We start from the raw sequence: 72,089 nt of genomic DNA on the forward strand, positions 1-72,089 counted from the left end.
GATAGATTAGAAGATGAAATTCTAGATAAAATAATGTACGATTTTGATAATTTAGAGTTAGAAGCATTGCAAGACAAGTATCCAGAACCTAAATACAAACTTATAGAAAGTATTTACTTAGGGCAAGGAAATAATGATGATATTAAGAAAAATATTCTAAGTGTAGGATTTAAATATTTCTATACAGCATTAGAGTTAAACACAGTAAAAGAAAAGTTAAATGTGATAGAGCATAGAGAAAGGAAAACACCTGAAGGATTAGACTCTCAGTCAATCGACCAAGAAATGAGTGATCAAAGAAAGACTAACACCTCAGGTAGTAATACCCTAAGTGATGACTATACTATTGGACAAAGATTAAACCCCTCACGTGAAACTTATGTCGAAAATAGAAATATACCAGATATGTACACATTAACACAATATCGTAGACAATATAATAATATACCAGCGCAACAATCAGGAACAATATTAGACATAGCAAGACACAATCCCCAAGATTGGGCAAAAGTAATCAAAAAATTGGGAACAAGATTGTATTCGGCAATCTATTTTGACTAATTTTGACAATAGAACTCAAGCCTTAACCTATTGTGAAACCTTATTAAGAGGAACCATTCATGACTGGTGGCAGGCTTATAAAGTAATTTATCCCAATGATTATGCCCTCTTACGAGATAATTTTACAATTCAAGGCTTTACCAGCCTCATTAAAAATGTATTGATTGGCGAAGATAGATTACTAGATGACACCTTAATAAAACAAAACGAAACTTTACGTAATTTAGAATTGTTACCGATTTGTGATTTTAGATACATAAAAAAACTACACCAATAAGTTTTTTAAGTATTTTGCAGTCACTGGTAAAACCGGTGATAAAACATTACTCGATAGATATCTTCAGAAGTTATCTGGAAGCGTAGGAACTAAAATATGGGAAAAATGGTTAGAAAATCCTAGACGCGATACGCTAACCATAGGAGATAGAATTAATCACGTGTATAACATGTTAAAAGTAGAATGTAGATAACGTAAAGAATCCAAATAAATCAAAAAACAATTTTATTATACGTATAGACAAATAGATTTTCCACCCCAGTATGGTTGTATGCCTAAGAAAAATTATAATTATAAGTGTAATAAAACCAAAAGATATAATCTACACAAAAGTAAAACCTACGAGAACTATCGTAATAAAAAACCTTATGTCCAAACTAACCCGAGGCAATTCAGAAAGCGGCCTTGGTATAAAAAGTAAAAAATAAATGAAGATAAAAAGGACAACAAAGATAAGGATGATAAGGTAAACACTTTACCCACAAAAGAAAGACACTGCAAATGTTTTATTTGTGGAGATCCATGACACATTAGACCAAATTGCCCTCATCGATACAAACAAAATCCTATCAAAAGGATACAAGAAAAGATTAACATACTTGAAGATATTGAAGAACAGATAGAGGAATTATATGAACTAAAAAGTATTTATGACTCTAACGATGATAATGAAAGTATATATAGTATCGAGAGCTTAGATAGCAACTTTGATGATGATGAAGACTTTGAATAAGGGCTTCATTCAATAGAAGATGTCGTTCACACTATAAGTAATCCATTATGTCAGTATAGCTTAGTTAGTTTTTAATTTTCTTCTTATAATTGTAAACAGTGCAATATATCTATTAAAAAAGGTCATTACTATGAAAACCATTGTAAAACTTTATTATGACATAATTGCTATACAAAATATGAAGGTCAGTAAGAGAATATTTTAGTCGAATATATAAATTCAATATATAAACCATCTAGTCTAATTCAATTCCCAGTAACATTAGAATTTAGAGAAAAATTAATTCAAACCTTAGTTATGCTTGATACTGGAGCATCTAAAAGTATAATTCAAAAACATTTAGTACCAGACGAAGCCTTAATAAAGTTAAACTATAATGTTAACATAAGCCAGTACAATAATGAAAAACTTCCAATAACCCATTGTATTCAAAACATTCCTATACTAATTAATAATGAAAAATTTGTTTTACCCCAGACTTATGTAGTTAATAATATTCCTAACACCTATGATTTTATCTTAGGATTAAATTTTATAAATTTACTCACCGGAGGATTTATGTATTCCCCGACAGGTTTACAGTTTTTTAAGAAAGGAACATTTATTCCATCTAGAGATCATTATATTCCTCAAAAAGAAAAAGGAGCCATTACATATGTTAATACTTTACCTATGACAGAAGAAACTACGAAAAATTTATTTGATGTATCCGAATTTTTAGAAGACGTTTTCGAAGCCTTAATGTTTCTTAGTCATCTAGATGAACCAAAGATTTTCCTTATTAATAAAGCTGTATTAGAAAACCCCAAACTAAACATTGATAATCTTATAAGACTAGCTGAAACTACAGAAATTCTATGCGAAGATCCTCAGAAACACTGGTATAAAAATAAAATTGAAGCAAAATTAAATATAATAAATCATTTTATAACTATAAAGACACAAGATAATCCTCATACTCTAAATGATTAAGAAGAATTCCAAAAACAAATTAAAGAACTGCTATTACTAAAAGTAATAAGAAAAAGTAATAGTAGACATACGAGTCCAACTTTTATGGTTCGAAATAATGCCGAAATAAAAAGAGGAAAGGCTCGTATGGTTATAAATTATAAAAGATTAAATGATAATACTTATGATGATAGTTATAAAATCCCTAATAAAGATGTTTTAATAAATAGAATCCAAAATAGTAAATGGTTATCTAAATTTGACTATAAATCAGGATTTTGGCAAATTCGAATGGCTGATGAATCCATTGAATGGACAATGTTCACAGTCCTGAAGGACATTATGAGCGGTTTGTTATGCCTTTTGGACTAAAAAATGCGCCACTAGAATTTCAGCGCAAAATGGATATTATATTTAATAAACACTCAAAATTCTATTGCGTTTACATCGACGATATCTTAGTCTTCAGTCAAACTAAAGAAGAGTATAGAAAACATCTTGAACTTATATTCGACGAGTTTATAACACAAGGACTCATTATAAGTAGTAAAAAGATGATATAAGAAAAATAAGATATTGAGTTTCTAGGTTTATACATAAAGGATGGAAAAGTAGAATTACAATCTCATATTTTCAAAAAGATTTTAGACTTTCCTAATAAACTAGAGGAAACCAAATTGTTACAATCATTTTTAGGATTATTAAACTATGGTCACAATTTTATTCCAAAATTAGGACATTTAGTAGGACCTTTATATTCAAAATTAGGAAAACATAGTCAAAAATATTTCAATACCCAAGACATAGAGTTAGTTAAGAAAATTAAATCCTTAGTCTCTCAATTAGAACCTTTGCAATTTCCCCTTGAAAATAGTTATAAAATAATTCAAACAGATGCATTAGCTCAGGGATGGGCAGGTTTACTTCTTTAAAGACCTACAAAAGAATCTTCTCGAGATGAAGAACAAATTTGCTGCCATACCAATGGAACTTTTAATAAAGCACAATCTATTTTACCCTCAACAGATCTAGAAATTTTAGGATTGACTAACTCTATAAAAAAATTTCAGATATTTCTTGATAAAGAATTTCTTATAAGAACAGATTGTGATAACATAGTTAAATTTGCAAACAAAGCAAAACAACAACGGATGTCTGCAAAACGATGGATTTCCTTTATTGATTGTATTACTGGAAGAGGTTTTAAACCCATATTTGAACGTGTTAAAGGAAAAGACAATTATTTAGCAGATATTTTATCCCGTTTACTAATTGAATGTTAAATTTTACAGGAATGGAAATTAAGAGCAACAATAGCTATAGCCTTATACCAGGCACTTCTAATCCTCTTTTGATTATCCAAAACCCAGCTCAATAGTTCCGCGCTAGACATAATTTTTTCCCTGACCAAAAACTTATTTTAGATAATATTTCATTTTCTAGAAACAACCCTGATAGAACCCTCGTCAGAAATCTAAACACGTTAAGTGAATATTTCGTATCATCTAATAAAGCGTATCAGAATTTACAGTAAGAACATGAGACGCTTATATCTCATTATAAAAAGTTAAATTTAGCCTATCAAAAAAGGATAGCAAATCCCACAGAGCTAACTATTTCTGAGAAACAAACTGATGAAGATGAAAATCTTCAGAAGGTTCAATTTTTGCAGGTACAAATCAAGTATGCCAAGTTATTACTCATGTTTTCTCCTACATACAGAGAAATCCTGCGACGACAAGTTGAGCTTTTTCCAGAAGACATCAAAGAATTTATCCTTGAAGAAATTAAGTCAGATGGGCTCAAGGAATGGGTTGATATTCAAAATTACCTCAGAAACAACAGTCCACCCAAAGGAACCCGTTATAACTATACTTTCATACGATTAATACAAACAGGCACTGACATACCAAGAGCCATTATCTTGTTAGATGTAGACCTTATTTTCTTTATTCCTTTTGAAATAACTAGAAAAACCATTTTCTCTACTAAAACAATCATTTGTTATTTAAGCAAGCTGTTAGAATTAGGAATGATCTACAGTGTCACTATACCCAAGGATACGCCCTTAGAATATCTAAATTCTTTATGTAATTTTCCTAACCGTTTAAACCAAGTCATTGCCTTCGAACAAAAACTAACCCAAAATTTCATGCCAGAAAGTCCACTTCTCCTTCAAATCCACAGTACTCCCCCATAATGGGTAAAAGATGGAGCTATAATTTTGGGACAGCATCGAATTTACATGCATTCTGATCCTACTGAAGTCAAAATTCTTACCCAACATGTTGATTTTGTAAATAACTTTCATAATGAGATAGAACCAGCTACCTTTAACCATTTGGTGTAGTATAAAGCCTATCGACAAATTAACCCAAGCTACAATCCTGGTTTCAGACTCTATGATCATAATATCAACATGGAGATTTTTGTTAAAGCAAGAATTCCTCATATCATTAAGTTCCCTCCAGAGATTGAGATATCCCAGAAGTTGAAGAAATAATAAATGAAGAAAAGATATTGTTAGAACAGTTTGATCTTGCCTACAAAAATGAAGAAACCAGCTCACCAGACAGTATTGATGAATACTTGGCCCGCAGGCATGCAAGAACAAGAGCTGACAGTCCAACAGATAGCACTACCGACAGGAATTTGTCCAATATGCAAGAATTCTAGTGAAAAGGCAAATTTTCCACAGTATACAGGAAAAAGTAGCTTCAGCATTCAAGAAAAGTAGATTCAATAGTGTACAGTTAAAAATAGATCCACCGAAAGCAGATTCTCAACAACAAAAGTAGATATAATTCTCCAGAAGAAGACATCAACAGTTCAGCAATAATTCATGTTATCTTATCCCTAAAGCATCTTGAATCTCAACCATCCATGTAGCATCTTCAAGCTCAACCGCCGATTCATCCCTCTCTTCTGCTATAAAAAGAAGCCTCTCTGCTCAAGTAAAGATCATCGAGTTTTAGAGCAATCAAGTCTAGAATCGTCAAGCTTTTCTGCAGTTTCCAGTGTGTTTCTTTTGTGACTTCTTTCAGTTTCCTTTATTTCCGAGTGTTCTTTCTGTAAAATATTGTGTCAGCAAGTATCCATATACAAACAGTGTGTATCTCTGTATATATTTCTTATGAAATAAATCATCCAGTTTGCTTTCACTCCAAGAATTTTCTTATCCCTATTTAGTATTTTAAGTACTTTCGGGCAAAAGACTTCTGTCTACAAAAGATCAAATATATAGATTTTATTTAGCCAGACAGTGTAGATCCTAGAATTTTCTTGAATCCAACCAGTACAAGCAGCCTTAGTTTTAAATTAACAATTTCTTCTGTAAGTTGACTCGAACTGCTGGCTTGTTGGCCCGTTCTTTGCCGGTGTTCAGGCGTTTCTACAGGGCGTTATCAGAGTGTTATCAGGTTCGGTAGTCATTTCTGTGATTTAATTGTTATTTTATTTCTATGTTATCTTGCTTACTTCTATCCGGTTAGATCCAACTCAATTTTGGTATCAGAGCCTATACTATTTCGTTAAATTTAATTTATATATAAGATCTTTTGTCAAAAGAAGTCTATAAGTCCATATTAATCCATCTTAATTAAAAAGTAACAAAAAATAGTTTGTTAAAAATATTAAATAGTTGTTCAAGGATCTTTCTGTATACTTATTTAAAGCTTTTATGATATAATAACATATTTTGTTGGGTCAAAGTATCAATATAAACTGTTGTGTGGTCTAAAGTAGAAAATAGTCCATTTTAGAGAAATATTTGAATAGTCTTTTCATTTGTAAGAAAAAAGTTGTGTGGTCCCCTCATTTTCTTGATAAATTGAGGATTTGACTTCTTCTCATGGTAGTATGTGGGCCTTAAGCCCATGTATTAGTAAAAATCCCTAATAAAAAAAAAAAATGTCATTTAATATAAGGCACTGAAGATGTCAATAACCAGTCTTCAGATTGAGTCTTTCTAGCAGGCTTATGTGAAAATCCAATGGCATCATTTTTCTGGTGGATTGGACTTCATTTGGTTAGTCCCAAAAAGTCAGAATCAGTATTCTTTGATTGAACTCGAAACAAAAGACACTAAATCGCTTATAAATATAAAAGGGTAGGACAGTAATTTGATTATTATCCTTTCTTTTCTTTTATTTCCTCTATCTTATCCAAACAAGAATAATTATCATTTCATTTCATTTCTTTTCTCCCCTATCTATCCAAACATGAATAGAAATTATTAATATTATTTTTTTTTTTTTTTTCTCTCCTAATTCATACTATCATTTCTTTTCTTTTCTCTCATATGCATCCAAACGCACCCTAAGAGAAATTAGTGTGTCAATATTAGCCAAGTGAGATAATGTACACATTTGTTAACAAAGATGATGTGGACTATATTACCACGTGACATCCCTTGCAGTTTTGGTATTCTGACATATCTCTTACAGTTTTGAGAAGTGGTTTTAAGAAGTTACGGTGGTTTTATAACCACCATTCTGGTTAAGGAGAAAAAAAGATATGCTTGATGGAAGTAGAACACTTCCGGATTTATTCTTACGTTTTCCTTAAAGAGGTCCCACACTTCATAAGTGGAAGTGTTGTCTCAATCTAGTACACGCATAAGGACTTACATAGGCGTGAACGTTTTGAGATTTTCTGAATTGGTTTTGCAAAATTGATTTCATGAGTTATCTCCGGATAGATAGAGCATATTTTCTTCTTGGGGATTTCAAGCATCACTTGTCAAATTTAAGATGATTAGTTGGAAAATTGCCCTCCCCATTTTAATGCAACCAATTTTCGTATGAACAAACTAGTCGTGATCTATCCAATAGTTACATCACAGAAGACTGGCCGGGTTGGAGTCGAATGAATTAAGGTATGTATGTCAAAATCTCGAGTCTCATTTCATTTCTTGTCTCCCATTACATGCATGCATGTTGGAGATCGATTGACCCTAAGGTATATATATATATATATATATATATATATATATATATATGTTAAAATTAGGGAGTTATATTGGCACTCTAACAATGTACTTTACGCTCGACTCCTTTTTTCTTGTAAAATAAAATTACTAAGAAGTCTCTATATTACGTATTCCATTTTTTAATGGCGTGATTGCCCTTTGGTTTTGATCAATTTTCCTTCTCTTTACAGTGTTCAACGCCGCAGATTTTTCACGACCAGAGGACTAATACTACTATAGTGACATGAACATAAAAAATTATCTGAATTAACAAACTTTCCCATTCAAGAAATATAACAGCAAACGATGCCTTTGATGGCCATTGGGAGGCCAAAATTCAAACTCCTGGGAGAGAAACTCTAAAAAAACAATAGACCAGTATATTCTTGTGTGCTCTCCCTCAATGAACAGTTGAAGCAACATCTTTATTTGAAGATGCCAAAGCTAGCATATAGGAAGAGCAACCTTGTCTTCTAAAAGTTTCGACTTTTTTCATTATGCTAGTGAAATTCACCTTCCCTCTACATCCAATTCATACACATATATGGATACGTGTATATACATATGTATTCTATTTGATACTCTGGATTCAAATTGGTATATCAGTTCTTGCATTTGGGTGAAAATAAATCAATCTGTCAAAACTTTAAAATATTGCAGGACCTTTACCTGAGGTTGAGGGCCTTGGAAGCCTCGGAGGAACTGGAAGAAGTACTGCATACGATCGGAGAAAATCAAATCTTTAGTAATGAAGAATTCCATGGAGGCTGATTTGCTTTCCCTTCTTGTTCTACAAATTGTCTGCAGTACCATGTTTTTCTTTAATGCATAAGAGAAGACGTGTATCAGAAGAGCCATTTATACATAATTTTCAAAGGAAATGCCAATAAAGAATATATATATATATATATTTTATTTCCAACAAGACTGCCACTATTTCTCAAGACAGTAACATGTAACATCAATATATCCAGTGACTATTCTATGCTATTCTATCACCTAAACTACCAATAACTTAACTTTCAACAAAAAAAAAATTACAGACCAATAACTTGATGGGTGTTTTCCAACCAATCCTCAAATTAAGCCTATTCAAGCGTCAGCTATCTATAAAAATACAATATGTTACAAGAATCTCCTGCCATAATCCAGCATTAAGCGTCGTTAGCTTATGAATCTTGAGATCCACATGACACAGAGATGACGGATTATTTGCTGTCATTGTGTTCCAGTTTCCTGCCAACAAGGGCATGCCTCCAAACTCATCTAGAGCTGCAGGCAGCTAAGGGCCCGGTCTGGAAGAGCATGAAAATGGGCTTCTTGAACACTATTTTATACACATCCTTGATCACTCATCGCCTGAGCAATAGTCAGAAAAGCAGAGATCATTGCTCCATGTACCAAAACCCTGCCAAAGGAAAGAAGAAGAGGGAAAAAGAAAATTAAAAAGAAGAAGAAAGATTAGAGCAATAGGGATAATATGGAATTCAGATGCAAATTTAATGTCAATTTCTACAGCTTTTTACAACATGATAATATTAGATATTTAAAGCTACTTGTCTAAATGCTCACTAATTCGAAACCCTGGTTTATGTGCATGCATTGTCCACAAAAATAAATAAATAAAATTATAAAATGGTTGGTTAAAATAAGAAAACTGTTACCAAAGGATGTGTAGCCTAGTGGTATCTCATCTACCTCCCAAAGTGGATGGTGAGGGTTCAAGTCAAATGGGTGTAAGTTTCTTGCCAATGAAAAAATAATAATAAGAAAACTGTTCTCCGAAAGAAAAACTATGCATTCATATACCTAAAATTAGAATGTTAAGATGGATGATAGGTGTGACCAGAAAGATAGAATTAATAATCATGTGAGAGGGAAAGTAGAAGTGACACCTGTTACTGATAAAGTAGACTTAGGTGGTATTGCAATATACAACAGAGACCTATGGAGTAGATTTATTTGCATAGAAAGTTAGAGATGAGGACAACCAAAAGTCACCGCATGGGATGAAGTACTTAGAAATAATATTAAAACATAAAATATAGGGAGACAACTTGTAATAGAAAAGAATGCAGAAAGACGTTCCAGTTTGGATTTATGCTAGGAACATCTACAATAGAGGCTGTTACTTGATATGACACTTAATTGGTAAAATTGAGAAACTTAAAAGAAAGATTTAGACATGATTTTCATAAACTAAGAAAATGAATACAAATGATAGCCAAGAGATACTTTGGTGGGCTTTACAAAGTAAAGACGTTTTACCAAAAATATCTAGGATATGCATAAAGATATAATCACCAGAGTTTGAGTGTATGGAGTAGAGGGATAAGAGTTCATATCATATGAGAAGAAACTAATGATTGTTTAATAAAGGAGTATTACGCCAACATTCTGTACTACGCCCCCAAATCTGTTCGTAATCATTCTATATAGAATAACGAAAGATATAAGAAGAGATATTTCATGGTGCGCGTAATTTGCTGGTGACATAATTCAATAGACAATTCTAGGAAAACCCATGAAAACTTGGATAAATGAGTTAGGAGTCAAAATGTTAATTTTTTTTTATAGAAGTGGAATGTTAATTCAATAAAATACAAAGACTGATGACATAATAATAGCATTTCAAGTTTCGATATCTATAAAAGGCAAGAAGATATAAGACGATATAACAAGAAGGATTAAAACAGGTAGTGTCATGCCCCAAATCCCAAAGGTCCGGTTAATGAGAAAAGGAAAAGAAAAAAGAAGCGAATCCGAATCCGGAACCGAACACCTCCATGCGGAAGCAACCTCACACCGTCAACCCCTTAGGGTTAACTAGAACCCAAGCCTCACTATGGGTGATGAACACCAACATCCCTTCATTCTATATCCATTAAAACATTTTTGATGAAATAAAAGGAGGTTGAAAATAATTTTACATTGATCCATTGCACATTTAAAAGGAATAGAGGAAAAGAAAGGGAGAGAAAAAGAACTTGATCCTCAATGATTCTAAATGGGCCTTTTAGAGGAAAAGAAAGGGAGAGCTTGATCCTCAATGAATCTAAAATGGCCCCCATTTAGAATCATTTACGTCATGAAATCATTTTTAAAAAAATAAATAAACATCAACAATTGAAAGAAAATAAAATGATAACAAACACAGTTTTTTCATAGAAGCAATTTCCTAAATTTTCATGGGAAGTATATAATAAGGGAGGGAAGTAAAGGAATACAGTTCTCGTTTCCAAACACTCCCTTAAATATCCTCATTCATGCCCCAAAACGACCAATTAAAGTCCACAAGGCAGCCCCCAAACAGCCCTGAGATAGTTTTTAAAACAGCCCAAAAATAGCCCCCCTTACACTCTCCTTTAAATAGATCCCAAACAGTACCTTAAGCGCCCCCATTCATGCTAAAAATAATCAGATTAAAGCCCATTAGGAACTGTCCAAACAGCCCCTTAAACTTCCCACACAAAGCCTTATATATATATATATAAAGTAAAATAAAAATAAAATTTCATCTGGTCGACAAAACCCCTAATATGGGCGACAAATCAGTGGATGGTCTCTGTTTATTACTTCAGCACCTGGGCAACAACATGGAGGACTTGGTCGCCAATACTAGCTTGGGAAAAGGCGATTCGGGCGACCAAACAGCCCCATGTGGGCGACAAAAACGCAGTGGGTTCATCTTCAAATGACCAAACTGATGCATGGGCGACAATACATATATATAGGGTCAGCAATGTGGGCTCATATGGGCAACAATCCAGTACTGGTGACTTCTTTGGACACAATTTCCATCCTAACTAATAAAGTGGCTTGCATGGAACAAATCAGCATGGACTTGAAAAAAAAAGGATATAGACTAAACTTCGATAACCATGGGTATGACAATTATAATGATCATAGTCCATATAATGGCCTGCTGCCTCTCAGGCTTCTTAGGGGCTGATTTTTCTTGGAAGACGGTTTGGCGCTCAAAGGCTCCCCTCAAGGTGGCTTTTTTCGTTTGGACTGCAATCTGGGGCAAGATTCTGACTGTGGATAACCTCCCAATAAGAAGACAGGTAACGGTCAATTGGTGTTGCATGTGCAAGAGGGACGGAGAGTCAGTGGATCATCTGCTTTTGCATTGCCCTGTGGCTCACGACTGTTGGAGTCTGATTTTTGGTCTGTTTGGTATGCAATGGGTCATGACCCGGTCTTCCAGAGGTCTGATTGACTCTTGGAGAGGGTGTGGTGTGGGTTCTCACGCTCATCACCTTTGGAGGGCGGCCCCCCCTTTGCGTTTGGTGGTGCATTTGGAAGGAACGAAATAGTAGATTCTTTGATGGGGAGGAATCTCCCATAGGACTGTTAAAATACCACATTATGAGTCGTCTTTTCTATTGGGGGATGGGGATATATTGTACATCTATAGAGGAGATTGATGATGTAAAGGCTAATAGGGAAAGAGGACTATTTGTTAGGGTTATGGCTGAGATAGAAGTGCATCGGGATTTTCCAGAAATGGTGACTACTTGGATACAAGGTTCTGAATGCACGGTTAGGATGGAATATGAGTGGAAGCCTCAAATTTGCACTGTTTGTAAGAGGATTGATCATTTAGAGAAAAATTGTCCCAAGGCAGTTCCATAACAAAATTCGAAACAGAAGGCTACTGAACAATGGGTGGTGAAATTGAAGGGGAAGCTTGTTACTTTGGATGAATCCTCTGTGGAGACAATCCCAGCTATTCAGGCGTCTGCAGGACCTTCCACCAAGGCAATGCCTCAGGCTGGAGTTCCTGATGGTGTGCCTCACAGTCCTAATAATGCTATTGAATGTGAAAATGTATCTTCAGATGGCTTTATCTCTCAAAATCATTCCAAAAGTAAATCCAAGAATGAGGGTAAAGGCCTTGCAATTCAACCTGAGGTAGTCTCTCCAAATGCTTTTGCAGTACTCGATGAAATGCCTGAGAGAGCTGATTTGAAGCAAGTAGGAGAGGATAATCTATCAGAATCTATACTTGAAGCTGAGGGTGAAGATCAGCCTATAGCAGCTTTGGGAGGAAAGAAGAAGGGTAGGAAGAAGAACAATAATAGGGGTAAAACTGGTATTGTTCCACCACCTCCTCCCCCTAATTTATGATCGGATCCTGGAATATGAGGAGCCTAAATAGGCCCAAAATGCAGGAGGAGGTGGCTTTCTGGATCAAATCATTTAAACTCTCCTTGGCGTGCTTGGTGGAGACTAGAGTTCTTTCTTGAAACTATCACAGAATTTCTTCCCTTATTAATAAGCAATGGAATTGGGAGGCAAACTACAATTCAAGTAAAAATGGGAGAATTTGGGAGGCAAACTACAATCATTTAATCCATCCATATTTCAGGTGTCTGTTGTCTCTGGCATTGTCCCAAGTAATGCTACCAAGAGTTACAGTCCTTAAGTCAGGTGATGTTTTCTTTAGGTCAGCAGTTTATGCAGCCAATACTCCTAGAGAAAGAAAATTTCTATGGCAGCAGCTACTTGATCATTCTTATATCATTGAAGGGCCAAGGCTAGCTGTTGGTGACTGGAAACTTACTAGATCGCATGGAGATAAAATGGGAGGTAAGCCTGTTCCACATGCGATCCTAAATGAGTTTAATGACATTCTCTCTGATTGTAACCTGATGGAGCTTTCTATTGTTAATCGTGTATGGACTTGGAATAACAATCAGTTTTCTCAGAGAAGAATATGCGTCTCACTTGACAGAGGTTTTGTGAACTCTGATTGGGCTAGACTTGACAGAGCTTTTGTGAACTCTGATTGGTTTGCAGCTTTTCCTAATTCCAAATTACTTCTTTCTGCTTCTTCCATTTCTAATCATTATGGTCTTTTTGTATCGTCTTCAGTGGACTGCTCTGATGGCCCTATTCTGGGCATGGGATTTTTGGGCAGTCAGAAAGGGATGGGACGGCCAGGAAGGTCGATGTCTATTGTATTGATAGGAACTGCTTAGGGGATGATGGGTTCTGTTCTGAGTTTTCTTCTTCTATGGGATGGTATGGGTAGGCTGTCCGAGCCTCGGTTGTGCAGGGATGAAGGAATCGGGTTATGTAGACCCAAAGGTGACATAATACTGAGACCACAGACGGATTCTTTGTCTGAAAAGATGACAATCTGTGTTGGAAGGATTTTCGTATTACCCTCAGCAACAAGTCAGCTGCTCTGCTGGTTCAAGAACTGAAAAAACACAGGTTTGTGCCTGATGCTGTGCTTAATAATGCTCCGGTTTGATGGAAGGGAAGGTGGGGTGGACAGTGTTGTTGACTGGCTGTCTTGTGTTGATGAGGGGAGGGTGGTGTAGGGGATGTGACGAGGGATGAGCAGGGTGGGTCTCTTGATATGATTCAGTGGGCGGAGGAAGGTCACCAAGGAGTGGGTCAAGGAGAATATCGGTGTCACTAGCAAATTGTTGGGTGTCTCCTTTATGCGACGGTAGAGAGGAGATAATAAAGAAATCTAGAACGGGGGTAGAAGGAAGAAGAATCCCCCTCCTTGGAAAGGGGAGAGGTGAGAAATCTTATTTCGTATGTGAACCATGAAGGGGAGAGGGAAAGGGTAGTGTTGTTTTGGTGGGGGGGATTATCTTGAAATGTCCGTGGACTCAATGACCCGGACAAGAGGAATCAATAACCCGGACAAGAGGAAGGTGGTGAAGTTGGCAGTGAGAAAATGGAAATGAAGATTGTTCCGATGACAGATAGGGTGGTTAGGAGCCTTTGAGGCAGTAGGTTTGTTGAGTGGGAGGCGCTGGACACTTTAGGGTCTTCTAGAGGCGTTCTTGTCATGTGGGACATGTAGGATAGGAGATGGATGGCAAGGGTGGACGAATGGAGAGGGAGATTCTCTTTATCATGTGCTTTTGTGATGCAGGAGGATGGTTTTAAATGGACCTTTTCCGGTGTTTATGGGCAGGTGGATGATTGTGAGAGGCTTGTGCTGTGGGAGGAGCTCAGTTTGGTGAAGGGGATGTGGGTGGGGATTTCAATGTGGTTAGGTTCCCATTAGAGATATCTACAGGTGGTAGATGGACTTTGGCTATGATGCAGTTTTCAAAGTTCATGGACATCATCTTATTAACCTACCATTGGAGGGCACTGCTTTTATTTGGTCCAGAGGAATTCGCCCACTCTTTCCCGCCTGGATAGATTCTTGATTTATAAGGAGTGGGAGGAGAAGTTTTCAGATGTTGTTCAGGCTGCTTTGGCTAGGGTGGCTTCTGATCACATTCCGTTGGTTTTGGATTGTGGAGGATTGAGATCTCAGTGTACTCCTTTCAGATTTGAGAATATGTGGCTTAGAGCAGATGATTTTCAGGGCAAGGTGCGGCCTTGGTGGGAGGAGGCCATGGTGGTGAGCACTCCGAGTTTTATTTTGGCTGGAAAGCTTCGGCTCCTGAAGAACGAGCTTAAAAGATGGAACAAGGAGGTTTTCGGGAATTTGGAGTAGAGGAAGAATAGGGTCATAGTTGTTAAAGGTTCAAGGCGCACTGAGGCGCAAAGGTGCCTTGGAGCCTGAGGCGCAAGGCGCAAGGCGAGGCGCGCGCCCGACTGAAGCAATGCGCAAGTTGAGAAAAAAAAATAAAAAATAACATCCAATAAAGATGCAAAATCATGTAAACCAAATACATAAGTTTAATAATCAACATGCTAACATAAAGATGCAAAAGCAAACTAAACCAAATATTGGCGTTCAATAGTCAACATAGTAACATAGTAATTACTAACATAAAGATGCAAAAATCAACTAATTAAATAAAAAGTAAAACAAACATAGAAATGTTCACTTCATCAGTTCATCCTAACTCCTAAGAAGACCACCAAAGGATCTAAATATCATCGGATCATCCTCATCATCAATAAACATAGCACCATCTTGATCATCACTTAAAAAGTGCAACAGGCATTTTCACAGCAAAGAAAAAAGAAAAAAAAAAAAGGCATTCACAGGCCACAGTCCAAAGGAAACAATAGCAGGCATGCATTTTCATAGCTAAAATAGCAACATTAGGAAACAATAACAGGCGTTACAGGCATGCATTTTCATAGCTAAAAAGCCTAAAATAACAGCATTTCACAGGCCACACTCCAGACGAAAAACTAACAGGCATGTTGATAATTGATAGCTAAAATAAATAAATAATTAAAAAAGAGAAAAGCAAGAGCAGAAGGAAAAAAGAAAAACAAAGAAGAAGAAAGGAACAAAAAAAAACAGAGAAGAAAGAAGGGGGGAAAAAAACAGAGAAGAAAGAAGGGGAAAAAAAAAAAAAAACAGAGAAGAAAGACAAAATAAAAAAAAATAGAAAAGAAGAAGAAGAAGACGCTGGTTGCCAGAGAAGAAGACAGACAGAGAGAAAAGCAAGAATAGAAGGGAAAAAAGAAAAACAGAGAAGAAAGAAGGAAAAAAAAAATAGAGAAGAAGAAGAAGAAGGAAAAAAAAAAAAAAGAACAGAGAAGAAGAAGAAGAGAATAAATGGTTACCTGGTTGCCGGAGAGAGAGCTCGTCGGAGAGAGAGCTTGCCGGAGAGTGAGAGAGCTTGACAAAGAGACCCATAGCTCCTAAATATTTCGTACAACAATTGAGCCTAATTTGGGTTCCTTTACTTTTTTATTTGGACTGGTCTTTTAACTTTTTTGGTGGTAGTGGTAGGGACCACCCACCATTTAAAGTTACTTTATCACATCAGAATTTATTATATAAGAAGAAGAATGTGAAGTCTGAAATTCTGAATACAACAAATGTTTAAAAGGCAAAAATTAAAGAAAGAAGACAAAGGCTCACCTCACCATACTCAAGGCGCAGAAGCTGCGCCTTGATGCGCCTGGCGCCCGAGGCGCACGCCTGGTGCGCCTTTAACAACTATGAATAGGGTTCTTGCGGAGATTGATAGATTGGAATGGGTGGGTTGTATTGTCGAGTCCCAGCAAGAGAGCAGCCTGTCAGGCAGAGATTGCTGTTAATAGAGGAGATTTCGTGGCGGCAAAAATCTCGGGCTTTATGGCTCAAAGAGGGTGACCGTAATACAAAATTCTTACATAGACTTGCTAATGTCCATAGGAGGGGAAATCACCCAGGACGGATTCGAGTGGACGGAGCGGTTTCGAGTACGGAGGAGGAGGTGAGCAGGGGGATTGTATCTTTCTACCAGAGGCTCTTCTCGGCTTGATGGTCTCCACTTTGACCCTATTTCAGCAGTGGGTAGGGATGGGTTAGAAAATCCTTTTTCAGAGGAGGGGGTGTTGAAGGCACTGAAGAACTGTAATGCTGACAAAGCTCCAGGTTCGAATGACACAATGAGGTTTTTATTGGAAAGCCCTGGAGAGACATGAGGTGATGGGCACTTTCCATGAGTTTCATTCAAATGGGAGGTTCGAAAAGTCGTTGAATGGATCTTTCATTGCCTCATTCCTAAGAAGGGTGGTGCACCTGATGTTAAGGATTTTAGACCGATAAGTGGAGTGTATTTACAAGCTTATCGCTAAAGTCCTTGCGTTGAGATCGAGGGAGGTCTGGATGGTGTAATTTCTGAGTCTCAAAATGCTTTTTCCATGAGTACCATTTGAATGGGAGGTTCGAAAAGTCGTTGAATGCATCTTTCATTGCCCTCATTCCTAAGAAGGGTGGTGCATCTGACATCAAGGATTTTAGATCGATAAGCGGAGCGTATTTATAAGCTTATCACTAAAGTCCTTGCGTTGAGATTGTGGGTGGTTCAGGATGGAGTATTTATGAGTCTCAAAATGCCTTTATAGGGGCAAACTGATTCTGGATTCCACTCTTATTGCCAGCGAACGTGTGGACCATAGGTTGAGTAATGTTGTTTCGGGAGTTTTGTGCAAGCTCGACATCGAGAAAGCCTATGATCACGTTAGCTGGAATTTCTGGTTGTATTTGTTAGGGAGGATGGGATTTAGAGAGTAATAGAGGAGATGAATCGAGCTTTGCATTTCCTCTGTTAGATTATCTGTGTTGGCGAATGGTTTCCATCCTGTTTTTTTGGCAGTTCTCGAGGTTTGAGGCAAGAGGGTCCCCTTTCTCCTTTTTTGTTTATTATTGTGATGGAGGCCCTTAGTAGGTTGATGATGAGGGCAGTGGATTTGGGGTCCAAACTCAGTTCAGCAAAGAGAGATTTCTCACTTGTTATTCGTGGATGATACTTTGGTTTTCTATGAGGCAGAGGTGTCCCAACTGAGATATTTGAAGTGTGTTCTAGTTTGCTTTCAGGTAGTCTTAGGCTTGAAAGTCAATGTGCGAAAGAGTGTGGTTGTTCCTGTGGGGGAGGTTCAGGAGATGGCTTCTTTTGCTGCGATTCTAGGGTGTAGGACGAGTTTCTTCCCTATTTCTTATTTGGGTTTGCCTTTGGGTGCTTCGTCAAGGAGGGTGGGAAGTTGGGATCAGCGATTTGAGAGAAGATTGGCCGAGTGGAAGAAGCAGTATCTTTCGAAGGGCGGGAAGGCTACTTTGGTGAAGAGTACGTTGTCGAGTCTTCCAATTTATTATCTTTCGCTTTTCCAGATTCCTTCCTCTATTGCTAAAAAACTCGAGTCTTCAATGGTACTTCCTCTGGGGTGGTCGGGGGAAGGAGTTTAAGTGTCATCTTGTCCTGTGGCAACATGTTTGCAGGCCTCTTCAGTTGGGTGGTCTTGGCTTTAGGAGGTTGGTCCCTTTCAACAGGGCGCTCCTTGGTAAGTGGCTGTGGAGAATCGGTAGCGAAATACATCGTTTATGGAGGAGGGTTATTTCATGCTACTTTGGGGAGGAGCGAAGGGGATGGTCCTCTGGGCCGGTCAGATATGCTTTTGGCGTGGGGGTGTGGAAATCCATTCGAAAGGGCTAGGATGAGTTCTCTAAGCACATTAGATTCAGAGTTTGGGAGGGCAGGAACATCCGGTTTTAGGATGATGTTTGGTGCGGTGATTGCCTGTTGTTGTCTTATTCGTTCCCAAGACTTTTCAGGATTGCTGTTGATAGCAGTAGGCTTACTTTGGAGTTTTGGTAGCAGACAGTTATCGTCTTGATAGCGGTAGGCTTTACTTGGGACACGCGATTTCGGCGACCCTTTCAGAATTGGGAGCTGGAACGATGTTTATGGCCTGCTAGACCTTTTGTATAGACAAGAGGTGGATGGTACAAGTTCAGATTCCTTTTGAGGCCCGTTCCTTGTCCCTATGCCTTTCCGGGATTCATGGTTCCAACTTCCCGTGAAAGACGGTTTGGCGCTCGAAGGCTCCTCTCAGGGTGGCCTTTTTTGTTTGGAATTTTGATTTTGAACAATCTGAGAAAGAGAAGACAGATTAACTGGTGTTTTCTGTGCAAAAAATGATGGAGAGTCCGTGAATCACCTTCTTTTGCATTGCCACGAGGCTCATGGAGTCTTATTTTTGGTCTGTCTAGTGTTCATTGGGTTGTGCTTCAGTCTTCCAAGGGATTTGATTGATTACAGTGTGGGGCCCATGCCCGTGATTTTTGGAGGGAGACTCCCCTTTGTGTTTGGTGGTGCATTTGGAAAGAGTGGAATAGAAGATCTTTTGATGGGGAGGAATCCTCCATTTTTCTATTATTAGTTCTCTTTTTAATTGGGTGATGGGGAGAAATTATACATCTTTAGATGAAATTGTGGATTTTTTTGGTTCGTTGGGTCCATAGGACTCTCTTTTTGGCTTTGGCCCTTGTATAGCTCTCGAGATGGATTCCCCTTTTGAACGCTTTCTAATACACTTTTACTTATCAAAAAAAAAATTTCTATAAAATGTGGTGGTATGATGGAAGCGATGTCTGGTATTGTGGCAGAATCTTGGCAAATTACAGTTCAAGGTTCACCTTTTCATCATCTTACAAAGAAATTGAGGCTAGTCATGGAGAATATGAGGAAATGGAATAAGTCCAGGCCTTTTGCTTCTGAAGCTGTAATGAAGTGTAGAGGGAAATTAAGTGACATACAGCTTAGAGAACAGATTAACCCTCTGGATGAAGGCCTCATCGGTAGTGAATATTTGGCTAAGCAGGGGCTGGAGGCTGCATTGGGTTTGGAGGAGGTCATGCTGGCTCAAAAGTCCAGAATTCTTTGATTAAGGGATAATGATATATGTTACGACAAACGCAGCGAACCAAGCAACAATTACGAAACACGACAGAAAAATAAACACACCACACAAAGAACACAAAAATTTATACGAGTTCGGCAAAACCTACGTCCATGGTGGAGATCCGGCGAAAGTCTTCACTATGTGAAAAATCGAAGAATACAAGTTTCAGCCCCACTCTCTCTGTACGATATTCAGTGTCTCTTGATTATCACAATCCAAAACCCTAAGCGCCCTTAAATATCGAGCAATAAGGGAGTACTAATTAGGGTCCACGGCCCATGAACAAAAAGGGTCAAAATTTTTGTTGCGACCCGGCACCAAATTCGGGCCACAACATCACAAATAATGTTCCAAGTTCTTTCATCAGAAGATGCATCATAAGAGGGCTTTTAATTCAATCTCTCTTTTACAGAATGCTAATGGTGAATTGTCTAGAGATCAGATGATGATTAGACAGTGGACTGGTGAGTTCTATTCTGATATGTATGGTGTTATCCCTACTTCTTCTCCAAACGATCTCAATCTTAGGTGTGTGGTTGGAACTAAAGAAAGGTATATGCTGACTGTGGCAGTTACTGAGGATGAAATTAAGGGTGTGGTGATGGCTGTAGGCCCTGATAAAGCTACAGGGCCTGATGGCTTTCCTAATAGGTTCTTTCAAAAGTTCTGGAATATTGTGGGTAAGGAGGTGATGAATGCTGTTCCAATTCTTTTTCTCCAATTGCTCTCTTCCCCTTGGAGTTGAGGCACATTCATTTCTCTGATTCCAAAGAATTTGGGGATTTCAGGCCTATTGCTTTATGTAATTCAACTAATAAATTTATCTCCATAATCCTTGCAAATAGGTTGTCTATTGTCCTTTCTAGAGTGGTAGGGTATGAACAATTTGCTTTTATAAAGGGCAGGAGAATACATAGTAATGTCATCTTGGCTCGTGCCCTTTTGAAGGGATTTACTTCCAAGTTGTTAAACCATCCATGGCCTTCAAAGAGGACCTTGCCAAGCTTATAATTCCATTTCATGGACTTTTCTTCATAATCTTCTCTTCAGGTATGGTTTTGGGGATACTTGGAGTGTTTGGGTGATGCAGTGTGTGTCTTCAGTCCATTACTCTGTGTGAATGGGGTGCCTGTGGATATCTTTTCAGCAAGGAGGGAGACGGAATTGCCCTCTTTCTCCCCTACTTTTTTGTTCAGTCACAGATTGTTTTACCCAAATCATAAATGCAGCTGTGACCTCAGGCCTGTTGGATCTCTGTGATTCTGTTAGGATGGTGGGATCTTCCATCTCTCATTGCTTTTTTGCAGATGACTTGTTTCTTATCCTTAAAGCCTCAGTGAAGAATGCCAAAAATCTGAATGCTTTGTTTGAAGAGTTTAGTAATATCTTAGGGCTGAAAGTAAATGCTGACAAGAGTTTGACATTCTTCTAAAATTCAGTTCGAAGAACGAGAAGCATTTTGAGAGTTCTGAAATTTAGGGAGGGCTCTCTTCCTGTTCATTATCTAGGGCTCCCCTTGGTGGCTGGAAGACCGAAAGGAATTCACCGTTTAGGACTTCCTGACAAGGTGAATTCTAAACTTAATTCTTGGAGCTCTTTTAACCTCTCTATGGCTGGCAGATTAGAGTTGATAAAGACAGTTATATCTCTATATTATTATTTTTGGGCAGCAGTCTTTTCTATCCCGCGGAAGAGGGGGGGGGGGGGGGGGGGGGGGGGGGGGGGTTTGAAAGGAGGGTGAGGAATTTTCTGTGGGAGTCCTGACAAAAAAAGATCTCTGATGGCTTGGGATAAAATGAACTTACCTAAGAATGAGGGTGGGATGGGGATCAGAAGTTTCAGCAGCATTAACCTTTCCTCTACTTGTGTATTATCCTGGCATTTTTTGGTGTCTAAGGAAGATTTGTGGGTGAGATGGTTCAGAGATTAGTATGTAATACTGTTCATTTTTGGACCATGACTGCTAAAGTGTATGAATCTGCTATTTGGAAGTCCATCCTTAATAGTAGAGTTTATGCTGCAACACCTATTTTTTTCCATTGGAAATGGACTTCAGTTTGTACTATGACCCTTGGTTCAATGGGGCACTCTTCACAGCAAACGTTTGGAATGAAAAGACTTTTTTTCTGCTGGTTTCAACTATACAGATACCATCTCTGTATGGTTGAGGACTCCTAATAGCTGGCCTCCAGAGATTGGTCATTTTCTGAGCCAACATGCTGATTCAGGTTCTGAGGATAAAATCAAATGGAAGCATGCTGATTCAGGCTGTGCGGAAAGTATGCAGGGATCACAGTGAACCAGTCCAATGGTGCAGTCTTGTTTGGAATAACTGCAGGCCTAGAATTCTATTCCAATCTGCTCTCATTCTTCATAATGCTTTTCCTTCTTATTTTAATCTCCGGAAGAGGGGCTTTGTTGGGCCAGCTATATGCCATAATTGTTTCTCAGATGCTGATTCTAGAGATCATATTTTCTGGAAGTGCTCTTATGACAGAAGTATATGGGGATGGCTTTCTCAATTTGCTGCACTTCTCTGAAGTTATTAATTGATTTGTGGCTCAGACCAAGGGTCAGTCAGTGAGAAATAAATTGCTGAAATGCTGGTTTTACATCTATTCTATGGAGTATTTGGAATGAAAGAAATTGTAGAATTCATGGGGGCAATACTAATCATTCTCACCTCCTGGCTATGGAAGCATGTTTTGAAGGCTTAACCAGCTATGGGACTATTTATTTCTGATATTGAGATGTTGTTTTGAGTTTTTCTTGTACTTTGTCTTTTCTCTTGTGTAGTTGGTGCTGTTAAGGCAGCCATCTTCACATAGTCCTCTTTTAAACATTTAGAGAAGATACAGACCATAATATTGTACTTAATAAAGATTTAAAGAGAGATACATACCATTATATTTTATACTTATAAGAAGTCATGCATAAAAAAACTTTATTTAGAAAGATAAAAATGGGCATAATTTTAAGTTCACATAATTTTCTCATGAAAGCAAATTTTCTTGTGTTTTTTGGAGGTAAAATTTATGGGAGAATTAGGTGGTAACGGAAAGTTACTTCCCTCAAAATTTTCCTTTTCTTGCTATCCAAACTCTTATAGTGTTGGAAAAGTTTTCCACAACTTTTCCTTTCATGCTATTTCTATCTAACCAAACGAAGCCTTAAGAAATTAGATCTGAAGGAGAGATACCATGTAATAGAAAAGAATGGAAGAAATAATTAACGTTACCAACCCCGTTTTTCTTGGAAAGGCTAGGATTATGATGATTTTTTTCATTTTAAGAAATCAATATTAATTTTTGTGTGTCGAAAAGTCACAGTTTTAAATAGGATGAAAAGTCAGATTGTTGTGATGATAAATGAAATTGAAATTGAAACTGAAATGGAAAGTAAATCCAATTGAACCACCATGTTATTCACCAACAGACATTCATACAAAATACTTGCTTGAGTTAGAAAAGACGGCCAAAAGGGATGGATTTGGTGCAAGATTGGATGGAATTTAATGGCACAATTTCTGGGGAGGCTAATTGATTTTCATAAAATTTTAATATGCAATAACCATTGGGGAATAACCCTAAGGGGTTGGCTCAAGTGGGTAAGTCACTTGGTCCTGGTGCCTCATGAAGCCTCAGGTCTAAGGTTCGACTCCTCTTGGGTGCAAACAATTCCTTGAGGGGGGCTATGTGAGTATAAACTAGGAAAATATAAATAAATAAATAACCATTAGGGGAATAAGGCAATTTTTACTGATGGAACTGTAATCCGCGCTTGATGTACACAAACAGCGGCAAAGGGGTGGCTCATATAAGCACTTACTCGGGACTCTCTTTCTGATAACCAAAATCAGCTGCTGCTTTGAGAGCTCTCTGATACGTCTGCTTCACTGCTTCCTGCAAGGAAAAACGAGAAGCGAAGGTGTAGCAATAGCATCAACAGAGTTCGGCACAGAGAAAATGAAATAACAACTATGAACTATGAACTATGAATTTTTCAAAAAGAAGTGATTTTAACTGAATTAAGAACCTAAAAAATTGAGATGATTTCAAAAGCATACGGCTTAGATTTAAAAGGGATATATGACTACTGGAAGGTACTAGTACTACTGCATCCCTCCAAACTAAATTGCATTATCTATTATACATGTGTTCGAAAATGCATTAGTTTTTTAAAATCAAGTTCAACCCTGGCATAGATAATACCATCAAGCATCATTTTGCACACTTGAGCCAATTCGTTAAATACATGTTCTCAACCAAATAATTTCCAATGGAATCTGATAGGATTAGCATCAAATAACGCCTTATTAAGAAGTATTCTGTAACACAAGATTAAACACTCATATTTCTCTAAAGTTTTGTGCGATCAGAATATAAGAGAAAATTTGAGTCTGTTGTATTACAGAATAATTGATTACAAAGTAGAGACTAAAGTAATAAAGAAATAACCCTAACTAAAATAAAAGACAAAGCTACCCTTACTAACATAAAATAAAAATATAATAACTCTCTAACCCCCCCCCCCCCCCCCCCCCCCCCCCTCTTCTCTCCCTCTTCAAACTCACAATGTGACGGTGAGAAGCATCGAGAGTTTGTCAAGAAGAAAACAAAAACGCATAATAGTGTGTAACTTTGTGAAGAAGTCAGCCAACTGCAGAGAAGAAGAAACAAAAGGGACAGAAATGGTGCCAAGCTGAAAATGATAGCGCACTAAATGACAATCAATCTGAAAATGCTTCGTGCGCTCATGAAAAGCCAAATTATGTTCCATATGAATAGCACTTTGTTATCATAGTACATAGGTGTTGGATCTAAGAAAGGAACACCCAATCATCAAACAACCATTGCAACCAAACTATCTCCGCAATAGTAGCAGCCATGGCGCGATACTCAGCTTCAGCAGAAGAGCGAACAACAACTGCTTGTTTCTTGCTTTTCCAGGAAATTAGAGAATCTCCTAAAAAACGACAGAAACCAGTCTATGGGATCCCTAGCCCAATCAGCATCAGAAAAAGCTCGAAGCTCCAAAGCTGATGTAGAAGAAAATAATAAACTCTGGTGTGAAGTACCTCGAAGGTAGTGCAAGATATGAAGAACTGCAGCCCAGTGAACAGTAGGAGAATATACAAACTGGCTGACAATGTGAACAACAAAGGTAAGATCAGGTCGAGTTACAGTGAGGTACACTAAACTGCCAACTATAACTCGATATAAAGTGGGATCAACCAAAGGGACACCATCAATAGAGGTATAATGAACATTAAGCTCTAGGGGAGTCTCAACTATCCGAGTATCAGTGAGATGAGATCCGCGAATAACATATATTGCATACTTAGACTGAGAAAGAAGATAACCTTTAGGAGAATGAGCTACTTCAATGCCAAGAAAATAATGCAGAGGACCAAGATCATTCATCTCAAACAGTTGCTGCAATTGGGATTTTAAGAGAGCAATACCATCAATGTCATTACCCGTCAGTATTTTTTTTATATAAGTGTATTAGAAAGCGTTCAAAATTGGAACGCATCCCAAGAGCTATGCAAAAGCCGAAGCCAAAAGAGGAGTCCTATAAACCCAAAGAACCCAAAAATCCACAATTTCATTTAAAGATATACAATTTCTTCCCATCACCCAACTAAAAAGAGAGCTAATAATAGAAAATCTCAGCACCCCAATGGAGGATTCCTCCTCATCAAAAGATATTATATTCCGCTCTTTCCAAAGACTCCACCAAACACAGAGAGGGGTCGCCCTCCAAGAGTCACGAGCGTGGGCCACCACCCTGTGGCCCCTCCAAACGTTAATCAAATCCCTTGAAGCCCAAGGCATAACCCAATCGACGCCAAACAGACCAAAAATAAGACTCGAAAGTGCTTGATTATCATTAACTCCGGTGAAATCCTCTGTCACTTTCCTTTTTGCTTTCCCTCTCTCTGTTGGCTTCGTTTTTTGGTTTGCTGTTGCGTGGATCTGCTCATGAAAGTGCTTGATTGTCAGAAACAATCTTACTTGGAGGTTGCTCGCTTACCTCGCCTGGATCTGAAAGGGGAGGTGGAACGGATTCCTTCCTCGAGGGATCATGTGTTTAGGGTGTGGATAATCTAAGTACTTCCTCTCGTGAACGTGTTCTTAGGGCTTGTCTTGTTGGGAGATTTGACAGAGAGGTGGGGTCTTTGGAAAATATTGAAGATTGGGCTACGAAGACTTGGTTGATTTCGGGAGGAGTTAGGGTTAACTCTTTGCCGGACGCGCTTTTGTTGTTCCGGTTCCCGTCGATGTTGGAGGCTTATAAGGTTCTGGACTGGGGCAAGAAATCTTAGGGTGAGGCTCAACTTCTTATCGATCCCTGGTACTATAGGGTCGGGTGTTCTCGATTGAGATCGAGGCAAAACTTCCGGCGAGTCATTTTGTATGGTCTGCCGTTGCATCTTTGGTGTCAGAAGCTCTTCGTTGCCATTGGTGAGGCGTGTGGCGGTTTTTAGGATGTGGAGGCCTTCGAGATAAGTGATACGGAAAGAATTGTGCTTACTGTGGCTGGCGGCGGAGTGATTCCGGCGAGTGTAGTTGTGGAGGATGGAAGATGGGCGTTCAAAATTTCGTTATCTGAAGAAATTGATCTGACCATGGTTCCGCTGACTGGGATATGTTCCGGAAAAGGTGATTTGGGCCCACCTGCGGCGTCGGCTAGCGTTCCTCGTTTGTCATACAGGCATGGAGGTGGGGTTGGACCTAAGCCGGATTTCCAAAAGGTGGAGGTGCAGAAAAGCCGGGCTCAAGGTCAGGGACGTGTGAACCGCCACGCGCCTAAGGCGAGTGGTAGTGGGAAGGCTGCGTCTGGAACACGTGGTTGGAGGAGAAATGATGCCCGTTATGAGCGGAAGACAGCTGCCCTTCCTCGTGCCGAGTCACGTGCTTCTCAGGATTTTTTGAATTCAACTTCGGTTAGGCCGGATGGTGTTGGGCCTAGCTTGCATGGGGCTCATGCTGTGGGCTCGAAAGTGACTGGGAAGGACTATTATGAGCAGGGTGGGTCTGGGCCATTCTCTGGGCCGAGGCGTTTTACTAAGTCCGTTAAGCGGGATGAACGATCTAAGCGTTCTGGGCCTCTTTTTTCTTCTGGACCAGCTCAGGTGAAGCCAAGATTGGCTAAGGATAGGATGGTTAAATGGGGCCCAAACAATCATCTCTCAATTTCCTTTCAAGGTGGGCAGCCCAACCCATCTTTAGAAGCGGCTCAAAACCTTGACATTCTAGAACTTGCTTTGGACACGTCACAGAGAAGATCGACCTCACGTTTTTGGTCGAGGAAGGAGAAGGCGAATTGGGTGAAGGTGAGTTCGAGTATGACGAAAGGGGTTGGGGCTTGTCCGAAGACTTCAGGCATGGGTCGTGTTGTTAGAACCGGCTCTCGGGTAACAGATTTGAGTTTCTTCAGTCTCGGTTTTTGGGTGATGACGAGAAAGGCGACTGTGTCTCCATGAAGAAGGATGGTCCCTCTCGGAGTTTCTCTAAGCAACCTAGTAAGAAATGGACTAAGAATGACAAACAGAAGTGGGTAGCTCGTAAGGATCCTCATTCGTGTTCAGGTATGTCAGTCCCGTTTCGAGATCGAAATTCTTCATCTGCTTCTATCTCTGCTTCTACTCCTTCTTGTGAGTTGTTGAGTAGTAAGGGGGGGAGGTTCTTGACGGGAGACAGCATGTGTTATCGCCTGTTCTTGAGGTTGACACGGTGGAAAGGTTGAGCTCTATGGTTGGCTCGGAGTTTGGGATTGTTGGGCCGTCAGAAAGGGATGGGACGGTTAGCTTGTCTGGTGACAGGGATTTTGATCGTTTTTGTGTCAGGATTGCTGAGACTTGTTCGGAGTTTTCTCGGGATGATTCTTCAGGGGAGGAGATGGGTAGGCCGGTCAAGTCTCTTTTGGGTGGTTCGGAAGTGCTGTGTTTATCCTTTAAAGGAGATCCAGTGGCTTGTTTGAAGGGTCTTGTGCCTGATGTGGTGACTGTTTGTGTGGGTAAAGATATCCGAATTTCTCTCAGTGAGGAATCAGCTTCCCTTTTGGTGAAGGAGTTACAGAAGCATAGATTTTCGCATGATGATCAAACTGTTGATGGTAACCCGGTCCCGTTCACCCAGAATGGAGTTTTGGATTATGGAGAGGATTGGATGTCACCTATTGAGGAGGCATTAGAGGCCAAGGGAGGTGTGACAGATGGGAGCAGGTTGGAACAGGGCAATTCTCTTGATTTGATTGTGTGGGAGGAAGAGGGCCTTGCTAATTTGGGGGTGGTTGACCCTTTGGCAGTGGTTCATCCAGAGGAGTTGGGCAGTAAGGTGTGTAGGCAGGAAGGTGAGGACACTGGAATGGAATGGGTCAAGGTTGTTACTAGTGATCTGTTGGGTGTCTCTTGCAACGTCAACCGTGATCAGGCCTTAGCAATCCTTCAGGCCACAGCAGAGGGGAGAGAAGGGGAGATGATTCAATTTTCCAGAAGAAGGAGAAGTAGGAAGAAAAAGAACCTTACTCCGGGGAAAGGGGAAAGGGAGTTAAGGAATCTGTGTTGTGATGTGAATTATGATAGAGTTATTGGGGGGGGAGAAGGTGAGGGGTAATGCTAAGGGAGGAGGGAGGGTGAAGGGGGTGATGGTTTCCTCATGAAGCTTCGAATTTTATCGTGGAATGTCTGTGGTCTAAATGACCCGGGCAAGCAAAGGGTGGTGAAGATGGCAGTAAGGAAATAGGGGGTGCATTTGGTGTCTTCAAGAAACTAAGGTTGATTCTATGTCTGATCGTGTGGTGAAAAGTTTGTGGGGTAACCGATTTGTTGAGTGGGAGGCGCTGGATGCTGTTGGGACTTCAGGAGGTGTTCTTATCATGTGGGATAGGAGATGGTTGGCTAAGGTGGATGTTTGCAGAGGGAGATTTTCTCTGTCTTGTGCATTTGTGATGGAGGAGGATGGCTTCACTTGGGGTTTTTATGGGGTGTATGGGCCGGTTGACGATGGTGCGAGGGATGGTTTGTGGGAGGAGTTGAGTGGGGTGAAGGGGAGGTGGTCTCTTCCTTGGTGTGTGGCAGGAGATTTTAATGTGGTTAGATCCCCGGCGGAGAGATCTACTGATGGTCCGTGGACTCAAGCCATGATGCACTTTTCTGATTTTATTGATTGTCACCAGCTTATCAATCTCACTCTTAAGGGAGCTTCTTTCACTTGGTCCAGTGGAAGGGAAGCTCCAACTTTTTCTCGCCTTGATAGATTTTTGATTTCCGATGAATGGGAGGAGAAGTTCCCGGATGTTGTTCAGGCTGTTTTGGCTAGGTTGACGTCGGATCACATTTCCTTAGTTTTGGACTGTGGAGGTTTGAGATCTTGCAGCACTCCTTTCAGATTCGAAAACATGTGGCTTCGTGCGGATAATTTCCAAGAATTTATGCATTCTTGGTGGGAGGAGAACCTGGTGGTGGGTACCTCGAGCCATATTCTTGCAGGAAAGCTTTGACTCCTGAAAAATAATCTCAAAAGGTGGAATAAGGAGGTGTTCGGGAGTTTGGTGTGGAGAAAGAATAGGGCTTTGGCTGCTATTGCTGAGATTGATAGATTGGAAGGGGAGGGTGGTATTTCTGATTCTCAACACAATAGGAGAGCAGCTTGTCAGGCAAAATGTGTGGAGATTGCTCTTTTGGAGGAAATCTTGTGGCGCCAGAAATCTCGGGCATTGTGGGTCAAAGAGGGAGACCGAAATACGAAGTTTTTTCATAGAACTGCCAATGCTCATAGGAGGAGTAATCATATTGGGCGGATGTGTATGGATGGGGCGGTCTTGACTTCGGAAGAGGAGGTGCGAAGCGGTATTGTCTCTTTCTACCAAAGGCTGTATTCTGAGCCTCTTCGTTGGAGGCCACGTCTTGATGGTCTTCACTTTGATTCTATTTCTGCCTTGGAAAGGGATGGGTTGGAAAGACCTTTTTCAGAAGAGGAGGTGCTGAAGGCGTTAAAGATTTGCAATGGTGATAAGTCTCCAGGCCCAGGTGGATTTACGATGAGATTTTTGTTGGAAAGCTGGGAGGTGGTTCGGTATGAGATTATGGGCACCTTTCATGAGTTTCATTCCACGGGGCGGTTTGAGAAATCGCTTAACGCATCTTTTATTGCCCTTATTCCTAAGAAGGGGTTGGTGCTTCTAATATCAAGGATTTTAGACCTATTAGTTTGATTAGGTGCATTTACAAGCTCATCGCAAAAGTCCTTGCCTTTAGATTGAGGGAGGTTCTTGATGGAGTTATTTCTGAGTCTCAGAATGCTTTCAATGGGGGTAGACAGATCCTGGACTCCGCCCTTATTGCCAGTGAATGTGTGGATTCTAGACTTTGTAGTGGGACTCCTGGTGTTCTTTGCAAGCTGGATATCGAGAAAGCCTATGATCATGTCTGCTGGAATTTTTTGTTCTATCTGTTGGAGAGGATGGGCTTTGGTGAGAGATGGAGGAAACGGATTGTTTCATGTGTTTCCACTGTCAGATTTTCGGTGTTAGTGAATGGGTCTCCTTCGGGTTTCTTTGGCAGTTCTCGTGGTTTGAGGCAGGGGGACCCTCTCTCCCCACTCATTTTTATTATCGTTATGGAGGCTCTTAATAGGTTGATGAGAAGGGTGGTGGATTTGGGTTTTATTAGGGGTTTCAAGATTGGCCCTGACTCAGCTCAGCAGATGGAGATATCTCATTTACTTTTTGCGGATGACACTATCGTTTTTTGTGAGGCAGAGGTGTCCCAGTTAAGGTATTTGAGATGTGTTTTGGTTTGTTTTCAGGCTGTTTCTGGCTAGTTAACATGGGAAAGAGCGTGATTGTTCCTGTGGGGGAGGTTCAGGAGGTGGACACTCTGGCTGCTGTTTTAGGGTGTGGGACGCAACGCTTTCCTATCTCGTATTTGGGTTTGCCGCTGGGGGACTCGGCCAGAAGGGTGGGAACATGATTGAGCGGGTCGAGAAAAGATTAGTTGGTTGGAAAAAGCAATATCTGTCAAAGGGTGGTAAAGTTACGCTAGTGAAGAGTACTCTGTCAAGCCACCCAACGTACTTTCTTTCGCTTTTTCGGATTCCAACCTCTATTGTTGGAAGAATTGAGAGGCTCCAACGGAACTTCCTTTGGGGGGGTCGCGGAGAGGAGTTCAAGTATCATCTTGTCAAATGGGAGCAGGTTTGCAAACCTATTCAGTTGGGAGGGCTTGGTATTAGGAGATTGGCCCCTTTCCATAGTGCTCTTCTTGGCAAGTGGCTTTGGAGATTTGGCAATGAAAGATACAGATTATGGAGAAGGGTTATTTCGTGTCGCTTTAGGGAGGAGAGAGGTGGATGGTCAATTAGACCAGTCAGGCTTGCTAGTGGAGTGGGGGTGTGGAGGGCCATTAGAAAGGGGTGGGATGTTTTTTCCAAACATATTAGATTCAGAGTTCGGGATAGAAGTAATGTCCTGTTGTGGGAGGATTCATGGTGTAAGGATAAACCATTGGCTCTTTTGTTCCCCAGGCTTTTCAGGATGTTGACAAACATGCTATGGTTGCTGACTGCTATCACCTTGATAGCGGAAGGCTGTCTTGGGATGTGCGCTTCCGGCGACCTTTTTAGGATTGGGAGTTGGATGATGTCACTGGGTTTTTGGCTCTCCTTTACAGACAAGAGGTGGAGGGTTCTGGTGTAGATTCCTTGATTTGGGTGCCTTCTTGTCAGGGGATGTTCCAGGTTAAGTCCTTTTTTGTGTGCCTCTCTGGTTTTCATTGTACCAAATTCCCATAGAAAACAGTGTGGATGTCTAAGGCGCCTCTTAGGGTGGCATTTTTTGTGTGGACTGCAGCTTGGAGTAAGATTTTGACTTTGGACAACTTGAGAAAGCGAAGGCATATAATTGTTAATCGGTGTTGCCTTTGCAAGATTAATGGGGAGTCAGTGGATCATCTTCTGTTGCATTGTCATGTGACTCATGATTGTTGGAGTTTGATTTTTAGCTTGTTTGGTATTCATTGGGTCATGCCTCGAACCTCTCGGGAGTTGTTGGATATTTGGAGGGGCCAATGGGTGGGGGCTCAGGCGAGAGTTTTCTGGAGGGTGACCCCTTTTTGCATTTGGTGGAGCCTTTGGAAAGAGCGGAATGGTAGATCTTTTGATGGAAAGGAGTCCTCCATTGTGGTGCTGAAATTTTCTATTATTTGTACCCTTTTTTGTTGGGGTCAGGGGAGAGACTACTCTTCTCTTGAGGAGATTGTTGACTTTATGGGCTCTTTGAGTTCATAGGTTCCGTTTTGTCTTTGTATAGTTTGGAACGTGTTCCCCTTTTAAACGCTTTTTAATACATTTTACTTATCAAAAAATAAAAAAAAATAAGACTCGAGCAATCGTAAGCCACGGGACAATGCAAAAGAAAGTGATCCACATACTCCATCATTTTTACACAGACAACACCATTCTTCTCTTTCTCAGGTTGCCCAGAGTCAAAATCTTGCCCCAAGCTGCAATCCAAACAAAAAAAGCCACCCTGAGAGGAGCCTTTGAGTGCCAAACATTTTCCACGGGAAGTTGGAGCCGTGAAACCCGGAGAGGCAGAGAAAAAAGGAACGAACCTGAAACGTCCCCCGAGGAGAAGGCACTCAAGTCAAGGAATCCGAACAAGTACCATCCACCTCCTGTCTATACAAAAGGTCCAGCAAGCCGGTCACATCGTCCGACTCCCAATCCTGAAAGGATTGTCGGAATCACACGTCCCAAGTAAGCCTACCGCTATCAAGCCGATTTTAGTCAGCTACCAAAACATGTCTATCAACAGCAATCCTAAACAACCTTGGGAACAAACAAGACAATAGGCGATCCTCACACCAAGCATCCTCCCAAAACCGAACATCCCTTCCCTCCTGAACTCTGAATCTAATGGGCTTAGAGAACTCATCCCATCCATTCCGAATGAATAAGGAAGTTTCGAAGAACACTCTCAAGTCTTCCAACAATAGAGGAAGGAATTTGGAAAAGCGAAAGATAATAAGTTGGAAGACTGGACAATGTACTCTTCGCCAAAGTAACCTTCCCACCCTTTGAAAGATATTGCTTTTTCCACCCAGCCAACCTTCTCTCGAATCGCTTTATTACCGGGTCCCAACTTCCCACCCTCCTTGACAAATCACCCAATGACAAGCCCAATTAACAAATAGGGAAGGAGCTCGTCCCACACCCTAAAATCGTGGCAAGAGAAGCCACCTCCTGAACCTCCCTCACATGGACAAGCACACTCTTACCCACGTTAACTTTCAAACCTAAAACTGCTTGAAAGTAAACCTGAGCACATCTCAAGTATCATGTCATCAACGTACAAGAAAAGAACAATACGGCCAGCAGAAGTAGAGCGAAGAAAAAGAGCAGAATCATTATAATTGGATCAAAAAGTCAAACCAAGCCCTAGGAGCTTGTTTGAGACTATACAATGCCTTTTTAAGTCTTTGTGACAAACTCCACTCGTGAACAGATGCAATAGCAATCAATGTGCAACCAGTCGTCATTTTGGCTACAGGAGCAAAAATCTCCTCATAGTCAATACCATACTCCTAGGTAAATCCTCTTGCAACCAAATGGGCGTTATATCGTTCTACAAAATCGTCAAACTTAGCCTTGATTTTATAGACCCACCGGCATCCAACTGCATGTTTTATCACGGGGTAAGGACACCAAGTCCTATGCGCGGGTCTTTTGCAAAGCAGAATGCTCTTCATCCATTGCTGGTTGCCAAAGAGGATCAAAAACAACCTCCTTATAGGAGGTGGGCTCAGAAAGAGAATAAAGAGATGCTAAAAAATGACAGAAAGTAGTAGAATAATAAGAATTAGAAAAATAGAAGGGTCAGGACACTTAAGAGGGTAACGAGGTGGTGTAGGATCCACATCATTAGAAACTAATGGAGAGCCTGCCGAGGGAGGCAGAGGATATGTACATGCAGAAGGGATTGTTCTATTCCTGCGAGCATAAGTGTGAATGATAGGAGGAAAATTCTGGTGTAGAAGAAGATAAATCATCACCAATAGAAGACTACTAGAAATGTCATCAAGGAAAGGGATCAATATAAACAAAGATCAAACTTACTTAAAGTGCTAGGACTAGAGGGAATAGAAAAGAAAGGAATGTGCTTAAGAAACACCACCTGACGCGGTACATAAAACTTTTGAGAAATAGGATCATAGCATCGATACCCCTTTTGGCCTTCTCCATAACCGAGAAAGACACACATGGCAAAACGTGCAGATAATTTAGTACGAGCGGCTTTGGAGAGGAGAACAAAACAAATGCAACTAAAAACCTTCAAGGAAAAATAATCAGGAGGCTTACCAAACAATCATTCGAAAGGAGAAATACCGTAGGTAATAAAAGCTGGGATTCAATTTATTATATGAAGAACAGCCTCACCCCAAAAATTGCGAGGAACACTAGTAGATAACGAAAGAGAACGTGCAGTCTCCATGATGTGCCGATGCTTTTGCTCAGCAACATCATTTTGCACAGGAAAATTGTTGAATAGTGCCATTAGATTTCAACAGATCAAGAAAAGAACTATAATTATATTCCCACCTAAATCACATCTAAAGCATTTGATAACAAGAATATTGAGTGAGGATCACAGCACGAAAGCACTGAAGATAGAAAAGAATTTAGAACGACACTTCATAAGATGAATTCAACAATATCGACTATAATCATCAATAAAAGAAACATAATATCTATAGCCTCCTGTAGTAGAAATAGGAGCAGGTCCCCACACGTCATAATGAAGTAAATCAAAAGGTGCCGCATAAATAGTTGAACTCTTATTAAAGGGTAAATTAGAAAATTTTGCAAGTTTGCAACCACTGCAATCAAAATGATCATGCCTATCTAAATTACCCAAAACACTAGTGGAAGCTAAATATTGTAAACGAAAACTAGAAAAATGTCCAAGGCGGGAGTGCCATAAATAAAAATTAGATGACTTGGAACTCAAACAAAAAGAGGATAAATCAACAAAAGTAGCAAATATTGCTGGAACATGCAGCTCCTCCCTCTCTATGGCCTGTCCTAAGGCTGAAACTTGGGCGGGCTAACCCAGCCCAACCCAGAAGTTTTGAAATTGGGACTTATATTCACAAATTAGGTTCATGTTCAGGTTGAGTTTTGTCAAAACCCAGACATATTCGGGTTGGGCTCGGGCTCAACCAGAACCCAACCCAAAACCCAAAAAAAAAAATTTCTCTTCTTTCTCTCTCTGCCGCCGTCCATGCACTTCTCTGCAATCCTAAAACGAACGGCAAAGCTTGAGAGTTGAGAGGGGGGCATGCTTGAGAGTTGAGAGACAGTGGCTGAAGCTTGCGAACGGCGAACCCGAACTGGAACAGCGGGCGATGGAAACAGAAAGAAATGGGTTTTGATTTTTTGAACAATCTGAAATGATATGCTGATATGGGTTTTGATATAGGTAAATAGGTTTTGAACTTTTGATTCTTGCAGACAGACAGATAAACTGAAATATATGGGTTTTGAACTTCTGATTCTTGTTGATTTTGTAGTTTGCAGTTGCACAGAGAGAGAGAGAGAGAGGGGGGGGGCAATTATAGAGTTGAGAACGAGATGGAGGTGTGTTTGGTACCTAGTCCTAGGCTTTATCCCCTTCTTCCCAACTTCCATTTATTCGTCTTGTAACATAGAGATGGAGGCGATTGGGGAGGCTGAAATGATTTGCCCTAAAAATATATATATTTTTAATAATAATACAATTAAATATATATAATATACATATATATATATATATATTTCAAAAAAAAAAAATTATATTAAAAAAAAAAAAACGCAACCTGTCAACCCGACCCAACCCGCCCGAAAATATTCAATCCGGGTTCTAACCACAACCCATGTTAAGTACAATTCGGGTTGGCCCAACCCAACCGATTCGGGTTGAGGTTGGGTTGGGCCAGCCCAACTTGCAGCCCTAGCCTGTCCCAATCAGTTTCTTACCATGAAGATCCTGCACAGTACAACCGATGGAAGAAAAATGAACAGAGTATCCAAAATCAAAAATTGGCTAACAGAATTTAAATTCAAAGTAAGCTGAGGAACGCAATAGACGTCAGGAAGAGATAAACGAGGAGAAATAATAGTTCCAATACCAACCAATGACATAGGTATACCATTGGCAACAAAAGCTGATAAAGATGAAGGAGGAGAGAAAGTAGATGTGAACAAAGAAGAATCACTAGTCATATGGCGTGTAGCACTTGTGTCAAGTGGTCCGAGATATACCTGAAGAGGCCAGAGAAAAGAAACCTAGAGAGGGAGATATTGAAATGGTATTCAGTTGTGATGGGTAGAAAGAACATTCTGTAATTGGTCAGCAATCCATGACAACTTAGGACATATCGCATCCCCAGGTGATGTCTCTTCTTGTTGCCCATGGATTACCTTACTAATTTAGAACACTGAACCATCTTTTAAAATAAATCAACAAAATACAATTTGTTCAATCTGTTTTATCAATAATGCAACCAAGTATTACTGCCCAATTATGCCCAGGTCTGTATACAAACAGTCTTAGAACCACGAAATTACATAATGCAATTCTGAAACCACAAAAAGATTAGTCGCTGTAGAAGAGTAGTTCCAGTTTGCTTGTCACTTTAGAAAAAGTGCTGAGAAGAGGATGCGACAATTCAACTTTGGTGCAAACTTAAGATCAGCAAGGTTGATCGTTCTTTGCAATGCAAAACAGAGAACAAGAAGGTTGACGGAGCTTTGCGATGCAAACAGAGATTCTAGAGTCAAAATCTTCCCCAGTACTGACGTCCAAGCAAAGGCCACCTTGGCATGTTGAAGTTCTCCATTATTATTAGTACTCTTTTTGTTAGGTTTTTGGAAGAAATTGTAATTCCATGGATGAGATCGTTGATTTTTTGGACTCTTTGAGAGTTTAGAGGCCCTATTAGGTCTTCTGTTGTTTCTGAGGGATGCATTCTCCCTTTTGAACGCTTTCTAATACATCTTCACTTATCAAAAAAAGTTTGAATGCAAAGAGGAGGTGAAGTGGCAGAGAGAAATTCAAACAAAGTCCACTGGTGATATTCAACCAAAGCCTATGTGATGCGACTGAAATTGCTGTGATATTTGCAATTGATGGAGATGAGGATCAATGAATGAAGGTTTGCAATGAAACCACTATGGTTGCTGGTTGCTGTTTCAATGATGCAATTGCTAATTCCGTGCGATGCAAAGCCAAAGAGAACAAATCTGTGCAAACCCAAGGAGAACAGGGGCAGACAACTGTTGTGAGTCAAGGTCGTGAGCCAAACTGAGGTGCGAAGATGGACCAGGAACGTAAACTGGAACTGCCGAGCTTGCGTTGGCTGTAATGATGCATGGTGATTGAAATGTTGCGATGCAAAGTCGAAGCAGATGCAAAGTTGTGATTGCAAATTTAGGGTTTGTGATTGCTGAGATGCAAGAGATGGTGCGAACAGAAACATAAAATCGATGCTATGTTGTGAGACAGCACTGCTGAGAACAAAGAAGAAGAAAGAGAACCAAGAAGAGAGACGCAAACAGATTGCAACTAGGAAATTGCTGATGCGAACTGATTGCTGATGCGATTCCTACCACAGATGCAATTGCCGCAATAGGATTGTGAAAAATCGAAGAATAGAAGAGAAGATGATTCTGAATGCAAAGTTGAACAAAGCCTAGTAAGGATTCTGATCTTCAGGGCCAGAAACTAACAAGCTGTCATACCATATAAAGATTTGTGCAATTAGAATAGAAGAGGAAAATATGAGTGTTGTATTACTGAATAATCAATTGCAAAGTAGAGACTAAAGTAATAAAGAAATAACCCCAACTAAAATAAAGAAAAAGACAAAGCTACCCTTACTAACGTGAAATACATATAAAAATATAATAACTATATCAATTTCATCCCAATTTGACTTAATGCATAAGTTACTTCTTTAAGTTGGAAGAAGAACATCATTAAAGTAAATTAGATGTATCAACACAAGATATACTAAATTGATATAATCTGTTCCAAGCTGACACTCACTAAGTGACTGAATGAAAGTTGGAAGCCATTATCATGTGGTTAGACAGGACTCACATTTTGAGTAAACTTCTACTCTTGGAATAAACTATTCAGGAACTTTTTTTCTTTTTTCCTTTGTCTGCCAGGTGGGATGGAGAATAAAATTTTCAATCCAATTTTGCTGCCCCACAAAGAAAAAGGAAAGATTTTGGCTAAAGATTTTCCTTATAAATACAAGTGAAAAAAGATCACATAAAAAGCAACTCCATGACAAATAGAAAGCATTATGAAAATCCATCAGGATCCAAACAAAATATTCCCGAAATGTAAAACATAATATAGGTTAACAATATACCAAGAGAGAATTTCAGTTTACATGTCAGCCATGGAACAAATCATGGATTAGCTTATTAATTTTTTTATAGATAGGATTAATTTATTTGTCAAGATCCACTTGTATGTTCAGTAGATTGCACTAAGGGCCTCCAAATAAAACTTCCAAGTAAATAAACTGCATTTGGAGTCGAATCCAAAAAAAGTAAATAAGAAACAATGTCCCAGCTTGAGTTGGTTTGTTCTAGGACAACAACAGTTGAAAATGGTAATTGTGGGAATGGATCCACTTTGTTGCTATACAAGTGACATATAAGATTTTCCAGTTAGCTGCCCCTTGAAAATTTAGGGATCTGCCACTTGGTAGGTTTAACAAAATCCAACTGCTAAACCAATGAGAATGAAAATAAATATACAAGATCTCACCTGTAATTTAGATTCAAAGTCCTCAGGGGACCACTGCATTGGATTACACTCATGGTTCAGTTCAAGTTCTCCAGCAGCAACCTGCGGCCAAGTTATTACAGATTTAGCACATAAATTAACTAAAAAATTGGTAGAAAACCAACAAAAATCCATATCTACTTGGATAAATCAGGATATAATCGAAACAGACAAATACAAACTACTTCTTACTTAGCCATTTACCTCTCCTATAAATATTCTCTCCCTCAGGTTTCTTCAAATATTCGATGCTTTTCCATTTATTGTCACACAAGTTGTTCATTTAATTCTATTCTAGGTGCATACAAACAGACTATATAATTGTCCCCAGCTCATAACATGATTTTTATTAATACTATCTTGTATCCATCAATTTTTTTATTTTTTTTTTTGACAAGTAAGAATTCATAAAAGAGCGTTCAAAAGGGGAGCGCATCCCTCAAAAACAACACAGGCCAAATAGGGCCTCTAAACCCTCAACAAATCCAAAAGCTCTACAAGTTCATCCAAGGATTTACAATTTCTTTCAAGAACCCAACAAAAAAGGGCACTAAGAATGGAGAATTTCAGCAACCCAATATGATTTTCCTTTCCATCAAATGATCTCCTATTTCTTTCAGGCCATAGACACCACCAGACACACAAAGGAGTAGCCCTCCAAGAGTCACAAGCTTGGGCCCCCACTATACATCCTCTCCAAGCGTCAATCAAGCCTTTGGTAGACCGAGGCATAACCCAATGAATCCCAAACAAACCCAAAAACTAAGCCAGCAATCTCAGCAACGGGGCAATGTAAAAGAAGATGATCAACCGTTTCCTCATCATTCTTGCACATACAACACCAATTCACTACGATCTGTCTTCTTCTCTGAGGTTGTCCTAGCTCAAGATCTTTCCCAAAACGGATGTCCATGCAAAAAAAGCTACTTTGAGAGGCGTTTTTGTTCACCAAACGGCCCTCCATGGAAATAACAATCCAGGAGCATCCACCAAACAACACGATAAAATGACCGAACATCAAAGCGCACATGTGAAGATGGAATCCAAACGCAAAGGTCAGAAGTCTCCTCCACTATCTCCTGACGATACAACAAATCCAAAAAATCTATAGCATCCTCCATCTCCCAATCCTGAAACAGCCTCCAAAACCGAACATCCCACGCCATCCTTTATATTTCATGGAACTTTATCCCCACCAGAATCCATGTACCACTGTCATCATTTCAAATCTTTGTTTTTTTAAAAAAAATTCCCCTGCCTAAATAGCACCATCCATGCACTAGGGACAGCTGGGGAAAATGTAACATAATGTTCAAGAAGAATTGGCACAAAACCAAAAGTTAACAAACAAACAAGTTATTTTTTCAGGTTGCGTTATTATATAAATTCATGCATATACACGGATATAAACAATTATTCCTCCTTTGTTTTGTTCTTGAAAGCTGAAAAGGTATATATCATGCAAGGGTGAGAAAAGGTAAACGAAAAATCCTACCCCTCCAGCACCAGCGGCCATAGCAGGAGCAATGAGAACATTAGCTTTTCTCAGAACATCAACTGCTTCAGGGGTACAGGGCATGTTTGAACCTAAGGGACATATTGTGATATAGTTACTAACAATAAGATGATAACAATTGTAATAATAGAAATGAAAAATAGAAAGAACTAAAACCATCAAGCATCATATCAAGAACCACTACCTTCTACTAGTATACGACAACCTGAATTAACCAAATTAATGGCATCAGACTGATCAATTTCATTTTGTGAAGCACAAGGAAATGCGACATCACACCTTTCATTCCAAGGTTTTGCTTCATCATAGTACTTCGATCGAGCATAGGTCTTTGAATAATCTCTGCAAATGTCACTTAATGAATAAGGACAAATTAAAATTATTACACAGTGCAATTTGTTATAATGATAAAGCAAACGAACCTCAAACTTCTTTGTTGAGCTTTAATATCTCTCAAAAATGATATTTTCATGTAATCAAATCCATCCTCGTCCACCAAATAACCCTTCGAATCTGTACAACATTAGTAGGCAAAGGCACACATTTATACAAACTATTTATAAACGTTATCTAGTCATTGTAGGGACTTGATTACAAGTGTCATTCCTAAAGTCCCTACAAAACAAGAATTAATGAAACGCCACAAACAGATGCATGATGAGAAAACAACTCCTCATATGACGGAAGAGTAACATATCAGATGGCTGTGTTCCACATTTTTCATATTTGTCAAGAGAAAACACCATAAATGACCTAAAAAACATTATACTACTAGCTTCAATTACAAAGGAAGCAAAACAATTTCCAGTCATTTTAACTCGAACATATCTGATAAGTTAATCATATTCTTCCGCAAAACATACTTCTTGAAAACAAATGCCCAAGAGAAGCCACGTCAAATCAATTATTAATATGTCTGATTCAAGTTGCACAAACTAAGATGCTTGAAGTAATCTTCTAACAAGTTTCGACCAACAAAATCATTAATTCACTTCAGTGAGGAAAACAAATAATGGAACTGGTCAATTGTGTGTTAATATGATAACTGGCGAACATATCCCAAAGAATTGAAAAATCTGGATATTACTAGATCAGGCGTATAAAACTTACCTGATACCGTGATGGGAATAGCACCGTAGGCGAGAAGCTTCTCTAGGACATGCATTGCTATCTTTCCAGAACCACTGACAACACATCTGGAGAAGCTCAGAAAAGAGATAGCAAATTAACCACTTTTTTTTTCCAATAAGTAAAACAAACTCACAAACCCATTTTGCCCTATCTAGGACTTGAACCCTCAATCTCCTCTTTCGAATGGTGGAGGAGATACCACTCAAGCTAATGCTTCGAGGCAAAATTAACAACTTTGAAGATAAATTTACCAGTAACTAAAATTCTACGTATATTTTATTGCTTTTGTAAATGACACAGTTAAGAACACCACCAACCCCCCCCCCCCCCCCCCCCCCCCCCCCAAATAAATAAATAAATAAATAAATAGAGTATACTTACTAACCTCTTTGAGGTTTCTAACAATGCATATACACCTCCCTCAAAAATTTAAAATTACAGGCTATAATACTTGAATCAACCATTGTTCTGTAGACAGTTTCATATTAGGAACTTTTGGAGGTTACAGACTTCCTAGCATTCATTTATAGACAGGTGGTGGTCGGGGTGGGCATGGACAAGATGTTGTGGGTGGGAACCCCGAGAGAAGTGTTCGAGGTCAAGTCCTTCTACAAATGCATGTTGGAGCGCCCTGGCCTTATGTTTTCATGGAAAGCCACTTGGAGGACGAAAGCTCCACTGAGGGTGGCATTCTTTGCATGGACTGTCGCCTTGGGAAGCATCCTTACTATTGATAACCTTAGAAAAAGAAATCATAGTGTGGTTTACAGGTGTTTCATGTGCAATAAGATGGGGGAATCTGTCAACCATCTCCTTATTCATTGCTCAGTGGCTGGGGATGTTTGGGCTATGTTTTTGGTTGCGTTTGGTCTTCCATGGGTGTTCCCAAAATCCACGGTCGTCAGAGATGCTTGGAGGGCCACTCCCCTTTGTATTTGGTGGGGTCTGTGGCGCGAAAGAAATAGGAGATACTTTGTAGGAGAGGAGTCTCCCATTTGGGCTATTAAATACAATATTCTTACTTCTTTTTTTTTTTGGGTATATGTGCGGGATTGTAATTCAAAGGATAGTCTTTTGGATTTTGTGGATAGCTTAAAGCTATAGAGTCGATTTTGGTCGGCTGTTGTCTTCTTTGGGAATGCTCCCCTTTTGGGTATATGGGCGGGATTGTAATTCAATGGATAGTCTTTTGGATTTTGTGGATAGCTTAAAGCTATAGAGTCTATTTTGGTCGGCTGTTGTCTTCTTTGGGAACGCTCCCCTTTTGGGTATATGGGCGGGATTGTAATTCAATGGATAGTCTTTTGGATTTTGTGGATAGCTTAAAGCTATAGAGTCGATTTTGGTCGGCTGTTGTCTTCTTTGGGAACGCTCCCCCTTTTGAGCGCCTTTTATAAAACCTTACTTATCAAAAAAAAACAATACTTGGATCAACCATTATCTAATATATTTGACTCTTTTCCTTTTCCCAATAAAATGTAATAACACACATGCGGTCATACCCCATGCAATTGCCAGTTGCTCTTCACCATAAGTTATGTACAATTCAAACCATTCAGGTGATTCCTAAAAAATTAGCATGATGAAAGAAATAGGAGATACGTTGAAGGAGAGGAGTCTCCCATTTGGGCTATTAAATACAATATTCTTATTTATTTTTTTGGGTATATGGGCGGGATTGTAATTCAATGGATAGTCTTTTGGATTTTGTGAATAGCTTAAAGCTATAGAGTCGATTTTGGTCGGCTGTTGTCTTCTTTGGGAATGCTCCCCCTTTTGAGTGCCTTTTATAAAACCTTACTTATCAAAAAAAAAAAAATACTTGGATCAACCATTATCTAATGTATTTGGCTCTTTTCCTTTCACCAATCAAATGTAATAATGTTCATGCGGTCATACCCCATGCAATTGCCAGTTGCTCTTCACCATAAGTTATGTACAATTCAAACCATTCAGGTGATTCCTAACACATTAGCATGATGAAAGGGACAGATGTCAGCCTTCATTATTTAATCACCCAAATCAAAATTTTCTCCACTTTGCTAGCATTAGTAGAAGGCTGCACCATTATCAGACATAGTAGTGGCTGTTACGCTACAAAGAGCATACTTTCATTCAGCTCAAAACTCACCACCATAATGAACAACTTTATTGAAACACAACTTCTTAGCCACAATCTCAACCAAAATCCAACTCCAAAACCATCACCTCCACTATGCACCTCCACTATACCTCTAATACTACACACACAACGAAAAGGAATGATGTGAATAAAACCTGGAAATTAACTTTGACAATCTCCCAAGTCAAAACCTTCCCCAACACATAACTATCAGTTGAACTCAATGTCATCCATCTTATCTCACCCTCCTAATTATCTTCAAAATCAGTAACATTTTGTTGTGGCATTTTATATCTAAATCAAAGTTTTATTTGAGCATAATTTGTGCGTTTGATCAGAATCCACCCGTATAGAAGAATACCAACAAAAAGAAATCGACTATTAATCAAGGGTGATGTCTGAAAGGAGAAGTGCAAGCTGCAAAGCCTGCAATGCAAGGAATGACAACTATAACCAAAGCAAGGGACAGGAGTGCAAGGGTCATTTGACAATACCTAAAACAGTGTTCCCCGTGACAATCAGATTGCCAGATCAAGATTGGTGTATTTACCAAAAATGCAAGAAGAAAATCGCAATTGTCAAAGACATCAGAGGTAAGTGTAGTTTAACGAATATATACTTATAAGTGTAGTTTAACCAATATATATGAATATGGCAGTACATAGAAGTTTAAGTGAGCATGTAACTTTCCAAGTACCACACAAATGAGAACAATTATCATAGAAGAGTAAAAATTAAGAAGATTCTTTTAGTCAAGATGGCAAAAATTATTTAACTAATTCTATTGACAGAAACATTTAGAAGCTCTCGAAGTTAAGAAAAAGACCTGAGTCCTTTGAGTTCTTTATTCATATCTGCAAGTATGAGCTGGGCAAAGAAAACCTGCCCACATAAAGGATAATTGTGAGAACCCGGGCATCCAACAAAGGTATAAATCAGAAGCAGATAACTAAATTTTTTTTTTTTCCTAGTTGGTACTCACACACACTTGTCTCTTTTGAGACTTGAACCCCTAACCTCCCTTTGGGAAGTAAGAGGCTGATACCGCTAGACCACTGGCCCGTTGGTAAGCAGATAACTAAATAAATAAATTCAACAAAGCCTTTCCACACACGCACACACATAGAGCTTAAGAAACAAGATATTACTTACCAGTCCATAGCCAGTAGCTTCAGTTCGAAGGCTAGAACCAGACCAGATTATCCTTGGTCCTGTAAAACTTCCCTGCATAAGTAAGAGATACATGAAAATAGAAAAGAATTACACGTCAATATAACTATATATAAGACGGCATCACTTGTATCATATTTACAATAAGAACGAAAATCCACTTTCACAGAATGCTGATGTAATCAGCAACTTACTGCAAATATAATATGTAACCTAGTAGAAAAGACACAGACAATATGATACAGATAAGCCAGCATGTCAAATAGTAGAAAAGCAAGATACAGAAATCACATGGGCACTGCAACCATATATAACTTCATCCATATGCATCTATTATATAAGACAACCATAGAATTTTAACTACCTTCCTAATTCTACATTTCTACATTAAAAGCATAATGTGGAATATGAAATTATGCAACATTCTAAATATTTTTAGCGTATATATAGTCATAAACTACTGCCTTTTCTGGTAAATAAGCAATTTATAGAACAAAACTAATGTACAAGTGTCCGTTGAATATACTCTTGTTATGCAATATTCTTGTATAATCAATTTTTTAGTTCCTACTATATTTTTGTCATTACAATTATAATTTTCTTATGTATAAAAAGTGTCATTTGCATCTTTTCCTTGTGATTAATATGTGAATAATGTCAATTTTTCTTAATGAAAGAAAAGTTGACATTTTATGGTATGCCCATCTTAATTCTAAGATTTTCAGAAGCATCACCCTTGTGCCACATAAGGCATATGTTGGGTTTGGGAAGTGTCTGGGATGTTGATGTAGGACAGAATTCTGAACAGTTCGACAAGTCCCTTTTTGACAAACCAATAGTATTTTTTTGGGTGTAAACAATGCATGAGAAAAACCCACTAGCTTTAGCTTGTGGGCCATGTTGGTTTTCGGCTGAAAACCTTCGTTTAGGGCTCCGAAATCGCGTTTTATTATGTTATAGGAGGCGTGCCAAATATTTCGGGATTTTTGTTCGAGGCTTTAACGAAGTCAAAATGCTTTGAAATTTTATATTTAGTAATTTTTATTGATTAGGTTTCATTTTCTATTTTTTTCAGAATTTTTAGAGAGAATTTATTTTTAGGATTAGTTTCCTTGTGTTTTTAGTTTCCTTCAAGTGTTAGGTTTCCTCTATTATAAATATTCATGTATTGCAAGAGCAAAATATAACCTTTTATCAATAATATTTCAAAATTCTTGATGAATTTATCTCTTGTTTTGTGGATTCAAAACACCTTACTTTGTGGATTCAAAGTAACCCGTTCCATGTGAACAATCTATCGCTTCCGCTTACATCAGATGTGCCAACCAAATGCCTAAAACAATAAATTTTATTTTCGAATCATGGACAAGCCCACAAAATGCCCAACATGTGATTATAGGTGTCCATCTAGTGTCAAGAGTGTCAGCGTGTATGAAAGAGACATCTCACCCTCCAGAATGTATCTGTGCTTCTCAAGCATAATTTGATGAGCATAAAATCATACTTCAAGAAGAATATAAAGATAAAGTTCAAAATTTTACTGAAATAATCTTGATGTAAGAAAACATTAAGAATAAAATCCTATGGTCAAAAGCAGCTGAATCCCCAAATCCATAATTTCATATGTGACCAAGCAGCACATATAACAACTGTAGCACAGTAATTATTTTCATGCTCAGCATGCACTAGAAACACTTAGTTTCAAACTTGTGTTCCCATAAATAAAAGAACAACACAAAAAGGCAAGCAACCACAAAAGTGAAAAGAAAAAAAGAAGAAGAAGAAGAAGAAGAAGAAGAAGCCCCACCCCTCCCTCCAGCGGGAAAAAGCAGAACAGCAGCAATAGAAGAAAAAGCTAGCAAATCAAAGTTTCATACTAGATTTCCAGCGACAAAATTTGAATGGTGCACTAACAAGAAAGTATATCTGAACCTCCTGTCTATCCAATGTGACATGGCTTAATATGATCACAAATTATCCCTAGGTATTAATTCCAAGTTTATTCTGAAATGCCATCCTGAAACGTAAATCGACAGTGGCAAATTTCTTGAAAGATCATAAAGTTCAGGTTGCACAATTATTAAACTCCAATGTCCAAGTAGATTAAACCATATATGATATACCTCCTAAGTACGTTATGGATGACACTTCCAGAAGTTGAGTATAAAAATTGCTGATGCACCTCAGATTTCATCCAGTTTCCATAACTTTTGATAAAAAGCTTAAACCTTGAACCAAAACGGAAAAAAATCAACTGATTGTAACTTCTTGTCATTCAACGAAGCTAGCATATGGTATGTTTGAATTTGTATCATGCCATGATAGCCATGTAAGTTAAGGATCTTCCAAGTCCGCAAAAAAATAAAAATAATAAATAAAGCCATTAATAAGGACATGATTGTGGTCAAAATTTAACATCATCCTGTAAAATTTATTGGACAATATATTTTTCCCTACTGACATTTTATTCTTTTAAAATTCACAAAAAGAATGAAGCGGGTGTTAACCCTATACTAGTGCACGAGTTCAGGTTTACGTTGGCAAATATTTGTGTTTGCTTTTTCTCTGAGCCACAAGTTGATGTTATAATAGAATACATACAAACATAGCATACATAAAATGGAAAATTTCAAGTTACAAGTAAGAAATTGTTACCTGAATATGTCCGGCCAGACGACGATATTGTCCAAACAAATAACCCATTTCACGAGTACCAACACCCATATCCTCTGAAGGAAGATCCTAAATTTTCCAAGGTAGAATAGACATTACAGAATCTGACATACTAAAGATTACACATTTTTTTCCACTGAACCAAATGGAGTAATAGATATATTTGCGGTTACCTTATCGGGACCCAAATAACGATATAGCTCATTCATAAAACTCTGACAAAAGCGCATAATCTGCAAATATGGGGTCACCAACAATTAAAGAGAAACAATAATAGAACCCCTACAAATTCATAATGAGAAAACAATTTGTTATTGAGTGGAGGTATTACCTCAGAGTCACTTTTTCCTTTTGGATCAAAATCACTACCACCAGCTGCCCCTCCTAGCTTGTACGGAGATAAAGCATTCTTTAGAGTCTGAAAAAAAGAAGAAAATAAAACATTGTCATGCACTTATAAGACTTAGTTTTCCTTGCCATCTGGAAAACTATATTCTAGCAAGATTTTCTGGGCCTTCTGGCAGCTAAATAAGAAGTATAAAAATATTTTTCACCTGATTTTGTTACATTTCACTTGATAGCATCCATAAGTCTATATAGTTTATAAGAGCATTTCCAATGTTTCTGTTGAAATATATAAATATTTCTATATAATTGTGGAGCAAAATCCTCCACCAATCATGGTGATCTAGTCAATTTCCTTCCAATTATATATATTTCTATATAATGGTGGAGCAAAATCATCCACCAATCATGGTGCCTCCTTTGACTATTGTACACCTTCCATATATTCTTATCTTTACCATGCCTATATATAGGCTCCTTGTACTCAAGCAATAGATAGATCTGAATAATAAAAATGTAGCCCTTGGTGACTCTTTGTCCATGGATGTAAGCTTTAGTGCCGAACCATGTATATGCCTGTGTTTTCCATGTTTCTCTCTTACCTTTTCCTATTTGCATTTCTTATTTCCGCATCCAAATTTAACATGGTATCAAAGCCAAGTTGTTCTTGTAATCCCATCTAGAATTTGAGTATTGGAATTATTATCATGGAGCATATTCTCTATGTCTTCACATTCCTTTCCCAGCGTTGTTCCGACCATTTCCCGGCGTTGTTCCGGCCTTTCCCGGCATTGTTCCGGCCATTTTTCTCAGCGAGTTCCAAATTTTTTCCCCCGCAAGATCTAGTCATTTTCCCAGCAAGATCTGGTCAGTTTCCTGGCTTTGTTCCAGACACCTTCTCATCATCTTTCAAGACGTTTCTTTAGCAAGTTGGGCATACATGATATTCATGCTCCAACTTAAGGGGGAGTGTTGAAATATATAAATATTTCTATATAATTATAGAGCAAAATCCTCCACCAATCATGGTGATCCGGTCAATTTCCTTCCAATTATAAATATTTCTATATAACAGTGGAGCAAAATCGTCCACCAATCATGGTGCCTCCTTTAACTATTGTACACCTTCCATATATTCTTATCTTTACCATGCTTATATATAGGCTCCTTGCACTTAAGCAATAGATAGATCTGAATAATAAAAATGTAGCCCTTGCACTTTGTCCATGGATGTAGGCCTTAGTGCCGAACCATGTATATGCCAATGTTTTCCATATTTCTCTCTTCCCTTTTCCTATTTGCATTTCTTATTTTTGCATCCAAATTTAACGGTTTCTATAGTTTATAGTAGTTTATAATAGCATTTGGAATAACTCTATATAGTTTTTTTTTTTTTTTTTTGATAAATAAGCAAATTCATTCAAAAAACGTTCAAAAGGGGAACGTGTCCCATAAACAACAAAGGGATCCTATGGTCCCAAAGACAAAATAAAATCATTCATCTCCTCCGGGGAGGAACAAAGCCTACCCGAACCCCAAAAACATAACGATGTAATAAAAGCTAACTTAAGAACAACAATCGAGGAATCCTTTCCTTCAAAGGATCTATTATTCCTCTCCCTCTACAAACACCACCATAAACACAAAGGCTCCATCCTCCAAAACCCACTAGCATGACCTCCCACATAGCACCCTCTCCAAGCCTCCATCAATCCTCTCGCAGATCTAGGCATTACCCACGAAACCCCAAACAATCCTAGCAAAAGACACCAACAATCCAAAGCCACTAGATAATGCAAAAGAAGATAATCCACCGATTCCCCATTGCACTTACACATACAACACCAGTTCACAGTGATTTGTCTTCACCTCCTCAAATTGTCAAGCGTCAAGATCTTGCTCGACACCACTATCCAAGTAAAGAACGCCACTTTGAGCGGCACCTTAGATCTCCACACTGTTTTCCACGAAAACATAATCCCTGTAGTATCTGAGAGGCATCGGAAAAATGATCTCACTTCAAACATTCCCCAAGAAGCAGGCACCTAAACAAGCAAATCTCATCTCTGCCACGGATCTTGTGCCGATACAAACTATCTAACAACCCGCAAATGTCGTCCAACTCCCAATCCTAAACAACTCTCACAAACCGCACATCCCAAGTCAACTTCCCGTTATCAAGCCGATAGCAGTCAGCAACAAAGGCATGCCTATCAACAACAATCCTAAACAATCTGGGAAATAAACAAGCAAGGGTATAATCACCACACCAAATATCCTCCCAAAACCTCACGTCCCTCCCCTCCTGAACTCTGAATCTGTTGTGTTTAGAGAACTCATTCCATCCTATCCTAATAGATTTCCAAACGCCGACACCAACAGGAATCCTCACCAAACACGAGCACAACCCCCCATTTCTTCCCCAAACCTGCACAAATTTACCCTCCTCCACAACCTATGGCGTTCCACTTCAAATATCCACAACCACTTACCAAGGAGAGCCCTGTTAAATGGCACCAACCTCCTCATCCCTAGGCCTCCGGCCTGAATCAGCCTACAAACCTGCTCCCAACGAACAAGGTGATACTTAAATTCTCCTTGTAAACCACCCCATAGAAAATTCCTCTGAAGCCAGATGGAATCTAGAAGAGGGATAAAAAATAAGTAGGGAGGCTTGACAGCGTGCTTTTCAAAAGAATGACCTTCCCACCTTTCGATAAGTACTTCTTCTTCCACCCTACAAGTCTCCTCTGAACCCTCTCAACCACCGGATCCCAAACACCCACAGTCCTCGAAGAAACTCCCAAAGGTAGCCCCAAGTATGTAATCGGAAAGCTACTGATTCCACATCCAAGCACAGAAGCTAACTCACCAATATTCTGCATCTCCCCCGCTGGAATCAAGGCACTCTTCCCTACATTCACTTTCAAGCCTGAAACTACCTGAAAACAAATCAACACTGATCTCAGGTACCTCATCCGGGACACCTCAGCCTCACAAAACACCAACGTGTCATCCGCAAACAATAAATGAGATATCTCCATATGATGAGCATCACCCCCACCCATCATGAACCCCTTGACAAAACCCAACTCCACCACCCTCCCCATCAACCTACTAAGAGCCTCCATAACAATAATGAACAGGAAAGGAGACAAGGGATACCCCTGGCGCAAACCACCCGAGCTACCAAAGAAACCGGTCGGAGACCCATTAACCATCACCAAAAATCTGGCTGAAGATATGCAGGCCGCAATCCAACTCCTCCATTTATCCCCAAAACCCATTCTCTCCATCAAGTACAACAAGAACTTCCAGCTCACATGATCATGAGCTTTCTCAACATCAAGCTTGCAAAGAACCCCTGGGACACCACTCCTCAACCTCGTGTCCACACATTCACTAGCAATAAGAGCTGAATCAAGAATCTGACGCCCACCTATAAAAGCATTCTGAGACTACGAAATGATATCATCCAGAATAACTCTATAGAGTATTTCACCCATATTTTAATAAGGAAAAGAGCTATCAAGAGTATTTGTTGGCATAAGCTCTCTGAAGAATCCGCATGTTGTGGCAAGTTTCGAGATACACTCCAAATATGAGTAAGCACAACACCACCTCAAAAATTTTGACATGGGGTCACAAGACTCTCAACACTGAGAATATGTAAGTTTTATAACTGAAAATCTACATTTAGCCTTTTTCTCTTGTAGATTCATGGTAATGTTAAAAACCATTGTGTAGTTTTCAGGATGCATTCCCCTTCTGAACGCTTTATAATACATATTTATAAAAAAAAATGGTAAGGTTCATAACGGAAAGACATCTCTTCATATTCTCCATCCAATTTCTTTATTCTAGTTTGTTTACACATCAATCTGTGAAGTAGATTCTTCCACAGATGTCCAGTGTTGAAGTAGTATAAAAGATAATAGAGTGACAAGAATAGTGGTAATTTTATCAGTTTCACAAAAAGAATACATGAGTTACTTGTTTTTCTACCCAATTTCAAAGTAGATAAAAGTTAATTCCTTGTAAATGATCAAGAAGTATTGAACATAGGATGTCATAATGTCTGACTCGCCAACTTATAATAGGGGAAAGAGCCATATATGATAAATGAGATCACATCTCTCAAAAAATTAACCTTTTTAAATATAGGTCAATGTATAAGACTAGTTTCTTTTATCACGTCATTTTGAGGATACCATCTGAAAAATGAAGGATGGTGAGGAAAAAGAATCCAAATGATATAGCCCATTGCTAAAATAGTATAGATATAGCTATGTTAAGTTTCTTTTAGTTATATTTTCAGAACAAATTTTCAAATGTGATCAAGACCAATAAAAATCATTTCACTTTCAGGTGGTTCGACAGCCAACTAACCCATAAGTAGAGTGATAAATTTTTACTATATAGCTTGTCATATAAACAAATTTGCTTCCTCATGCCTATACAAACAAACCACTGACAAGAATAAAAGAAGAACTCCCAAGTGAAATATATAAACATACAAATATAAGACGATGCAACCAAGGCAACACCTGCTTCAATTTTTGTTGAAACAAAACAAAGTTAATCGATCTTTGGTCCAAAACTATTCTAGGACCTTTTACAGGCAGAATTAGCATGAGACAATCGTTGAAGGAAAACCAAGCGAAATTTTTTTTGGGCATAAGTCTGGACAATGAAACATAGGAAAATGTGGGGAAAAATAACAACATAAATGATAATGGTACCTGTTCAAAACCCAGAAACTTTGCAACACTCAAGTTCATTGATGGATGGAAACGTAGACCACCCCTACATGGACCCAAAGCCTGGTTGAATTGAACACGAAAGCCTCGATTGACATGTGTCTCACCCCTATCATCAACCCAAGGAACTCGGAAAAGAATCATACGCTCAGGTTCTAACAAGCGCTCCATGATGTTGACGTAACTGAAACATTACGGAGCCCCTTGATAAGATTTTAATAAAGTTCACTGCAAACATGTTTTTCTTTAAATGAAGAAATCCGGGATAAATATAGCTCAACCTTGTGGCAACACTCACTTAGAATTTTTGGTGATCACTCTTTCTAAAGCATGAACCGCTTCTTGAACCGACTGTATGAATTCAATTTCATGTGGATCCCTTTTCAGCGCAGCTTCAACAATTGATCCAGCCGTTTTTGACATAAGTGCTACAATTTAGATTACACAATTTAATTACAAGGAAGTTGCAAAATATGTGAGCAAGCATCCAAATTCATTAGGACCAATTAATTAACGTATCCAAATGAACTATTATCGAACATATTCCATATTAAAACCAATTACCCAAGGGAGGGTACCAAGAGGAAAGTGACTACCCTCAAGCTCAAGCTTTTAGAATTGCACCAAACAATGTCCCCGATCGTATCCATATTACAAAACAAGCATTCATTTGCAGATAAAAAAAACCCAACATTAGAATATAGAAAGAAAAGGTGTGTATTTAATGCAGTTGTAGTTTTCTCCATGAAATTAAGATAACCATAGAGGAAATTTCAGCAGCCCTAATAATTCTCTAACTTGATGAAGCTCAAAAGGTAAGTGTTGAGAAGTCAATTTATCAATTTTGTTTACTACAGTATATGGATCCATGTAAACAGTAGAAGCAAGCATGAAGCACAAAACAAATTTATTAAACTAACCTTTAACGTAAATGGGTTTATCAAGAATAATCTTGTCTTTTGAAGCCATCTGGAGACGAAGAGCCTCTTTGTGAAGCAAACTATTGTTATGTTCTTCTAAAGCACTCATCTGCATATTCCTACTGCCTTCGTTCCCATAAGGATTTCTTCTATGCTTCCTACCATATTCTCTACAGACAGAGCAGAATATCCTCGCCGTCCCTTCCTTCACATCAACATATGCCCATTTATAGGTATCAGCCCATTCCTCTCTCCATCTTTTCACTACCTTCTTCTTCCTTTTCGCAGGCTGTTGCTTCGACAAATCTTGATCTTCGCCGGAGAGTTGAGAAACCAACACCATATGCTTGCTCTCGTCATGATCTTCTACTTCTACAGACGACGGTTCTCGCGGTGGTGGGCCACCAATAAGAGGGGTGCTAGCAAAGGATGAAGGGTCATCATCCCCAGCCCCGATTTCCAAATCAATCTCTTCTCCGAGCTCCCTAACCACCAGGTGATGATGATGATGCCTCTGCGCCTGCTGAATTAAGTTCATATCATCCATGGCAGCACCAGAATTCAACATCCCTAACCCACCCACTGCAACCAACAACATTCAGCATCACAATTTACGATCGCTCCTTCAGTCCACTGCAAATAGAAACAAACGCATTACCATAGGGCCTGTTTGGCGGATGGATAGATGCCTTTTTACTTTACTTTACTGTGTGCTTTCTGTGCTTCGGGCCATTCTACTGTAGCTGATTTGTGGGCTGAACCTCGGAAAATTTGGGCTTTTGCTTTCAACGCTTCCCAAAAACGAACCCCAAAATTTGGTGTAAAGACAACATCATGAGCACTAGTTCTTCTTTTTCCTCTTGATGGTTTTTTTTTTTTCTTTTGAAATTTATCGTCTTACTTTACCGATCTGGAAACCCTAGTTCTTAAATAAGGGGTTTCTTTCTTTGATGTGATTTATTTTGCTTCTCCGTGAATACTGGTTTTTTTTTTTTTTTTTTCTTTTTTTTGTTAAAATTTTGTTTATATTAGTTCAAATGGCAACCCACTGTGTTAGGTGGGTCTTCGATTTGAACTTTGTTTGCCAGTGTGAGTGGACTTTGTGTTTTAATATGTGCTGCAGCTGTGTGCTTTCTGTGCTTCGGGCCATTCTACTGTAGCTGATTTGTGGGCTGAACCTCGGAAAATTTGGGCTTTTGCTTTCAACGCTTCCCAAAAACGAACCCCAAAATTTGGTGTAAAGACAACATCATGAGCACTAGTTCTTCTTTTTCCTCTTGATGGTTTTTTTTTTTTCTTTTGAAATTTATCGTCTTACTTTACCGATCTGGAAACCCTAGTTCTTAAATAAGGGGTTTCTTTCTTTGATGTGATTTATTTTGCTTCTCCGTGAATACTGGTTTTTTTTTTTTTTTTTTCTTTTTTTTGTTAAAATTTTGTTTATATTAGTTCAAATGGCAACCCACTGTGTTAGGTGGGTCTTCGATTTGAACTTTGTTTGCCAGTGTGAGTGGACTTTGTGTTTTAATATGTGCTGCAGTTATCTTGAATATATTTTTTATACATTTATGATAGGGTTTTATCGTGCTAAGTTGAGTTTTGGTGAATCTGAGTTCAAATGGACAACCCAATGTGGTGGGGCTTTTGATTTGAACTTAATTTCCCAATTAGTTGTATTCCTTTGTGTTACTTTTGATGTGTACGAACATTCCAATCATTCATTTGTTTGACACGCAATTTAAAGTAAAAATAGTCATTCTATTGGAATGAAAATTCATTTTTGGGAATGAAAATCCATTCCACAACTAAACGACCATTCTATTCCCAAAATAATTTTTTTTTTAAAAAATAGACTTCCCGAAAAATCCTAATGTTCAAAGTCCAAAAACCACAATTATCTTCCACCAAAACCACCTTCGCTTTTCACCACCATCATCGCCGCCGCCGCCACCTTCCACCACCATCGATTTTCACCATCGCCCCACCACTTTCCACCACCTCCACCGTCACCGCCTTTCACCGCCACTACCACCACTATTTGTTGTAACCACCACCATCGCTTTTCACTACCGCTACCGCCCCCACCTCTACCGCCCCCACCTCCATTGCCATTGCCTTTCACCACCGCCGCCATAGCCTTTCACCACTGCCACCGCCACCGCTACCACCCTACACCACCACCACCATTTTCCACCACCACCTTTAACCACCGTCACCGTCTTCCACCACCACTATCGTAACCACTTTCCACCATCATCATTGCCACCTCCACTGCCTTCCACCACCATCACTGCCACCTCCACTGCCTTCCACCACCACCGTAGTCACACCGTTATCTCCTTCCACCACAACCACCACACCGCCTTCTACCACCACCGCTGCTGCCACTTTCCACCATTGCCACCACCGTCGCCATCCAACACCACCGCCACTACCACCATTTATTTTTTAAAAATTATTAGAGAATCTCATTTTGTTAATTTAATTTATTGTTATCAAGAGAGATATTTTGGAGAATTCAATTAGAAATTTATTCCATTCTAAATTTTAAATTGGTCAAACAAAACACTAAAATGGTTATTATCATTCTATTCCTACACATTTCATATTTACAATCAAACAATGGCCCTTGCATTCCATTCCCACTTCCATTCCATTCCATTCATGCATACCAAACGCAGCATAATATATTTTCAGACTAATTCCTCTTCCTCTTTGTTTTTTCTAGCGAAAAATGTGCTTCATTGTCATCTTCTGTATTTCTGAAACATCGTGCATATGTATGTTTCTATATATGTGTGTGTGTGTGTGTGTATAGGGACTTGAAACTTTGTTTTAAAAAGATACAATTTAATCCATTTCATGATGTGTATGTGTATGTATTTTTCTTAAAAGGCAGTCTATATGTATTTTTCTACGTATTTATAGTTTTCTATTCTATATTTATAAGTGTGGAGAATTTAAACTTTATTTTAAAAATATACAATGTGTTTCTTTTAGTTAAAACAAAAGCGCAAAGAACCTATGGTTGCCAAACGAGCCTATAACTTAATCAAAAATGTCCCAATCAAGAAAATATACAAAAATGAGGCATAAAAGTCAAAGCATTATGCCCCGCGGACCTTCAATTCATCTGAATTTATTTTTAATCCTGACGCAGAACCAATTTGTAAATCCGATAAAAGACGTACCATAAAACTTTGTCAATAATTATAAATCCTATTTTTAGCACTTACCACTAAACAAAAGTATAGAAACTCTCCACGCAATTTTAAAATTCAAAAACCATATCAAATATGAGGTTTTTACGGTTGAGGAACAAAATCATCATGTCTGACCAAATAACACAAACCAACCAACTCGAAGAAAAAACCAAAGTAGACTCACTCTTAATCCAAGATACCCTTAAATGATTTTACAATTACCAGTACTTTCCCATATATGGCCTCTTTTAATTCAAATTCCGTTTTAGCATTTCAAAAACATTTTATATCACTATTGGAAGCAAATTTTGATTTAATTTTTGCTCTTAAAAGAAAAGAAAAAATTCTGACTAAACATTTCTACATGAACCCTATCAAATAACCCAAAAAATTCTCAAATTATGCTTTACACCCATAAGTACATATAAAATACAGTAGCAAAAGAAACAAACAATCAAAGAGAGAAAACACTTTCAAGGAATTAATTTGTTAAATCAAAACAAAAGTCGAAAACGAGATTAAGACCATCAAATATCTAAGTTGAAGTGTTAATCAACTCTCTTAGTATTTTTCAAACTTGCTCATCGCACAAAGTTGTAACGGTCTTGAAGATTGAAAACTACAGTGATATCGTGTTGGCAAACAAAAATAGTCAATCGGACCTCAATCAGATTCTTCTATAAATGTTTCTTCACGTTATATATATATATATATACTTTTATAAAAGTGTAAGGCCTTTTTTTATTATGGACTAAAGCATGTTAGGTAAAATTGGGCTTTGCTCTCAACAATTCTAAACAAAGTCCCAAATTTCAGAAGCAAATTTATCTATCTATATTTATATGTGTAGAGACTTGAAACTTTATTTTAAAAATGTACAATTTAATTCATTTCGTGATATGTATGTGTATGTGTATGTATTTGTCATAAAGATAGTCTATATGTATCTTTCTCTATATATATGTAGCTTTTTATTATGTATTTATATGTGTAAAGAGTTGAAACTTTATTGTACAAAGGTACAATTGAATCCATGTGTTTCTTTTAGTCAAAGCAAAAGCACAAAGCAAATAAGGTTGCCAAACGTGCCCATAACGTAATCGATAATGTCCCAATCAAGAAAATATACAAAAATGAGGTATAAAAATCAAAGCATTATGCCCCCGCAGACCTTCAATTCATCTGAATTCATTTTTAATCATGACACAGAACCAATTTGTAAATTCGATAAAGGACATAACATCAGTCTTTGTCAATAATTACAAATCCTATTTTTAGCACTTACCACTAAACACAGTATAGAAACTTTCAACTCAATTTTCAAATTCGAGAACCATGTCAAAGAAGATCCTTTTACGGTTAAGGAACAAAATCATCATGTATGACCATAGAATAAAAACCAAAATAGACTACCTCTTCATCCAAAATACCCTTAAATAATTTATACAATTACCATTACTTTCTCATATGTGGCCTCTTTAATTCAGGTTGCGTCTTAGCATTTCAAAAACATTTATCTCATTATTGGAAGCAAATTTTGATTTAATTTTTACTCTTACAAGGTAAGAAAGAATTCCGACCAAAAACATTTCTACCTAAACCCACATCAAATAACCCAAAAAATTCCCAAATTATGATTTACACCCATAAGTACATATATAATACAATAGCAATAGAACAATTAAAGAGATAAAACATTTTCATGGAATTAATTTGTGAAATCAAAATGAAAGCCGAAAATGATATTGAGACCATCAAATATCTAAATTGAAGTGTCAATCAAATCTCTTAGTCTTCTCTGAACTTGTTTGTCGCACAAAGTTGTAAAGGTCTTGAAAATTGAAAACTATAATGATATCGTGTTGGTGAATAGAAATAGTCAGTCGGATCTCGATCAGATTCTTCTAGAAATCTTTCTTCATCTATATATATATATATATATATATATATATATATATAATTATAAGGCCTTTTTTCTATTGTGGGCTGAAGCATGTTAGGTAAAATTGAGCTTTGCTTTCAAAAATTTCAAAAAAAAGCCTCAAATTTTAGAAGCAAATTTATCTACCATATTTATATTTGTAGAAACTTGAAACTTTGTTTTAAAAAGGTACAATTTAATCCATTACATGATATGTATATGTATGTGTATGTATTTTTCTTAAAGGTAGTCTATATGTATTTTTTTTATATACATATGGCTTTTTATTTTGTATTTATATGTGTAGAGAGTTTGTATGTGTATTTGTATTTATATGTGTAACGAGTTTGAACTTTGTTTTAAAAATGTATGATTGAATTCATGCATTTCTTTTGGTTAAACCAAAAGTACAAAGCAAATATGGTTGCCAAATGGATCGGATCAATAACTTAACTGAAAATGTCCCAATCAACAAAATATACAAAAATGACGTATAAAAATCAAAGCATTATATTCCCGCAAACCTTCAATTAATCTAAATTCATTTAACACATGCCCAATTTGTTTTTCCGATAGAAGACATAACATCAATCTTTGTTAATAATTATAAATCCTATTTTTAACGCTTGCCACTAAACACAAGTATAGAAATTTCCAACTCAATTTTTAAATTTGAGAACCATATTAAAGATGAGCCTTTTAGAGTTGAGGAACAAAATCATCATGAACCAAACAACTCGAAGAAAAAAACCAAAATAGACTCCTTTTTTATCCAAGGTACCCTGAAAATCATTTCTACAATTACCATTACATTCCCATATGTGGCCTCTTTAATTCAGGTCGTGTCTTATCATTTCAAAAACATTTATCTCATTGTTGGAAACAAATTTTGGTTTAATTTTTGCTCTTAAAAGGCAAGAAAGAATTTCGACCAAACATTTATACTTGAACCCACATCAAATACCTAAAAAAAATTTAAATTATGTTTTACACCCTCAAGTACATATATAATACAATAGTAAGAGAAATAAATAATCAAGGAGATAAAACACTTTCAATGAATTAATTTGTGAAAGAAAAAACAAAAGCTGAAAAGGAGATTAAGACCATCAAATTCCTAAATTGAAGTGTCAATCAACTTTCTTAGTCTTCTCTGAACTTACTTGTCAGATAGAGTTGTTGTAATACCCCGTAATTTTAAAGAGTGTATTTAAATTAATTTTGTGTTAGGTTAATTCTTTAATGTGTAGATTTATTCACCTTGTAATTATATATGTTAGATTAGTTAATTAATTTTATTTATTTGTGCATGTAATATTGATTTTATGTTCTATATAGTATAATGATTAGTTTTGAAATTTTTATTGGTTATGTTTTAGATTAATTATTATTATTTAATTAAAGTATTTAATTTGTATTGAATAATAATAATAATATAATAATAATATTTATAATAATAATAATTATAATAGTTTATTAATAATAATAATAATAATAATAATATTTATTATAAATAATAATAATATTAAATCAATGTAATGATGAAGAAATTAAATCTTAGGATAAGATTTCATTCCCATAGTTGAACCTTAGGACATCTTGCTTGACTTGGCTTGCTTGCCTTAAAGCCATATGGTTGGGAATGTGGTTAATTAAATGCAAAAATAGATATTTGTAATATTTATATTATATAAATTGTATATAAATTAGCTAGCCTACCTTAAAAGGAAGGAAAGGGAGTTAGAATCAAATTATAACTTTTAGTGAGCCATTGTAAAAGTGTGGAAAGGAAGAGAGAGAAAGAAAGGAGCTTGGACCGGTGTAGGAAAAATTTACCCGACTACGGGCAACCGGCGGATTTATTTTAAATCCAAAAAGGTAAGTTATTATCTACTTTTCTCCTTTGAGTCCATAAATTATTCATTACATTTATTCGGCTATTTTTTTTAGGTTAGAAACCATGCTAGGACAATGAGAAATTAATTATTTAATTTATTAAAATAATGTGATATTAATTATTTAAGGGTTAAATAATTTATTATTGGCCTAGGTAATTAATTGAAACTTAGGAAATTGTTATTTAAGGCTTTAGAAATTTTTCTAGAATTTTTGGGCAATTTTCGGAATTTTTCTGTATTTTCCGGCGACCCTCCGGCGAGTTTTCCGGTCGCCGGCAATGGGGGAGATGACCGGAGTGATCCAGTATGATGCGGCGCACCATAGGAGGGTGTGCGCGGGCATCCTAGGCCTTAGATGAAGCTGATTGATCCGGTGCATCGCGGTCCATGTTACCGCGGTACACCCGGATCATTGACCCTTGGATTAGGTGAGATGAGATGAAGTGATCCTGTGTAGCGCACCCACAGCAAGCCAATACAGCCAACCAACCAGGAGGTCCCACGTCTGCAAGAGACTTAAACACGCGCGTGGGAGCGTGTGTACGTGCGTAGCTGATGCCAGACGCGCGTGGAGGCGCGTGAGAGAGTGGGGAAGGTTGGGCTGCGCGTGGGGAAGCTTAGTGCGGCGCGTGGGGGCGCGTGAAGGGCCCTTTCAGCTGCTGAAAATTACCAGAATACCCCTAGGGCCTGTTTTGTAAATTCCAGAACCTTAAACTTGGATTTTTAGGTACTGTGTTGGTATTTACGGGTTTAACGGGCCACGAAATTATTATTTTACTACCCGTTACTTATTCTTATGGCCGATTAATATTTCTAAACCTTAAATGGCACGTTTACTGTACGGATATGAAGGTGATTCATTTATCAACATTATTATAGATGCTGTTATTGTTTTATTAAATGGTATTCAGTAGTACTGTTAATAATGTCACGGTTATCGTCATATAAATTAGCCATTAGATATTATGGGATATTTATACTGTTAATCACATATCAACCATGAGTATTATGCTGTGTGCATTTCAGAGAATAAATGGACTGTTTAAATTATGTCGCATTTATATTACATGGATGTGTTGCCATATAGAACCATGTGAGCTGGCTAATAAGTTTAGACTCATTTATACCTTATGCATTCGTTGCTATAGACAGATGTGTGGCTGTCGGGGTATGTGGTTTAATATTATTGGCATGTGTTGCCTAATTGACATGCTCAGTATGTTTAGTAATATTATTGGCATGTGTTGCCTAATTTATATGCTCAGTATATTCATCAGTACTTTGAGAGGTGTTATTACTGTGTAGTTCGTTATAGTCGGTGTTGTCAGTACCGTGTACCATGTATAATAGCTGATTTCTCGGGTAGGGAAAGGCGACACTTAACCACCTAGTGTGAGTCTAAGTGATCACCATCTATTCTGGTTGAGGTCATGTTATACATTGGATAGTTCCCTTAGGATGTATACAGATATAGTACTCATCCGATTCATAATGATTAATTTATTTGATTCTCTGATTTGGGTCATAGTAGAGAGGACTTGCTCGTGGGGTTGACCCACCATTGTTGTTATTTCAGGATACGGTCAGTACCCGTTCCAAGGTTGAGGTTAGCAGTGAGGGACCACCATCCGAACTCATCTACTTTTACGATCCAATTCAGGGTAGAAGTTTTATGTATTACTTCAGTTTCAGTTTTTATTTACTTTTGACGTTGAACTCTCAGGGTTATATTTAGGGATCCTTGACATAGGATTTCCAAGTTGTAATGGAGTACTGTATTAAATAAAGGATGTATGGATGTTGTATTATTTAGTGTTCCTTTCTTGTCTAAATTCTTTTATTATCATCATTTCGTATTCCATGCTTGTATATTGCCAATTGTTTTTGATATCCCTCGTTTTTCGTTTATAAGCCTGATCAACTTATGCGTGGGAAAATGTTGGGGGTGTCACAGTTATAACGGTCTTGAAGATTGAAAACTACAGTGAGATCGTGTTGGTGAATAGAAATAGTCAGGACCTTGACCAGATTCTTCTATAATTCTTTCTTCGTCTCTTTTATATATATATAAAAGTGTAAGGCATAGTTCTAAATTAAAAACATTTGTCAGAAGCTTCTTGTTGCTTTTGGTACTGTAACGCTAATATATATGGTATATTTTTGTGTTTTATCATCTTCCTTTACCAAATCTGGAAACCCTAGTTATGAAAGAACAGGTTTCTTTTGTAAGATATATATTTTGTAATTGGCTAATTTCGTTGTCAAAACAAGTTCGATCGAGTTATAATTTTTCGGTTCAAAATTTTGAAGATTGAAGATCGGATGCGGATTTGAAGAAGTTCAAGTGTTCATGTTATACTACACTCCGAGATGGTGAGAACAATACTCTAAGAAGTTTTGAGAGGTAGTGAGAACATTTAGGAAGGGTTTTGAAAGGTTTTAAATAAGATTTTACATTCTGTCCATCTTAAATTGGTTCAAGATTTATTGAACAGGTTTAACTTCAGCAGAGTGGGGAATTTTTCAAGACTGGCCATCTTGAACCGGTTCAAGGGGGCTGAATCGGTTCAAGAATCAATGAGAGGAATTTCAAAAATCCTCTGGTCATCTTAAATCGGTTCAGCCCATCTGAACCGGTTCAAGGTCTCCTGGCAGCACTTGGATTTTAGTTTCCTTTTTGTTGTTTGTTCCTTTTTTATCCCAACTTCTTTCCAAGTCCTATGCATGAAATTTTTCATATTTTCTGAGGGATTAGGACTTTTTAAACTCTATATAAATCTTGTTAGTCTTCTAGATTTATTTACAGCTTTAGGAAAAATCAATTCTATATTTTGAGAAAGCCTTTCAGAGAGATAAAATTAAGAAAATCAAATCTGATTATTCTGAATTTATTTATGAGAGCATACACATATATTCATGAGTGATTTAGTGGTGCTGTTCTCTATATCATCGGAATTGGAGTTATATTGAAGATTCAGAGATTCCGAATGAAGAGCAGGATTTAATTCTTCTACATCGAGTTCAGATCTTGAAGAACAGAAGTAAAAGCGATCACACTTTGAAAGGGTTAGAGCATTCGAGGAGTGTTGTCTAATCTATCTGCTACTCTTCTACAAATATCAAGCATAATTAAGCTTGAGGTCAAGTTGCTGTTGGATGGGGAGTCGCAAAGTCAGAGGATTGTTAACAATTGGTGTTTAGTAGAATGATAGGGTGTGAGTTAGAGTCAAAGTTCGGTGTACTTTGTTTCAAACACAGTGGATCTGTTTACTTTGGACTGAATAGTCCACGAGATTTTTCCCATGCAAACAGTTGACGTATTTTATCAACTGGGGTTTCCTCGCTAAAAATCCTGGTACAATCTCTCTAAACTTTTACTTGCTTTACTTTACATTATTTTATATTTGTGATTGTGGATGTTTAAATTAATCATAAATTAAGCAAGTGTCACACCTAATAATCAGATCTAGGTCATAAAAGGAGTTAATCATAATTAACCGTTTCCGCACCCGCGTAACTCTATTTTCACAATTTGGTATCAGAGCGGGATACTCGATATACAGAGTAGATCATATTTGTTGATTTAATGTTGATTTTTGCATCATGTTTGAAAATTCATGTGTTGATATGTTGCCTTTAACTCCTGTTTTTGATTCTGTCACAAGCATGCAAATTGAGTGGTCCAAGTTTAAAAAGGATTTTGAAAATTTGTTAAAGAAATTAGATTTTACGAAACTTGATAGAGATATTTATAAGTTAGAAGTTTTTGTCTCTAATAATAATTTGAAGAAATTGGCCATAAGAATTTGAATCTTTTTCCTAAAATTGATTTTCTGGAAAAGGAGCTTAAGAAGGTAAATTTGTTTAATAAATCACTTGAATTTAAAATTGATAATTTGAGTAATGAATTTGTTAAATCAAAATAGTCTTTTCAGAAAGTTGATATTGACACTTGCAAAATTGATAAGTTGAAAGGAGTAGTTAAGAATAACAGTCATAACAAAGAATTGGCTTCAACTTCAAATGATTTGTATTTTCAAAAATCGAAAGATGTGTTTTGTGAAAGTTGAACTAGGAAAGAAATTGAAAAATCTAGAGAGTTCAAATTTGAGGAAGAAGAGGATTAGGACTATTGAGCCTTGTGGCACTTTGCCTCGAACGATAAGGAAATCATTGCATAATGAATCTAAAATTGTTTGGGTAAAGAAAAAGAATTTTAAATGCTTGCCATGCACATAGCACTTAGGGCACTTGGTCCATATGGTTGGTACTTTGATATTGGTTGTTCTAGGCATATGATGTAATACTTCTAGTTTTCAAAAGGATAAAAATTGGAGCCCTAGTTTTCAAAAGGATAAAAATTGGAATTTAAAATTTATTTTTGTGTGAAATTTTAATTTAATTTTGTGGCTAGGTGCTTATGTGTCAAATTGGTTATGTGTTTGATTTTATTTTAATTAATTATTTGTTTTATTTTGTTGATTTAAATAGATTATTTCTTTACTTGTATTTTTAATTGATTTAATTGATAAATTGTTATTTAATTGGCTTGTATGTTTAAATGGTTTAATTTAGTAATTATTAATTTTGATATAAATAAGTTAAATGAGTTTTTGGTTATTACGTTAGTTAACTAGGGTCTCTAGGAAGTCAGTTTGTTTAACCGACATGGATAAATCTTGGTTGCTTTATGGGCCAACTTGGGGTAACACTAGGGCTCTGTCTCTATTATTACAAGGATTAGGATTTTAGAATTTAAGTCTATAAATACAACCATTATGTTGTAGTCTAGGGTTTACGCTCATAACTTATAGCATAAAAACAGGTTGATAATTTTGTAAAAACAGAGGGTAGAAGGAACAGAACACTGTATGGGTGGCAAAGAGAAGAATAGAGGGGACCAAGGTGGGATTTTGGTGGATTATTCTAGAGCACTAGAAGGCTTTACAGTGGTTCGTGTTGTCGGAACAGTGGATACAACACCGAGGTTTCATAATTGAAATTACAGGCAAGTTCTTTCCTTTTTCTCTCCCGTTGCCTGTGTTCTGTGCATCCTTAGACTGTCTTTAGGGTTTTAATGGATTACTAACTAAAGTTTACATGCTTGTTATATGCCAATTCAGATATCTATATGCATGGAATTGTTCTGTTATAGTTCTAGTATTTCTGTGCTTTAGTCTGCGTTAAAAGCATGGTTAATCGGTTAAGGTTTTAAAACACTATAATTGAATTGAACTATTATGTACAAGGCATTGGGATGTTATAGGATGTTTCTAAGACTCTTAAGATCAGATTTAAGAAGTAACAGAGGGGTAGAAAAGGGTCGAAGATGGAGCAGATTGTCGGAAATGAAGAAGGAACAAAGCCGAGGCTCTCAAAGGGGAGAGAGCCGGCTCTCCCATGGAGAGAGCCAGCTCTAGGCAAGGAGAGCAGGCTCCCCCTTGTGGGAGAGCTGGCTCTAGGAAGATTGAACCTTCTCCACTTATTTTGGAGAAGGCTCTGTGATCCTATTTGTTTACAGAAGCAGTTTTGTGCATTGTTTGGTTCGAATGTGGTTTTTTCTGCACTGTTTGGTCTACTGTGATGGTTTTAAACACTAAACCATGGAATATTAAAGCCCTAGGATGTATAAACTTATTTGCAAGTCGCGTTGTCTAGAAATTAAAAAGAGTTGGAACAAGGATTCCAAACATTATATCATACTATATTAGAGCCACTTTTAATAAATTAGTGTCTTAGTACTCATGGATTTAATCATAGGAAGTTTCACAGCAGTGTAGGCTGTTAACGGATAAAAGGGGTTTAATTGCCTAATTTAATTTTAGCAATTTAACGGATTATATATATATTCATAAATCTTATTTTGGTTGCATGCTAGAGTCATTTATATATCATGTTTGATCTATGCATACTTTGGATGTTATTTGTTGAAAATATTAATTCTGTACTGCAATGCACGGACTTAAGCTTGGAGTTTTAATTGTTGTAATATTAAGCATTACACTGCAATTATTTGGATTAATGGATTTAAATTGCGGAACTAGTACTTGGATTCTGTCAATCTAATTGGATGTCGGACTGGAATTAATTGAAGAATTATATATATCTATATTTTCTGTCAATTAACTGGATGAATGTTGGATTTTAACTTGATGATTTATTAAACTTCGTCTCGTTAGTACATGGATGGATGCTGGATTGTTAGTTGATGAACTGTTTAAATTCTGTATTATCAACTATATGGATTATGTGGATTTTATTTGATGAACTGCTCAAAACGTTGCATCATTACGGATCATTTGCATAGTATACACCGGTATGGGACGGTGGGATACGGAGGGACGGATTAGATCAAAACGTTAATCCCTACCCATTCATACATACGGAATGGATTAACTAAAACAGTTAAATCCTACATGGTTTTATGTCCTGTCAATTAAAACAGTTGAACGACATACTGGATGGTTGTTTATATTACTGTACTAGGATGAATAGGGAATTAATTAAAACACTTAAACCCTAATTATATGTCGTGTCTGAACGACGAACAGTTGACCATTATAACATTTTATTTGGATGGAACTTATATACATAATGATGTAAGTTAGTCAAAGAAGCTGCACATGCTAAATGACTAATTGGATTTCTTATGGATGGATATGACAGGACTTTATATATATATTTATGGTACCGCGGTCTGAGCTTGAGTCTCATAGTCGACGGTTAGGGAGCGTACATGCAGTAGGATGCGTAGCTAGTTATGCTGATCGAGGTATACCCTGTTAGGCTTAGGTAGTCATGCCCACTAAGGTGCGTTTTGCATGTTGCCTTCTATTCAGGTTGAGACCCTCAGCATAGTCTAGTGAGAGTCCTGTAGTGTGGTTATATGTATATATTGTGATGACCTTGTGGGCGGGTGTGTCATGGGTAGGTGTAAAAGACACTGTCAGGCTACGACACTGGCGAGCTACGAGTGTACAGTCAGACATCGCCTGGGTAGAGGAAATGTGAAGTGCTTATATGTAAGTATGTCATCTCCAATTGGTATGAGGCCTTTTGGGGTAAAGCCGAAGAGCAAAACCATGCGGACTCAGGCCCAAAGCGGACAATATCATACCATGTGGTGGAGTGGGTCATTACAAATGGTATCAGAGCCTGACCCAGCCGGAAGTATGTTGACGGGGATGTCGGGCCTCCAAAGGGGGTGGATTGTGATGAACTTGTGGGCGGGTGTGCCATGGGCGGGTGTAAGAGACACTGTCAGGCTATCACACTGGCGAGCTACGGGTGCACAGTTCCATATCACCTGGGTAAAGGAAAGGTGAAGTGCTTATATGTAAGTGTGTCATCTCCAATTGGTATGAGGCCTTTTGGGGTAAAGCCCAAGAGCAAAACCTTGCAGGCTCAGGCCCAAAGTGGACAATATCATACCATGTGGTGGAGTGAGTCGTTACATATATCTATTTACGGACTATATAGATATAGTTGAGGCATCTAGGATGTATCTGCGTATCGGGTCTCTATTTGGATTGTAGTTAGGATAGAACTTGTTCATGGGCCTGACCCACTATTATTTTTCAGGTAACGGACGGTATCAGGTCTTAGAGCTTGTTCATGCCGAGCAGAGATGACTACTCACTCTACCGACGGCATAGGTGGTTCCTGCATGGTTGATCATTGGATTCCTTTCCGGTGATTCGTTGCTCAGTGTTGGTTTTATTAGGGGACCACCAGATAGATTCCCGAGTTGTACTAGAATTGGAAAAATTGGATGTATCAGATTAATACTTTATTTAAAAATTTTATTCTAAGGTTTTTCGTTTTGGAGTATCATTCTAGTTTCTTTTCAGCAATTTTATTTATTCATGTTTCCTTAATTGTATTATGTGTTCGTTTATTGCTAACTGGTTTGGTAGCCTCGGGTAGTCGGGCGTGGGCCTAGCCAACCTGCATCCGGAAATCCGGGGTATCACATATGACAGGGGATAGAACATTGTTTACCACTTTTATGGAATATTCAGTTGGTACTGTTAACTTTTGGTGATGGTAATTGTAACGACCCACTCCACCACATGGTATGATATTGTCCCCTTTGGGCCTGAGCCCGCACGATTTTGCTCTTGGGCTTCACCCCAAAAGGTTTCATACCAATTGGAGATGATGCACTTACATACAAGCACTTCACCTTTCCTCTACCCAGGCGATGTGGGACTGTGCACCCGTAGCTCGCTAGTGTGGTAGCCTGACAGTGTCTCTCGCACCCGCCCACGGCACACCTGCCCACAAGGTCGTCACAATCCACCCCCCATGGAGGCCCGACGTCCCCGTCGGCACACTTCCGGCTGGGTCAGGCTCTGATACCATTTGTAACGACCCACTCCACCACATGGTATGATATTGTCCGCTTTGGGCCTGAGCCCGCACGGTTTTGCTCTTGAGTTTCACCCCAAAAGGCCTCATACCAATTGGAGATGATGCACTTACATATAAGCACTTCACCTTTCCTCTACCCAGGCGATGTGGGACTGTGTACCCGTAGCTCGCCAGTGTGGTAGCCTGACAGTGTCTCTCGCACCCGCCCACGGCACACCCGCCCACAAGGTCGTCACAGTAATGCTTCTACTATAAATGGTAAAGGTAATATCAAATTTTCAAGAATTGGGGAGTTAAAGAATGTTCTATATGTTAAAGGTTTAGCTGCTAATTTGTTAAGTATTAGTCAAATCTGTGATAAGGAGTTTCAAGTCAATTTTACTCAACAATGGTGTTTTGTAACTAATGAAAAAGGTGAATGCATCTTGAAAGGAACTAAAACTTATGATAATTGCTATATATGTTGTATTTTCAGATCCTTCACTAATTTGTTTTTCTGCAGTTACTGATGAGGCTGTTTTATGGCATAAAAGACTTGGACATGTGAATTTTATTAATTTAGTGAATTTGTCTAATAATGATCTTGTTCAAGATTTGAAATATGTGGTCCATGTCAATTAGAAAAACAGACTAGAGTGTTACATAAGAGACTTATTCATAAAGTCACTTCTCGACCTTTAGAATTGATTCATATGGATTTGATGGGTCGCATAACACCTGATAGCATTGGAAGAAAAAGATATATGCTTGTTATGGTTGATGATTTTTCTAGATTTACTTTTATTGCATATTTGAAAGAAAAATCTGATAATTTCAGGTCTATTTGCCAACTTACTGAAATTGAGAAAGGATATCGAATTAATCGGATTAGAAGCGACAATGGAGGTGAATTCGAACCTAATGAGTTTATTGAATATTGTGATAAGAATGACATTAAGCATGAATTTTTAGCACCTAAAACACCACAACAGAATGGTGCAGTGGAAAGGAAAAATAGGACAATTGCATGTATGGCACGTACTATGCTTTATGAGAATAAAATTGCAAATCACTTTTGGGCTGAAGCAGTACGTACTGCTTGTCATATCCTAAATAGAGTTTATCTTAGGCTTGGAACTAAAAAGACTTCATATGAATTGTGGTATGATAGAAAGCCCACTGTTAAATACTTTAGAGTTTTTGGAAGTAAATGTTATATCCTTAGAGATAGGGAACACTTGGGAAAATTTGATTCTAGAAGTGATGAAGATGTGTTTTTGGGTTATTCACAAATAAGTCGGGCGTATAAGGTTTTTATTCTTAGAACCAAAAATCTAAGATAACATTTTCTCAACTTGATGAAGAAGAAACTAATTCTGAAATTGCAGGAGAAAGGAAAGAACCTAGAATTCATGAGGAAGAAAAAGTTGAGAATTTAGGTGGAGAAGTTGAAGACGTTGAAAAAGATGAGCATGAGGAATTAGAGGTCACCACTGATGAACCTATAGGAATTCCTGCACCATCCTTAGATATTCCCACATCTAGCAGTTCTTAAGTTTGATCAACTCATCCAGTTGACAAAGTGATAGGTCCATGGGATTAGCATGGTACTAGGAGTACAGTCCGTGATCATTTAGGACACTCAAGCATTGTAGATGACATAAGACACTCATGTCACATGGCTCAGTTTGAACCTAAGAATATTGATGAAGCTCTTCAAAGTTCTGATTGGCTTATGGCTATGTAAGAAGAATTGTTTCAATTTGTGAAAAATGATGTTTGGGAATTAGTGTCTCGACCTAGTGATGTTAATATCATTGGGACCAAATGGATCTTTAAAAATAAACTTGATGAATATGGTCTAGTGATGAGAAATAAAGCTAGATTGGTTACACAAAGATATACTCAAGTTGAAAGAATTGATTTTGATGCGACTTTTGCACCTGTTGCTAGACCTGAGTCTATTCGACTTCTTTTTGCTCTTGCATGTCACTTTAAATTCAAATTGTTTCAAATGGATGTGAAAAGTGCTTTTCTAAATGGTATTTTGCAGAAGAAGTTTATGTAGCACAACCAAAAGGTTTCATTGATCCACTTAATCCTGATTTTGTTTTTCATCTTAAAAAGGCTCTTTATAGTTTAAAATAAGCACCTAGAGTATGGTATAAGAAGTTAACTTCTTATTTAATGCATAAGGGTTTCACAAGAAAATGAGCGAATAAAACATTGTTTATTTTTAGGAAATGAAAGGATTTTCTTGTTGCTTAAATATATGTGGATGATATTGTTTTTGGTGCTACATGTGATAACCTTATTCATAATTTTTCTAAAGATATGAGTAATACTTTTGAAATGGGCATGGTTGGTGAACTGACTTTCTTTCTAGGTCTCCAAGTAAAACAACTTGATGAATAGATTTCCATATCTAAATCAAAATATGCAAAAGAGCTAGTTAAGAAATTTGGTATGAAAGATTCAAAGCATGTTCAAACTCCTATTACTACTTCATCCAAATTGGATAGAGACTCTGATCCTAAAAATATTGATAATTTCTTGTATAGGAGTATGATTGATAACTTATTGTATTTGGCAGCAACTAGGCCAAATATTTCTTTTTCAACTCTTATGGTGGATTGTGGAATAGAGTTTGAGGAAACATCCATGGGATGTGGATTGTGAATGATAGGAACAATGGGAACCCTAAACCTCTCTTTTTCTTCCTGTCCTTTTTCAACTTGATTATCAACCACTTTACCACTCTTCAATGTAGTAATAGCCTAAACTTGCTCATGATTAATACCTGAGGAATTGGTTTCATCAATCATGTAAGTCTACCCTTTCGGGTTGGCTACTGGCTGACCAGACAGTTTTCCATCATCTCTTCAAGATAGAGTACTCGCTATTTGCCTAACTTATGCCTCTAGCTTTGCTATGGCTTGTGAATGAGAATTAAGAAGTTGGGTATTGGCTTTAAGATCAACAAGAGCATTGAGTACTTGATCCTCAAAAGCAGAATTTCTAGGAGGAAGTGGAAGATTAGGATTTTTAGTGGGTTGATTCATGAACTGAGGTGGATGATAAATAGCAGATTGATTGAAAGAATTATTTTGTGGCATAGGATTTGATGAATTTTGGTACTGTCCCTGTGATTGTGGAACAATGGCTCCTTGACTTTGATTACGCCATGATGGATTTGGATGATCTCTCCAGCCAGGATTATATGTAGCAGCGTATGGATTGTAGTTGGTCTAGAGAATGCAGCATTCACTTGCTCCTGTGGGATCTCAGATGATTGTCCCATCATAGGGCAAGTGTTAGCAAAATGGGAAGGATTAGCACAGACTGAACAAACTTCCTTTGGCAAGGCAGTTTATGGATTAACAACAGGAACATAGCCAGATGATAAGACTTGATCAAACCTCAATGCTTCTATTTGAGCGGCTAACTCACTAGATTTATATACCTCATAGAGTTTTTCAACCTTATGCATTCTAGGTGAAGACCTAGACCTAGAGGAAGAAACATATTGCATTGAATTTTCACTTAGGGCCTCAAACAATTCCCAAGCGTCAGCCGAACTCTAATGCAGAAAAGCTCCATCACTGGTTGCATCAATCATGT

The 72,089-nt window shown here is 38.0% G+C and overlaps 1 protein-coding gene across 1 annotated transcript; it reads right to left on the minus strand.

Moving 5' to 3' along the window:
* Nucleotides 1-8,372: 8,372 nt before the first annotated feature.
* Nucleotides 8,373-54,091, minus strand: LOC132267191 (uncharacterized). The gene is made up of 16 exons (XM_059768275.1): nt 53,797-54,091; nt 53,095-53,727; nt 52,473-52,602; nt 52,157-52,358; nt 47,401-47,487; nt 47,243-47,302; nt 47,052-47,138; nt 44,379-44,450; nt 44,053-44,108; nt 41,084-41,169; nt 40,396-40,486; nt 40,158-40,315; nt 39,953-40,044; nt 38,440-38,520; nt 23,437-23,510; nt 8,373-8,899 (listed from the first exon to the last, which is right to left on the minus strand). The coding sequence occupies exons 2-16, from the start codon at nt 53,690-53,692 to the stop codon at nt 8,824-8,826; spliced, it is 1,950 nt and encodes a 649-aa protein (XP_059624258.1). The 5' UTR covers nt 53,693-53,727; nt 53,797-54,091; the 3' UTR covers nt 8,373-8,823.
* Between the last annotated feature and the right edge of the window lie 17,998 nt (nt 54,092-72,089).

Source organism: Cornus florida, unplaced genomic scaffold (genome assembly GCF_030987335.1).
Source record: "Cornus florida cultivar Cherokee Brave unplaced genomic scaffold, ASM3098733v1 CherokeeBrave_3.0.0_Hap2_Chr07, whole genome shotgun sequence".
Classification (NCBI taxonomy): Eukaryota; Viridiplantae; Streptophyta; class Magnoliopsida; order Cornales; family Cornaceae; genus Cornus; species Cornus florida.

Bases quoted from the DNA above. Each gene is read 5' to 3' on its own strand.
- LOC132267191 (XM_059768275.1), bottom strand. From the start codon at position 53,692: ATGTTGTTGGTTGCAGTGGGTGGGTTAGGGATGTTGAATTCTGGTGCT. The intron at 41,170-44,052 runs GTCTTTTTCTTA...GAGCTTCTCCAG, and splicing joins AAAGAACTCAAAGGACTCAG to ATGTGTTGTCAGTGGTTCTG. The intron at 8,900-23,436 runs GTAAGTGCTTAT...TTCCTTTGGCAG, and splicing joins TATCAGAAAGAGAGTCCCGA to GGTTTTGGTACATGGAGCAA.